This window comes from Mauremys mutica, unplaced genomic scaffold (genome assembly GCF_020497125.1).
Source record: "Mauremys mutica isolate MM-2020 ecotype Southern unplaced genomic scaffold, ASM2049712v1 001380F_np12_obj, whole genome shotgun sequence".
Classification (NCBI taxonomy): domain Eukaryota; kingdom Metazoa; phylum Chordata; order Testudines; family Geoemydidae; genus Mauremys; species Mauremys mutica.
In genome coordinates this window covers 1-54,347 of record NW_025423182.1, presented here as the reverse complement: position 1 = coordinate 54,347, position 54,347 = coordinate 1, and the positions used below count along the sequence as shown (strand labels likewise).

At 53.3% G+C, this 54,347-nt stretch overlaps 1 long non-coding RNA gene and 1 pseudogene across 1 annotated transcript; one reads left to right on the top strand and one right to left on the bottom strand.

Annotated features, from left to right (window-relative positions):
• Positions 1-394: 394 nt before the first annotated feature.
• LOC123358078 lies at positions 395-9,362 on the bottom strand. Its single transcript, XR_006575639.1, has 3 exons — positions 9,181-9,362; positions 8,793-8,933; positions 395-956 (listed from the first exon to the last, which is right to left on the bottom strand). It is a non-coding gene; the product is annotated as an uncharacterized LOC123358078 (long non-coding RNA).
• Positions 9,363-19,527: 10,165 nt separating this feature from the next.
• LOC123358079 lies at positions 19,528-43,679 on the top strand (annotated as a pseudogene).
• The last annotated feature ends 10,668 nt before the right edge of the window (positions 43,680-54,347 follow it).

Genomic DNA, 54,347 nt, shown 5'->3' with positions numbered 1-54,347 from the left:
GTGTAGTTACACCTCTATAACGGTGTATCGCCTAGTCCTGTATGGAAAGGGAAACAGGCCTTCCTGGCATCAGGCACCTTTATACCAGCACAACTTGTATCCGCACTGGGGGGGGGGGGTTTGCTGACATAACTCTTTTATTAAAAAAAGTATATATATATCCCCCCCCCCGCCTCCCCAGCACAGATCAGTACCAAAACTATATGCAGAGCAGGCCTTAAAAACGTGTCTCCTCAACATCTTCCTGTATAAAATCCCTTGTTTCTCTACCTTGTGATTGTAGGAAGCTAGTTTTAGGACCTTGCTGAGTTTCTATTCTCAGATGGCTCTGGTCTGATTGTTCCAGCCTGTCTGGCCTGGGATGCGGCCCACATGCAAACAGGACTAATTCTTACCTGGTAATCCTGGGCCGCCTCCTCGATAGGAAGCACGGGGTGGTCTTTGTGGCTGCGGGACTCTCTGCACACCAGGCAGATCGGGGTTTGATCCACTTCACAGAAGAGTTGCAAAAGCGCCTCATGTTTTTCACACGCTCTCTCCCCCCTTGGCGCTGGGAATTTTTTGGCTATTTCAACGACATTCCTCAGCTCCCGGTTGGGCTGGAATTCTCCTTCCCGGAAGGGTTCTCTGCACTGAGGGCAGCGATACCGGGGGGAGGGGTCGGACTCCTGGCAGTACTGAGTGATGCAGGCTCGGCAGAAGTTGTGTCCACACTTGAGAATCACCGGGTCGTTAAAATAAGCCAGGCAAATGGAACAGATCACAGCCTCTTGCAGCTCTTGTATCCCCCGTTTTGCGGCCATGGCACACTACGGGAAGAGAAAAATAAGTTTCACTTTCACTTCGCTCAGCAATGTGTCTATCCCGGATTGAATCTGGTCTCCGCCCTTCCTGCAGCAGCTGCCTCCTTGCTGATCTGATGTGAATGTGTTCGCTGGGCCTGGGATCCTTCAGATCTGGAAAGGAGAAAATATAAGGAGATAGGAGAGAGAGAGAGAGAGAGAGAGAGAGAGAGAGATAAAATAATGACTATATTGAACTCCTACATCTGTACAGATTAAACTTGAAACAAATATTTCCCCCTGCTGTCCTAAACAGGATTAAGTCAAGCCACTGAAGAGATATAACCATTTTCCAAATAAAAGAGACGATCATAAAATCCCTCATTCCACGCCCACAAAAACTTTGTAGAGGCCAACAGTCTTGGCAGAATTATGCCCAAACTATGCCATTATGCGGTACTTTCCTTCAGCTATCAGTTAGAAATTATTTTTAATAAATTCAAAACAGGATCTGATGGGAATTAGAAATAGATCAGAGTCGCAATGTTAGTTTGATTGGGACTGGAACTTCGCCAACGTTCTGGTGCTCTCAGTCTAATCAGATCCATTTCTAATACAAATAATAACAGATGTGATTATTACTGTATGTTGCAACATTTAAAAACTTCCTTTGAGTTATCTAAATAATTAAATTAACAATCCAACAACTAACATAGTGAAGATCATGTAAATGGAGTGAGATTGGCAGCTAAAATAAGGAAAGAACAAGTTAGGAATTACTTAGGCCTGGTCTACACTAGAATTTACTGTTGTATAGCTTGTTACTCCAGGGTGTGAAAAATCCATATCCCTGAGAGATGTAGCTATACCGACCTAACCCCCAGACCCCATCTACACTGGCCACCATGCCTGTTCCACGCACCAGGCGATCCCCCGCTTGGAGCAATACCGAGCTGCTGGACCACATCAGCATTTGGGGAGAGGAGGCTGTCCGGTCCCAGCTGCGCTCCAGGAATTATGATGCCTACGGACGGATTTCATGATGCTGACAGAAAGGGGCCATGACGGGGACACTGCAGTGCAGGGTAAAAGTGAAGGAGCTGTCACCTTCATTAACATCCAGTGACTATCAGCTACTTCTCCCGCCTCTCACACAAACAGGCCTGGAACAGTTTATTTTGGGGGAGGGGGGCAGGGATTGTTAGGAAGTTGGGGAGCCTCCCCCATGCAAACCCTGAGCCTCTTCCGTTCAGTCAGACACATCTCCCTGTTCCCATGTGTCCCTGGAGTTCTTCAACCCACCCCCCTGTGGCCCTGGAGCCCCTGCCCCCACCCCATGTGACCCTGCACCCCCACTTCCATTCAGTCCCTGGCTCAGCGCTGTCACTGCACTAGTGACTAGTCACTGCTGAGGATGGTGCAGAGAGCTCACATCACATGGCGGCTCCATGCACCAAACACTCACACTTAGATACACTGGAATTGTTGGATCTGCTGGGTCTGTGGAGAGAGGGAAATGCAGTTCCAGCCCCGCTCCAGCTGTTAAACAGGGAAACTGTAACCTACCTGTTTAACAGGGTGAGATCCCTTGAGGAGATCTACTGGGTAGGGGAGAGGGGAATTTATGTCGGGGTCACTGTTGCAAAGTAGATGCACAATTAGCCCCTCCACACCCAGACGTGGCTGGAATTGGGGGTGGTCGTTTAGGGGACCCCACCGCCAGAGTCAGAGTCCAGGGAGGGTGAATTGTCAGGCCGGCTGCTTTGCAAAAGGCCACGTGCCCTGGGATAGGTCGGGGGAATCTGAATCACGGGAGGAGAAAGCAGGCTGGGTTTTCCCGCGGGCTCTGAAGCATTTTTGCAGCTGGTTAGTGCTAGTGTTAACCCTCCTCCAGGGAAACCCCAGTGGTGTTCGTTACAGAAAGGGGAAATTGGTTAGCTGACTAGCGAACTGATTTCAGCAGCGAAGGCGAAAAGAGCTGCCGGGATTCCAGCTGGAGATATTGACAAGCAAGTGGAGAGAAGATATAGTTGCTGTGCTCTTGACTCAGCCGAATGTAGAGATTTTGGTGAACAAAGACGGTCACTGAGCCTCAGGTGAACTGAACTCTTGAGTTTCTTCTCGCTGTGTTTCTGTGCGGACTGAGCGGCTGAGACTGAATTTTTCTTTATCTTCAGTTTTATATTAACAGAAATAATGTAGGTGGTTTATAAAGTATCCAGGTCATAGGCACCGACTTCCCCTCTGGTCGGTGGGTGCTCCACCCCCCCCCTCCGCCTCTGCCCCCACTCCACCACCTTCACCAAGTCCCCATCCTGCCTCTTCCCACCCCTGCTCTGCCCCGCTCCCATTCTGCCTTTTACCTCAAGCCCCCGGCCCTGCCCTGCCTCCTCCCCTGAGCGCACCACGTCCCTGCTGCTCCCTTTCCCTGCCGGGGAATCCTGAAGTTTTTGAACACAGCAAAACAGCTATTTTGCGGTGGGCCGAGGCGCTGGGAAGGAGGGGGAGCAGTTGGTCAGCGGTGCCGCCAGTGTACAGGATGCGCTGGAGGGAGGGGAGAGATTGGCTGCTGGTGGGTGCTGAGCACCCGCTAATTTTTCCCCGTAGTTGGCACCTAGGAGCCAGGTTACGTTGTAGAAATTAAGTTATTATTTTTATTTTTGTGTTTTCTATCATTATCAGGCTTTATAAAGTTGATACTGTTAGGGATAAATAAGTAAGGAATGTTAGTACTGTTTAATATGTTCAATTAGTTGTTTTAATAATGTATTTCTGAGGTAATGTTAAGTGAATCACTGGCTTTAATAGACTCTAATATGGAGTCTATGAACTATGACCCCTGGACTCCATCTCTGTAAGTGAACTTGTTTACAGCTTAGACACTGGAGTCGTCTGGCTCAAACCGGACAGAACCAGCTTTTCCCGCCAGAGCCAGCCCCCAACATTCCGTCCCCTCAGAACGTTTCCCGCCAAAAAGGCTGGATAAGAGCTTGCCCAGCGCCTGCGCGGGGCCGCCCATTCCAGCCCTCACAAAGGTCATAGAATCATAGAATCATAGAATTCAAGATCAGAAGGGACCATTATGATCATCTAGTCTGACCTCCTGCAAGATGCAGGCCACATAAGCCGATCCACCCACTCCTGAACTAATTCTCTCCCTTGACTCTGCTGTTGAATGCTCCAAATCATGATTTAGAGACTTCAAGTAGCAGATAATCCACCAGCAAGCGACCCCTGCCCCATGCTTCGGAGGAAGGCAAAAAACCTCCAGGGCCACTGCCAATCTACCCTGGAGGAAAATTCCTTCCCGACCCCAAATATAGCGATCAGCTGAACCCCGAGCATGCGGGCAAGACTCTCCAGCCAGACCCTCTGGAAAAGGCTAACAATATCCCAACATTGACCCTTTGTACTAATTACCACGTTATTGACCTATTGACTAAACCCGTTATCCTATCATACCATCCCCTCCATAAACTTATCCAGCTTAATCTTAAAGTCATGGAGGTCCTTCGCCCCCACTGTTTCCCTCGGTAGGCTGTTCCAGAATTGCACTCCTCTGATGGTTAGAAACCTTCGTCTAATTTCAAGCCTAAATTTCCTAACTGACAATTTATATCCGTTTGTCCTCGTGTCCACATTAGCACTGAGCTGAAATAATTCCTCTCCTTCCCTGGTATTTATCCCTCTGATATATTTAAAGAGTGCAATCATATCTCCTCTTGTCTTTCTTTTGGTTAAGGAAAACAAACCGAGCTCCTCAAGTCTCCTTTCATACGACAGGCCTTCCATTCCTCGGATCATTCTAGTGGCCCTTCTTTGTACCCGTTCCAGCTTGAATTCATCCTTCTTAAACATGGGAGACCAAAACTGCACACAATACTCCAAATGAGGTCTCACCAATGCCTTATATAACGGGACTAGCACCTCCTTATCTCTACTAGAAATACCTCGCCTAATGCATCCCAAGACCGCATTAGCTTTTTTAACGGCCACATCACATTGCCTACTCATAGTCATCCTACGATCAACCAGGACTCCTAGGTCCTTCTCCTCCTCCGTTACTTCCAACTGGTGCGTCCCCAGCTTATAACTAAAATTCTTGTTAGTCATCCCTAAATGCATAACCTCACACTTCTCATTATTGAATTTCATCCTGTTACTAATACTCCAGTTTACAAGGTCATCCAAATCTCCCTGGAGGATATCCCGATCCTTTTCCGAATTGGCAATACCTCCCAACTTGGTGTCATCCACAAACTTTATCAGCCCACTCCTACTTTTGGTTCCGAGGTCAGCGATAAATAGATTAAATAAAATCGGACCCAAAACCGAACCTTGAGGAACTCCACGGGTAACCCCCCTCCAACCCGACAGATCACCCTTCAATACGACCCTCTGCAGTCTCCCCTTTAACCAGCTCCTTATCCACCTCTGGATTTTCATTTCGATCCCCATCTTTTCCAATTTAACCAGTAATTCCTCATGCGGTACCGTATCAAATGCCTTACTGAAATCAAGATATATTAGATCCACCGCATTTCCCTTGTCTAAAAAATCTGTTACTTTCTCAAAGAAGGAGATGAGGTTGGTTTGACACGATCTACCTTTCGTATAACCATGCTGTAATTTGTCCCAGTTGCCATCGGCCTCAAGGTCCGTAACCACTCTCTCCTTTATAATTTTTTCCATGACTTTGCATACTACAGATGTTAAACTAACAGGCCTGTAGTTACCCGGGTCACATTTTTTCCCCTTTTTGAATATAGGAACTACATTAGCTAATCTCCAGTCGAATGGTACAACCCCCGAGTTTAGAGATTTATTAAAAATCATCGCTAACGGGCTTGCAATTTCACTCGCCAATTCCCTTAATATTCTAGGATGAAGATTATCCGGGCCCCCCAATTTACTTCCGTTAAGCTGTTCAAGTTTGGCTTCTACCTCAGATACTGTAATGTCTACCCCCATATCTTCATTCCCATCAGTCCCTCTACCACTATTCCTTAGCCCTTCATTAGCCTCATTAAAGACCGAGGCAAAATATTCGTTTAGATATTGTGCCATGCCAAGATTATCCCTAATCTCCACTCCATCTAAAGTTTTAAGCGGTCCCACTTCTTCCTTCTTGGTTTTCTTCCTATTTATATGGCTAAAAAACCTTTTGCTATTGGTTTTAATCCCCTTCACTAGGTCCATCTCCACCACCCTGCTCTTTGCCTTTCTCACTGCTTCCCTACACCCTCTGACCTCAATAAGGGAGGTTTCTTTGCTGATCCCTCCCATTTTCCAGTACTTGTACACTTTCTGTTTTTTCTTAATCACCCCTCTGAGACGCTTGCTCATCCAGCTCGGTCTAAAACTGCTACCTACGAACCGTTTTCCCTTTCTCGGGATACAGGCCTCTGACAGCTCCTGCAACTTCAACCTGAAGTAACCCCAGGCGTCTTCCGCCTTTAGATCCCTAAATATGTTAGTCCAGTCCACTTCCCTAACTAGTCGCCTTAATTTAGTAAAGTTAGCCCTTTTGAAATCGTAAACCTTAGTCTCAGATGCAATTTTGTTTATCCTTCCATTTATTTTGAACCGAATTAGCTCATGATCACTCGAGCCAAGGTTGTCCCCTACAACTATTTCCTCAACAAGGTCCTCGTTACTCACCAAAATCAGATCTAAAATGGCATCCCCCCTCGTCGATTCATCAACTACTTGATGAAGGAATTCATCAGCTATCACGTCTAGGAAAAGCTGAGCCCTATTATTATTACTAGCATTTGTTCCCAATCTATATCCGGGAAGTTAAAGTCTCCCATGATCACACAGTTCCTATTAGTATTTACCTCCTTAAAAACATTAAACAGCTCTCTATCCATATCCAGGCTAGATCCAGGCGGTCTATAGCACACCCCAATCACTATCCCAGAGGACGCTCTAGTAGTTTTCTTCCCCAATGTCACCATTCCCCAAACAGACTCCGTATTATCCATTGCATTGTTAGTTATTTTGTTACATTTCACCTCATTATTGACATACAATGCTACTCCCCCACCTTTACCTTTGTTTCGGTCTTTCCTAAACAGCACATACCCTCTAGTGAGTCATTTGTGCTGACAGCCGCAGAGGGCACCAGAGACCTTCCTTTTCCAGCACCACCGGCAGGGTGCACCTTGGGCCTCATCTTAGTGAAATCCAGGCTTTTCCCATTCTCCAATTTCCACCAGAATCAACAGGGAGATTTCCTGGGATTTGGGAATGGATCGGAGGTGGCTTTCAAAAGCTGTTGTGTTGCAGACAGAGACTGAAAGGCCATCTGGTTGGTCCCCTCCCAGAGCCAGGGATAGAACCCAGGAGTCCTGGCTCCCAGCCCCCCCTCACTCTATCCAGATAACAGGGAGGGCTGCCCCTTGAAGGCGAGCCAGCCTGCCCTGTTCTCATGTACTTTATCATCCTAACATCTCAAGCTAGTAAACACACCAAAATGTGGCCTACTGAAAACAGCTATGTAATTAGAACAAAGTCATGGGCATGAAGTAAAAGCATAAAAATGATGCATTAGAGGCCCAGTTTAATAATCTACTTCTAGCAGAGACCACTACAGGGAGAGAGAGCTCAGTGGTTTGAGCATTGGCCTGCTAAACCCAGAGGTGAGTTCAATCCTTGAGAGGGCCACTTAGGGATCTGGGGTAAAAATCTGTCTGGGGATTGGTCCTGCTTTGAGCAGGGGGTTGGACTAGATACCTCCTGAGGTCCCTTCCAACCCTGATATTCTATGATTTAAGGAAAGTGGCTCTGAAAAAATGAAGCATATGCCAAAACTCGAGCATGCTCTGGGCTTTTGCAGGTCACAAAACTATCCCTCTTGCAGGTGTATTATCTGCGCACACGCTCAGCTTTAAGATGCTAAACAGAGCTATGAGTCCACTAGAAATAGTCACGCTCTCCTCGCAAATATCATAAATATTGTCTGATACTGGAAAGGAGAGTAAAAGGCATTCACTCGGGTTTACGCAAGTTCTCTGGGTTGTCACCTCTTACTTTGATGAATACTGCACACAGAGAACAGTAAACATAAGGAATCAAGCGACACGGACAGCAAAACACACATGACAAGACGAAGGGAAGGAAAACATCAAGTGGTTGGTGATGGGTATTTTAAATGAGTGTTTAGGACCCACGCTGTGTAAATACAACAGAGCCCTGTAGAAAGAAACAGGCTAGTTTCAGAGAGAGAGAGAGAGAGAGAGAGAGAAAGGAAGAGGAAGAAGCAGCAGCCCTGGAGCACTTGACACTGGGCTTTGGAGTTTGCAGACAGATCCCTGCTTCAAAGAGCTTGCAGATAAGGCCTTCCTCCTCCAAGTATCAGGGGGTAGCTGGCAGGGCCGGCTTTATGCCCCGCGGGGCCCGATTCCAATACCCGGCAGCAGTCCGGGCCTTCAGCGGCACTTCGCGGCAGGGGGTTCACTCCGGGTCTTGTGCAGCATTGGACACCCCCCGCCGCTGAAATACTGCCGAAGACCCCCAGAGCAGACCCCCCACCTCTGAAATGCCACTGAAGACCCCCAGAGTGGGGCCCTCTTAGGCGCGGGGCCCGATACCGGGGAATCGGTTGAATCGGCTTAAAGCCGGCCCTGGTAGCTGGGTCAGTCTGCATCCAACAACAACAAAACACCTAAGCACCACAACTAGTGCTTGGTACCTCGGAGTCAATGGGAGCCCTCGGAAGAGCTGGAACTACACCAGATCGCAAAGATGTGGCCGTAATGGTTTCCAATACCTCTCCCCAAACAAATTCTAAAACTTCGTGGCCATCACTTGTCTGGAACCCAACTCTAATTGAAAGGCCGAACAAATAAACAGCACCCGCGCTAAAGTTCCTCCACTTGTAACAATTTCCCATGTATTCATTAGTAACGCCAGATCTTTTTTTAAAAAATCATGAGGATCACAGTTTTCAGCATCTGCAACACACCACAAGATTTCTGTTGTTCAAAGAATGCTTTTCTCTCTTACCTTAAGCCAGGAACACGTCCTGTGGAAACCGGGTTTGAGATGTAACTGTCTCAATGTCAGGAGCTAGGCCTCGCCACGCGATCCCACAAAGGCCAGTGCACGGGAGCCCTCCACAGGCAGAGCTGTTGGCGGGATCAGGATCTAGGACAGAGTCAATAGCGTGAAAGCAGCTTCTTAAAGTGACACCAAGCAAAATACAATCACAGGTTTCTGCTAACCGTGGCTTGCTGAGCTTTATCCATCAGATCACTCCCACGTAGCCACATCCCCCCCATGCCCCAAAACGCCAGCAACTCTCACCCCCTGCAAAGCCTGCGCCCCCCGCAGCCTGCTCTTGTCTGGCCTAGCCTGGGGCTGGGACACCCCCAAACTCCCCAACCCCCCTCACCTTCTCCCTATTTCTCCCATCACTTCTTCTTCCACCTCTGCTCCAGGGTCCATGTCAGTGGCACCTAATCAGTGGGCCCAGCCTGCATTCCCTCTTCGTCCCATCGCCCCCCCCGCCCCATCATGTTCTACTGCAGGGGGCTCAAATTCCACCCGTAGCCCGCGAGCCTCCCCAATGTGGCCTGTGGGACTCCAGCTGTTTTGGGGCCAAGTGGCCCCCCCGCTGCCCCCCCCAGTGCTCTCCCCCGCCCCCGGGGGCCCCAGCTCCATGCGTCTGCTGGCCCCTCCCTGAGGCCCCAGGATGAGGCACCCCAAGTGCCCCTGCACCCAGTGGGAAGCTGCAGGGCTGTGCCTGGGGGCAGCAGCACATGGAGGCCCCCTGCCCCGCCTTGGAGCCCCAGGTAAGCGCTGCCCCCCAACCCCCTCCCAGAGCCTGCACCCCCACCCCACATACCCCCTCCCACCCCCCAACCCCCTCCCAGAGCCTGCACCCCCACCCCACATACCCCCTCCCACCCCCCAACCCCCTCCCAGAGCCTGCACCCCCATCCCTTCCCCACATACCCCCTCCCACCCCCACACTCCCTCCCAGAGCCTGCACCCCCACCCCACATACCCGCTCCCACCCCCAACCCCCTCCCAGAGCCTGCACCCCCATCCCTTCCCCACATACCCCCTCCCACCCCCACACTCCCTCCCAGAGCCTGCACCCCCACCCCACATACCCGCTCACGATTTGCTTCCTCCTGGCTAATATGACAAATTGACCTATTGGATGAGTGAGGCGCGCACTTTCACTTTTTTGAGTGTGAATATGTGAAAAGGGGAGGTAAGGTTTGTGGGTACAGCGCACTCCCCTGACCCCAAGGTGGTAACCAGAGTGGCCCCATTCATTTTTTCCACTGGCTTCCTCCATGATTATTTCCAATGACTTGGCTGCCTACACACCTGTCACTGGTCCGGGGATGGTTGTGCCCCTGTCACTGGTCCAGGAATGGTTGCAAATCTGGAGAGATGGGGTTTGTGGTCGAAAACGCTCATGATTTGCTTCCTCCTGGCTAATGTGCCAAATTGACCTATTGGATGATTGAGGCACGCGCTTCCTGTCATTTGTGTGTGAATACGTGAAAAGGGGAGGAAAGGTTTGTGGGTACAGAGCACGCCCCAGACCCCAAGGTGATAACCAGAGTGGCCCCATTCATTTTTTCCACTGGCTTCCTCCTTGATTATTTCCAGTGACTTGGCTGCCTATGCACCTGTCACTGGTCCAGGGATGGTTGTGCACCTGTCACTGGTCCAGGGATGGTTGCAAATCTGGAGGGATGGGGTTTGTCGTCGAAAACGCTCACGATCTGCTTCCTCCTGGCTAACGTGCCAAATTGACCTATTACAGGGGTCTGGGGGGTTCTGCGTTTTCATTTAATTTTAAATGAAGCTTCTTAAGCATTTAAAAACCTTATTTTCTTCATATACAACAATAGTTTAGTTATATATTATAGCCATAAAAAGAGACCTTCTAAAAATATTAAAATGTATTACTGGCATGCGAAACCTTGAATCAGAGAGACTAAATGAAGACTCGGCACAGCTCTTCTGAAAGGTTGCCGAACCCTGATCTATTGGATGCTTGAGGCATGCTCTTTCACTTTTTTGTGTGTGAATATATGAAAAGGGAGGTAAGGTTTGGGGGTACAGAGCACTCCCCTGACCCCAAGGTAATAACCAGAGTGGCCCCATTCATTTTTTTCAATGGCTTCCTCCTTGATTATTTCCAATGACTTGGCTGCCTACGCACCTGTCACTGGTCCGGGGATGGTTGTGCATGTGTCACTGGTCCAGGGTTGGTTGTGCCCCTGTCACTGGTCCAGGGTTGGCTGTGCACCTGTCACTGGTCCAAGGATGGTTGCAAATCTGGAGGGATGGGGTTTGTGGTCGAAAACGCTCACGATTTGCTTCCTCCTGGCTAATGTGCCAAATTGACCTATTGGATGATTGAGGTGCGCACTTCCACTCATTTGTATGTGAATACGTGAAAAGGGGAGGTAAGGTTTGTGGGTACAGAGCACACAGGGGGAATAGCAGGGGTGGGGAGGCCACACATGATGGCAGCCCCCCACCCCGGTGTGACGAGCTGGGAATGTTCTTAATGTTTTCTCTGAATACTCTGTTTGTGCCTCAGTGTCTCCTATGCAGTTCTAAAGTATCTAGGTGGTGGATCAGGGTATGTGATTGCTACAGAGCAAAGGGCCAGTGCATCTAAATGCCTGGCACTCTGTCTCCTAGCAACTGATGGCCTGGGTCCTCCTCTGCAAAGGTGCCAGCTGAAGGTGTTGGAGACAAAGAGGTCAGGTGACCTCCTGGCCCAGGAAAAGAACTGAGCAGAGAGGAGGGGCTGGAGGGGGTTTGGGAGTCTGGAGCTGGCTGGGGATGAGGAGGGAAGTGCAGATGGGGGTCTGGCTCACTGCTCCCAGAATGGACCCGGCTGTGGGGTCTTGTTCGCAGTACCTACAAGCTCTGTTTTAGACCGTGTTCCTGTCACCGAATAAACCTCTGTTTTACTGGCTGGCTGAGAGTCATGTCTGACTGCGAAGTGGGGGGGCAGGACCCTGTGGCTTCCCCTGGACTCCGCTGGGGTGGGATCGCTGTGGGAAGCACATGGAGGGGCAGAGGATGCTGAATGCACTAAGGAGAGACCCAGGAGATGAAGATGTGTGAGCTTCTTGCCCTGAAAAAGTCTGCTCCAAGGGAGAGGAGGCTCCCCAAAGTCCTGACTGGCTTGGTGGGGAGCAGTTCCAGAGCATCGCCCAGGGACTCTGTGCCACCCGATACCCACTACAGGGGAGGCGAGTGGGCTTTCTGGACCTGAGAGAGTCCCTAGGAGCATGTGCAGTGACTGTTTTGCAGAGTGAGTGTGCTGCGGGGGGAGAGGAGGGATCCCTCCCCTGGAGCTTGCTGCTGCTGATAATGGGGTGTGGGGGGGGAGTCCTCTCTGGTCCTAGCCCTGGGGCAGCCTGTCTGCATCCCAAGTTACTTATCCCCAGCCCTGCCCCACCCCAGAGCCTGCACCCCCAGCACCCCAACTCTGAGCACCCTCCTGCACTGTGAACCCCTCATCCCCAGCCCCACCCAGAGCCCTCACCTGAGGGGAAAAATGTGCAACTTAAATGTGGTGGTCAGTTTGGAGTATCATTGTGTTTAGCACAATACTTGATTATTTTACACCCCTTTAAAGTATATAACTAGTTGTATACAGGTGTTACAAAGTGGGAATGTTCTTAATGTTTTCTCTGAATACTGTGTGGGTGCCTCAGTTTCCCCTATGCATTTCTCAAGGATCTAGATGGTGGGATAAGGGGGTGTGATTGTTGTAGAGCCCTAGAGGGCCAGTGTGATGCTGTCTGCAGAGAATGGCCAAAACCCTGTCTCCGGGCACCTGATGGCCTGGGCCACTCTCCTGCAAGCTGCCAATTGAAGGTGTTGGAGAACAAAGAGATCAGGTGGCCTCCTAATGCCTGGAAAAGAGAGAGAGGCCAGAGGAGGGAGTGTCAGTGCCTGTGCGGACTTCTGGGAAGTGCATGGTGTGGAAGGGGATGCTGTGATGCTTTGGAACTACTCCATACAAAGCCAGTCAGGACTCTGGGGGAGCCTCCTCTCTCTGAGCGTACTGTCTCCAGGACAAGAAGCTTACACCTTGCTGGGTCTGACCTCGGAGCATTCAGCCCTTTCCACACCGTGCACTTTCTGCAGCGAGTGTGCCCAGGCAGGTCGTGGGGCAACCAGAGGTCCCTGCACCCCAACTCTGCAGTCAGACGTGACTCTCAGCCAGCCGGTAAAATAGAAGGTTTGTTAGACAACAGGAACACAGATTAAACAGAGCTTGTAGGTACAGAAAGTGACCCCTCAGTCAGGTCCATCTTGGAGGGTGGGGAGCCTAGACCCAAGTTCTGGGCCTCTCCCCATTTCCCCAGCCAGCTCCAAACTGACACTCCCTCCTCTGGCCTTTGTATCTCTTCTGGACAAGGAGGCCACCTGATCTCTTTGCCCCCAACACCTTCAGTTGGCACCTTGCAGGGGAAACTGAGGCATCCACACAGTATTCAGAGAAAACATTAAGAACATTCCCAATTTGGCACAACAGGTGTAACAAAATTTAATACCGTATATTGAAGCAGGCAAGTGCTGCTTCTCACTTTCCACTTTTAAATGACCCTTGTAATCTTGTGGTTCTGATGCGTTGTAGCTTCATTTTATATTGGCTTACAGGACGAGAGCGGGGGGATGGACCACCATTTTGGGCACCACCAAAAATTATACAAACCTGCCGCCTATGGGATTAGAGTCATTATCGACTTTACAATGGTGCCGTGGCACCAGGGCCACCCTGCATCTCACTGCAGACACAGTGCTCAGAATTAAGCAATGTTCTCAAGGCTATTGTACTCAGTACTAGTTTTCAGTTGCCAGCTACATGCTTCAGCCAGGCCACTTTCTCACTAGGCTATATCCTGAATATTGTGACTGGGAATGAGGCGGGGGCAGGGAGTGTAGCGGATGCAAATTCGAGGTGAATATTATCTTGTCAATACTGTCCTGGGTTTATGATGCTTTATGCCATGGACTGAAGCAAAGTGGCTGGTGAATAACCAGGAATCTGGTTAATAATTATCTAAATTCAGCTTTCTTCTTTCTCTCTCTGTGAATTATCACTAATTCAAAATAGTGTGCAAGTTGACTGGATAATGGTAATAGAATAATCTCTTGTTAAAACATTGTAAACCATACTACCTGGTTTTTATATTAAAGACCTACTATACATAATACAATAAATCTGACAAACAAAACCTAGGAAAATTTTATTCTTTCTGCGTCTTATTTACAGTTTTACAGTAATCTCTTGCTTCAGAATGCCTCAAGGGTCACCCATACAGTTTGCAATAGGAATCAACATGTGGCTTGGCAGCTGACTCTTTACTGATTCCTGAACAGCTGGTAACTCAATATTAATCTGACATAGATACTATATGCAGAAGCACAACTCTGTATATATGGGGAGGGGGTGATTATTGACCTTTCTGCATATGTAATAATAGTTTTTGGTGTTTGTAAGACAAGGCATAATAATGAACTTTGTAAAAGTTCCTGTTTGGTGTGAGAGATGTTACTTATACCTAAATTCACTCCCCTTCCCCACACCCAGCCCTATGCATGCTGGCTAGGGAATATCACTACTGTAGTGTCAGCTTTTAAGAGAGCTTCACATGCAGAGCCGTCAGTAGGGATTTTTGGCACATAAGGCAAGGAACAGAGGCAGCATGTCCGGCTCTTCCCTATTAGAGGGAAGGATCCACCAACGAATTTCTGCAAAAGAGCCGTATGCGCTGCCCCTCTCCATTGAAGACGACCAGCAGCACTTCGGCAACGAGTACCACAGTCCCTCTCAGAGGGAAGGACTTGCTGCCGAATTGCCGCTGAAGGAGAGACTTTCTGAGCCCCTCACTTTCCGTGCCCGAGGCAAATGCCTCACTCGCCTTGCCCTCGTTACGGCAATGTTCACATGCACCACTTCTAGTATTACGGTAAGTTAAAACAAGCTACAGTACATTGGGACATTAATGCTCTATTACAGTGTTTGCAGTAGCATATTAAAAGCTATAACACTGAACAGACTAGTTAGGGCCGGCTTTAGGAAGTTTGGGGCCCACCCAATTCAAACATTTTCGGCGGGGCCCCAGCAGGTATGACTTTAAAAAAAAGGAAAAAAAGGTGGGGGAAAAAAAGCCTTTCCTTTCTTAGCAACCGGTTCCCTATGAAAAGTTCTGATTTAAGGGATGTGCCAGAATATGTATTTCTGGTACCAATAGGGTTACTATATTTCCAGATTTAAAAAATCCTCCCGGACAGCAATTTAAAAACCAAAAAGTCTGACATGTCCGGGAAAATATGGCTGTATGTTAACACTACCTACAGTTCTTTTTTAAAAAGATGGGACTGAACTAGAAATGAACTCCGCTTCACATGTGTGGGTCCCCGCCACTCCCTGGGAGTGTGCTAGGGTGACCAGATGTCCCGATTTTATAGAGACAGTCCCAATCTGGGGGTCTTTTTCTTATATAGGATCCTATTAACCTCCACCCCATCCTGATTTTTCACACTTGCTGTCTGGTCACCCTAGGGTGTGCACATGTGTGTGGGTACCAGCTGCTCTCTTCTCCCATCATTGAAGCAGGTGTGCAGGGTTACTGCCCAGGGAATTGCAGGGCACCAGTGGACATGGGGCTGGCTGCAGTCAGGGCAAGGGGTGCAGCAATGTCTGGAGACAGGGGTGTGTGGGGTGGGGTGGGGTGGGCTGTCTGGCTTCAAGCAGGGCCCTAGGGGGGTGTGGCATAGATTGGCAGTGCTGAAGACAGAGGAGTGCAGGAATGGCTGGCTTCAGGCAGGGCGGGTGCAGCAGGGGTTGGCTGGAGACAGGGCAGGGGGTGCAGGTACAGGGGGTACAGACCACCCGGTATGGTAAGTGCTCCCTCCTCCTCCTCCCTCCCCCACCAGAGGAGCAGCAGCCACCTGGGGCTCTCCTGCTTCCACAGCCCTGGCCATGTACACAGCTGCCGGAGCCCTGGGGAAGCGGCGGGGCTCCAGTGGCTATTTAAAGGGCTGGGGCGATAGAAGCAACGGGAGCCACAGACTTTTTAAGTAGCCCACAGATACCAACAGCCCTACTCCATGGCTCCAGCAGTGTGGCAGTGGTGGCAATTTAAAGGGCCCCCAGGCCCTTTAAATTGTCCCCTGGAGAAGCCGGGCCACCCCGGTACAGTGCACTGACTCTTGCCAATACACCGAACCGGGGCTTGGGCGCAGGACCCTCTTAGGGGCAGGGCCCGATTCAGGGGAATTGGTTGAATTATCCTAAAGCCGGCCCTGCCAGTATATCCAGGACATTAGTAGCACACTTTTCCCCCACCAATACCTAGTAGTTGCACTGTCATCTCCCATAGCTACTTAGGTTGCAGCTTTATTGTTAAACCTAAATTGGGAAGAAAGACGACTGATTCAGAACTTCTTTAATGGTTACTTTATCGCTAAAGGGTGTAGTGGGGTGTAGACTTGGAGAGAGGAAGGTTTCTATGATGTAGGCAAGATCAAGTATTTTATCCAAAACCAGAATACGAATGACGCTGGTCTTCTTGGTGTCTGACCTTGAGCTATTGTCAAAAGTTTGAGGGTGACTCGTCTCCTTCCTCATATTTTGGTTGAGGATTCCATTGATAAAGGGATTGGCCTCAAATACCTGGTTGTAGGACTCTGCCACGGTGTAGTTTTCATCTTGGGTTGCCTGGTCCTAATTATAGTAAAGCATGTACTTTAGTCTTTGTAATTATCTGTTATAACAATGTGGAACTAGCTGTTTTACGGGATGTCTCGATTTCATTCCTGTAGTAACATAACTGGTGATAGGAAAGCAGGGAGAGAGAGAGGTGTGTGCTCTGCAAGGCTGCTGGCCACGGGGCCAATGGGTGTGGGTGGGCTGGGTAGGATCACGGGAGTCACGTCTCAGGGATCTGCCCCACTACCCAGCACTGCTCCAGCTCTGAGCTGTCTCCACTGCCTGGGACCTGTGGGGCCCCACCTGCCTCCCTGGGGGAAGAGCCACCTGGGACTGGTGCAGAGGCTGGGCCAGTCTCAGCCACTCACAGGGAACAGTCGGGGATGGGGGAGGCTCAGCTGGGTCCTGAGAGAGCCTGGCCCGGGTAGGCTCTGCTCCTGCTCCAGCCTGGCTGCTTCCACCATTCCCAAGAGGCCAGAGTTATCCTGCCCTAGGACCAGTTCTGGCTGCGCTGCCATCTCAGCCTCGCAGCCACAGTCACCTCCCATCAGGGCCGGCTACTGTGGCTGGGGGTTAGGGTGTGGGAGAGTAGGTCTCTAGGGGGTCTGGGTAGGTGCTGGGCACTGGGGGGGTGGGGAGATATATGTGTTGGGGGGCTGTCAGTGGGGGAGATCTTGTGTGTGTGGGCGCTGGGAAGTGTGGGGGGTCTGTGCGGGTCACTGCAGTTGTGGTGGTGGGGGGCACTGGACAGTGAGGGGATCTGTAGGGGGCTCTGGGTGGGAAGGTGTGGGGCACTGTGCAGTTGTGGGAGGGCTGTGGGGGGTCTTCAGCTGGGGGGCACTGGTCAGTGAGAGGATCTGTGGGGGGTTCTGAGTGGGTGGGGGAGTGATCTGGGAGTGCACTGGGCAGGGGGGTTTGTGGGGGTCTCTGGATGGTGCAGCACTGGGCGAAGAGAGTCAGAGGGGTGCAGGGCAGGGGATTTGTGGGGGTCTCTGGGTGGTGTGGCACTGGGCATAGGGAGTCGGAGGGGTGCTGGACAGGGGGTTTGTGGGGGTCTCTGGGTGGTGTGGCACTGGGCGAAGGGAGACGGAGGGGTACAGGGCAGGGGGTTTGTGGGGGTCTCTGGGTGGTGTGGCACTGCGCATAGGGAGTCGGAGGGGTGCTGGGCAGGGGTTGGTGGGGGTCTCTGGGTGGTGTGGCACTGCGCGTAGGGAGCCGGAGGGGTGCTGGGCAGGGGGTTTGTGGGGGTCTCTGGGTGGTGTGGCACTGCATGTAGGGAGCCGGAGGGGTGCTGGGCAGGGGGTTTGCGAGGGTCTCTGGGTGGTGCGGCACTGGAAGAAGGGAGTCAGAGGGGTACAGGGCAGGGGGTTTGTGGGGGTCTCTGGGTGGTGTGGCACTGCGCCTAGGGAGCCGGAGGGGTGCTGGACAGGGGGTTTGTGGGGGTCTCTGGGTGGTGTGGCACTGCATGTAGGGAGTCGGAGGGGTGCTGGGCAGGGGGTTTGTGGGGGTCTCTGGGTGGTGTGGCACTGCATGTAGGGAGTCGGAGGGGTGCTGGGCAGGGGGTTTGTGGGGGTCTCTGGGTGGTGTGGCACTGGGCATAGGGAGACGGAGGGGTGCTGGGCAGGGGGTTTGTGGGGGTCTCTGGGTGGTGTGGCACTGCGCGTAGGGAGCCGGAGGGGTGCTGGGCAGGGGGTTTGTGGGGGTCTCTGGGTGGTGTGGCACTGCGCGTAGGGAGCCAGAGGAGTGCTGGGCAGGGGGTTTGTGGGGGTCTCTGGGTGGTGTGGCACTGCGTGTAGGGAGTCGGAGGGGTGCTGGGCAGGGGGTTGGTGGGGGTCTCTGGGTGGTGTGGCACTGCGCGTAGGGAGCCGGAGGGGTGCTGGGCAGGGGGTAGCATGGTGCAGCATGGGCCCACCCCCAAGGGGAAGAAGCACAATGGCAGTGCAGGGCTGGGCTGGACAGCGTGGGTCTGGCACCTCCTGGTTTGTAAACAGTGCCCTTGTACTGGGCTGGGTGGAGTGGGGCTGTCCCTGCCGTGCCATGACTCATATCCCATTGCCCCCAGTCAGCCCCTCACTCTGAGGACTCTTCCCCATGCCTCATGTCCCCATTTCCCCCATGGGGACCCACAAATATGTTTAGCACCGGACCCACAACAGGTTAATCTGGCCCTGTTTGGGGTGCAGGCTCTGGGATGGAGTTGGGGGTGCAGGAGGGTTGCAGGCTATGGGGAGTTTGAGTGACGGGTGCAGGCTCTGACCTGGGGCAGGGGATTCGGGTACAGGAGGGGGTACAGACATGTGGGCTCTGGGAGGGAGTTACCAAATCAGCAGATTGTATAAGAGAAAGGAGCTGCAGGGATTTCATATAGACATAGAAAATGATAGAAGACACTTTTACATAGTCAAAATGTGAGAGGCAGAGTTGGAGGGAGGGAGGGAGGGGGCGTCTGTACAATATTTCCCCGCATTCAGTCTCCTGGCTGGAGCAGTAACCGCCCCGCAGCACTTGTATAGGATAGAGAGGAGCCGCGCTGTCTACGCTTTGACAGTGTAGGAATCGGGCTGCCGGTGCCTTTAAGACCCAGCCCCAGGAACCCGCCCCCTGCTCCAGGGCTGACACGGGGCACAACTGAAAACAGCCTGTGCCCCCCCACAACCCCGACACCCCCAGATCTGCGAGCCCAGCAGGTGGCTCATCCCGAGGGGCCCCTGTTCCCCCCCACCCCCCCCTCCCTAAACGGGGGTTTTGTCCCCGCACAGGGTCTGGCAGCGTCTCCCCCCCCCCGGGATTAACCGCGGCTCCCACCCCCCACCCCCGATTTTTCCCCTTCAGCCTCTCTCCTGCCGCTGCCTACAGCAGCTTGATCCCCCCTGGCCAGTCAATTTCTGCCCCCCGCTCAGACCCTGGCAGCCCCCCCGCTGCGATTTGCCCCCTTGAGCATTTTAAACGCCCCCAAAGAGCAGCAGCAAATCCTGAGTAGAAGCGAGGGCAGAGAGAGGGCAGTGGCGACAGCGGAGGTTACTGGGCATGCTCAGTGCAGCCAAAGTAGCGAATCGGGAGCGGTTCGTGTTTCTGTCGGTACAGGTGTGGCGCAGCTCCTGCCTGCCTGGGTCCGGGTCCAGCCGGGGGGGGGCGCAGCTCCTGCCTGCCTGGCCCCCGGGTCCAGCCGGGGGGGGGGCGCGGCTCCTGCCTGCCCGGCCCCCGGGTCCAGCCGGGGGGTGGCGCGGCTCCTGCCTGCCCGGCCCCTGGGGCTGGCCCCGGGTCCAGGTAGGACGGTAAGGGAACAGGGAGGGTGTGTTGGATAGAGGGCAGGGGAGTTGGGGGGGGGTGGATTAGTGTCGGAGCGGTCAGAGGGCAGGGAACAGGGGGATTGAACGGGGCAAGGGTCGGGGGGGAGGCAGTCAGAAAGGAGCAGGGGTTGGATGGGGCAGTGGGGGGGCAGTTAGGGGTAGGGATTCCAGGGACAGTCAGGGGAGAGAGAGAAGGGGTGGTTGGATGGGGTAGGGGTCCCAGGGTGCCATCAGGAATCAGAGAAGGGGTTGGATTGGGTGGCAAGGGGCAGTTGGGACAGGGAAGGGGGTGGATAGGGCATGGGTGGGGGCTGTCAAGGAACATGGGGGGGGGGCCCTGGTGCTCCGGCCCGGCTCCTGGCCCCGCGGTTGCAGTAACCGCTCTCGGTTCCCTGTCGGGGCCCTCGGGCGCCCCCTCTCCCGCGCCGGCTGCCCCGGAGCGGAACGACCCCCCCCCCCCGCCAGCGAAGACGGGAGAGGAAGAGTTTTCCGGGCCCCCTGGAGTGAGTGAAGGACCCCACTCCAGGGGCCCCGAAAAACACTCGTGGGGGCCCCTGCAGGACCCGGGCCTGGGGTAAATTGCCCCTCTTGCCCCCCCCCCTGGGCAGCCCTGGCCAATAGCACTCAGCCCTGCCTTCTCTCTGCTCTGTCTGTCCTTACCACTCATTTTTTCCCTCTCTCTTGCTTCAGCTCCGCTGCTACCGTTTCTGTGCACTGATCCCCTTGATACGTGTCCAAGCGACTGGGGCTTCCCCAAAGTCACTGACAAATCCATCACGGTTTCAACTGAAAATCAGCCTGGGTGGGTGGGTAGAGGGTCCAGCATGACCTGTCATTGGAAGTGTCTAACTTGGCTGTAGCACGTTCCTGCTCTTCCCCCTCAGCTCCTCTTGCAGGCAAGAGGAATGGCAGGGTGAGGCTGCGGCTTTCCAGGGCTTGGGGAAACTTGAGCTCCTCCTCTTCCTCGCCGAGGAAGGATCAGAATGGAAACTTGCCCAGTTTGTCCCAGCTTGGTCTTGGGGTGAACCAGCATTCAGTGCTAGAGGGTAGTGAAAGTGGGACTCTCCCTCCAAACTCTCCCAGGCCAGGAAGGAGAGGTTCCTCCAGCAGGAGCCTCCCCTTACCCTGACCAAGCCCAACAGGTAATGGCAGTGTTTCCTGGGGTTTTCAGAACTCCCAACAAGGGCATCTTAACTATTTCACTCCAGGAGGTGTAAGGAATAAATCAACAGGAACACAGCACTTCCCTTTGATAAGATTCATGCAAGTAAGTGTGCTCTATCTAAAACTGCAGTTTATTAGATTTAAGCACACACAAACATGAGCATTAGGCTTAGAACATTCCAGATATTTACCTGGAACGGTCTTGAGTAATTAAGAGCAGGTTCGCAGTGGCCTGTTGCTCACCCACTGGGGAAAAAGGGTGTCAGGGAAAATGTCTCTCAAGATGGCTTCAGAGGACTACTCCCAAATACACTCTGTTAGCAAATCTTGTATAACTAACTTCTACAAAACACATAGGTCATAATGACTCCTACCATGTCATCACTTTTCTAACTTTCAATAAACTTTTCATATCAGAGGCATCTAGAACCAAGGTTTTCTAACCACCAAGGTTTTTAGTCTCAGTTGTTTACTTCTGTCCTCTCCTCCCATTCTGATTAGCAGAAACTGTCAGCTAGAGATGACCTTGCGTCTGAAAGCCTGTCTCCAAATTAACCCTTAACTATGTGGTGTTCTGTTTCATTACTTAAGGGTGGCCAAATGCACATAATACACCTCTACCTCCATATAACGCTGTCCTTGGGAGCCAAAAAATCTTACCGCGTTATAGGTGAAACCGCGTTATATCGAACTTGATTTGATCCACTGGAGTGCGCAGCCCCGCCCCCCCGGAGCGCTGCTTTACCGCGTTCTATCCGAATTCGTGTTATATCGGGTGGCGTTATATCGGGGTAGAGGTGTATGGTTACAATTAACTGGATCGCATTCTGGAGTATACGCACCCCTCAAATCCAGGGCAAGGTCTTAGCACAGCAGAGGGGTGAGAGGACTGGCCCTTCGTCTCACTGCACCAGCCGGTCACTAGCCATGCAGCTGGGACTCTGTATCTGGTCATGCCAATCAGAGGGGGCAGCCTGCTGTGCATCCTTGGGTGCCCCTCACCCGACTGTGGCATCCAGAACATGCAGGCGGCTGAGGGGGAGAGGAAGCAGTTGCTCTGATGGCTCCATAGTAGGGAATGCTGGGAGGGGCAGGGGCTGAGTCAGCTGGGCTCCAGACTGGGACGCTGCGCAGGGCGGGGTGAGCTGTGAGTCTCTTCTCACAAGTCCTTATTCCCAATGGCCCTTAGTGCACCTGGCCTGGAAGTTTCCCAGCACTTCCCAGTTCATGGCTCACGGGGGCGGTAGGGCCTGGCCGTGAGGCGGACACAAGGCAATCCCGCCCTCGTCGGCTTCACGTTCCCCTCTGGGAGGGCCCCGTGTGTGACGAGTAATGAGCGTTGCAATGGCCAGGTGAGTGAACACACAGCAATTGCACAGCACGTGGGGCTGCAGGAAGCCTGGGCACCCTACCTGCCTCAGGGCAGAAACACAAGGAGAGGGGATGTCGGCATTCCCAGAATCCCACCTGCCTTGGGGGAACAGTAACGTGGGGTGGGGGATGCAGGTATCCTGAGAACACCATGTGCCTTGGGTCTGTAATATGAGGCAAGAGCATCCTGTGTGCCCCACGTACCCTTGAGGAGGGCAGTAGCATGTTAACAGAGCCTGCTGGGTGACCTCTGACCTGCTCTTCCTCCCGCCCTGCAGATCGATTTCCCAGCCTCTGCCTTCAACTGACGTTCACAAGCCCACCGGCTGCCGAGTGCAGCCCCAAGTACGAGTTCCACAGCTTGGGCAAAGAGGACCAGTGCAAGCTGAAGGAGGTGATGCAGAAGGAATCGCTGTACTGGTGAGAGGCCGTGCCCGCGTGGGGGGACGCACACACCATAGGGATGACTCACGGGGAGGCGAGACCTTGGCCCAGATGCTGTCTCCAGCTCTCCTGCCCTGGACTGTAGCTCGCCAATGGGCACTGCACAAAGAAGCAGTCACATGTGGGGGGGCTGGCTGGTGTGGGTGGATCTCCATTGGGTTTTCTCCTCAGAAGTCTGTCGGTGGGAGAAGGGGTCTCTTGGGCCCTGATCCAAAGCTGAAGGCAACAGAAAAACTCCCTCTGCTTTAATAGCCTTTGGATCAGGGTCTGTGGCCAGGCAGGTTTGTGACTCTCAGGCCAACCCGATCTCACGCTCTGCCCCCGTCCCTGCCCTGCACACATGTGCTGTCTGTCAGCAGCAGGACCAGAGGGGAGTCATGTGAGGGCCTGACCCTCATCTCTGGCAGGCTGGGGCCCCAATAGTGGCAGTGCTGGTCCTGATGCTTCTGCCCCCCATGCTCCCTGTCTGAAGGCAGCTGTTTTCAGGCTGTTCATCTGTCCTTCCCCTGAGCTCCCCGGCCTCGCGCTCTGGCAGATGGCTGAGCGGGAAGAAACTGCCTTCTCCAGATGTGTGTACAAAGAAGGTGTCTCCAGCCTCCTCACCCCCGCTTCCCCCTCTGCCCAGGGCAGCTGGCTAGCCCAGCCTACGCCTCTGCCTCTGCATCACAGACATGTCTATAAACAGGAAGGCTCAGGTGTCGCTGGCCACATGCAAGGCAGCTCACTGCAGGCTGAGCTGACTCCTAGGGCATGATCCCGACCAGCAGGGCAGGGGGTAGTATCTGTCCCTCTTCTCTAATAGACAGTGGGAAACGGAAAGGTCCCAGGGGACCTGCTAGGGCCCAGTCTCTTGGAACCGGCTGGGAAGAACCAGCAGGCAACATTCCCCCTCTCACTCATTCAGCCCCACACATGGCTCCACAGGGCATCCGTACCTCTTGCCAGGCTGCCCTGCATGTGCCTGCTGAAGCGGGGAGGTCCACCCCCAATCTAAGGTTCATTACAGCCTCTGTCTCATGTGGCACCTGGCCCACCTCACCCTCCTTCTCCTCCAGTTCTCCATCTCTAAGCACCACAGAGCCCTGGCACCCCCACCCCATCTCATCTCTCCTGCCCCCCCCAACCCCTGTGGTTTTGGGGAGCTGACTCTTCCCCAAGCTCAGGGGCCATTCTGCATCCTCGCTCCCTCTCCACAGTCTTATGTAGACATGTATCCCTGGCTCCAGCTCCTGCCCCTGCCTTTGTGTGCCCTCTATAATAGCCCCACCCCCTAAGGCCAAATCCAGAACACAGGCACATCCCGGTCACCAGGTGTGATATCTGCCCTACAGCCACACACTCTGCTTCTGGGGCAGAGAGTGCCCCCTGCTGGCACCTGCAACAAACTCTCTGTCAGCTGCTCCCATGCTGGGTACAGCATCTGCTTCAGCATTCTTCTTCTTCTCCGGAATGATCCTTATTACCATCGCTGTATCCGGCGTGGCAAAAGTGCCGGGTGCTCTGCAAACAGAAAGACGCTCACGGAGCTTCTGATCTAAGCAAGGCCCGGGAGAAGTGGGAGGGGGAGGCAAGTTCTACTTCTGCCCTGTTCCCCAGCTGTTGGGTGGATTGGGCCTTGGTGCAGGGATGAGCCTCCCAGAGCCGCTGGGTCTAGAAGAACAATAAAAAGCCAGAAGTGGGCAAGCTCAGTCCTCCATCTTGGTCACTCCCAGCTGGGGCTGCGGATCTGGGTCCCAAACCCACAGGCAGAGCACTTCCCACCCCAGCCCCTGCAAAAGACCCCCGGAGTCCCGACTCCAGGTGGCACTGGGAGCTGCACCTCTGGCAGAGGAGAGAGACAGAGGCTCCGCAGAGAACAGGTGGCGGGCTGGAGAGGAGGCGTTTGAGCCCACTCCTGCTGGCCCGAATGCAGCCAGCCAGGTATGTTCCAGTCTCGGTAGAGTGGGAATAAGGAGCCTTGCTGTCCCTGTTCCTTTGCCAGCTGATCCAGGCCACGTGGTCACCTCACACAGGCTGCAGCTGTTGGCTTGAAACGTGACACTTCCTAGAGGGACAGGGCGCAGTGCTGGGAACTGGCAGGAGGCACCCAGCTCTTCCTGGCATTGTGCTCTGGGAGGGCAGTGTCTGGCCCGCCTGCTCCAGAGCTCGTCAGGTTCATTGCCAGGGTGGGTCGTTCCCACCTTCTCCTACGCAGGCAGCGCTTTCGCTTTCCTTTGCCTTTGTTTGTTTTGGGCGAGCTCTGTAGTAATCATGAAAGGGAGTGTCTGGGAATGGACCTAGGCCTGGGAGCTGGGTGGGTCGGCTTCCCACACACTCAGCTCTGCTGATACCCCTCAGTACCGATCTGCAGCCCTGCTATTCCAGCCCTGAGCTCCTCCCTACCAGCTCTGCCAACAGGGCCGCGCCAAGCAGGCGTGTGGGGCGGCGTTGTCGGGGCAGGGCGGCATTTGGCTCCGGCGGACCTTCCGCAGGCATGACTGCGGCGGGTCCCCTCTTCCCGCGGCTCCGCTTGAGCTCCCGCAGGCATAACTGCGGCGGGTGCGCTGGTCCCGCGGCTCGGAGGGAGCTCCCGCAGGCATGCCTGCGGATGCTCCACCGGAGCCGCGGGACCACCACACCCGGCGCAGACACTTCTGCCCCGACCGCAGGACCGGGGAAGGGCGGCGCAGCGCGGCGCCCTGCTTGGGGCGCCGTATTTTATAGAGCCGCCCCTGTCTGCCAATGCACCTCAGTGCCAACCCAGCCTCCCCTATTGCAGCTCTTAGATCTCCGGAGCTGCCAAGCACATTGAACTGTGCACTGGTCTGTGATGTGGAGAAATGTCCGCTGGGCACTAAGGTTATGTCTACAAGCTAGCTTGGGTAACAGAGCGCTGAAGCCACAGCAACTGTGGAAAATGACTCCGGTGGCTAGCCCGGGCCAAAGCCCACACTGCTGCAGGTTCACTGCTCCAGGACCCAAACTAGATCAAATCTAGCTTGGGAAAATCTACGAGAGCTGCAAGCACACCCCATGATTATAGTGTAGACACACCTTAAGTTGAGACCTGCCAAACTCATTTCACTGGGGCTACAATGCACTAGTGTCATTTGCCTCTGTAAGAGCCAGGCCCAGGAGTGAGGGATTGTCACTCCCTGCAGACACTGGAATGGAAAATCGTGTGCAGCCCAGGGGCTCCAGGTTGCTACAGTGCTGATCAGGATTTTCAGGGGGAGAGAACGGAGTGGGGGCGTGTTTGAAATTCTCCTTGCCTCATCTTCCTCAATTTCAATCCAAGCTGAAAATCAGCTAAGATGTGTCCAGAGGAATCAAAGTCACTTGCCTCTGCCCGGCCAGCTGACCCCCTGAATGTGTCAGGCTTGAGGTGGAAGGGTTTATGCTGCTTGATCAGGACTTGATCCAGCTGCCTTCCTCAGAAAATGGGATTGATTCATAAGCCACTACGTCACATTGGTCCCAGGATACTAGAGAGACAAAATGGGTGGGGTAATATCTTTTATGGGACCAGTTTCCATCGTGAAAGCGATAAGCTTCAGGTCTTCTCTTAGGCAGCCCTACCCAGTTCTAGTAACAGGAGCCAAAGTGGGTGTCCCAGGATTGACTTTCCTGCTCTCTTGTGGCCATTCAGAGCAATGACCCTTTTATTTCTTGTCCAGCTCCTGAGATTCCTAGAGCCAGACCCTGTTCCCAGTAACGCCAGTGTCAAGCCCTCTCTTCAGGGCTCTTTGATCCTGGGCAAGTCACGCCCCCACTCTGGGCCTCAGGGCCCCCGTATGTACAGCAGGGATGGAAACGCACTGCTCTCCCAAGGGACTGAGGTCTGTGTCTTGTGACCTTTGCTGCCCTAGGCTGACGGACACGGACCGGAAGAGACTGTGGGAGAAGCGCTATTACTGCCACGAGCAGCCTGGATCGCTGCCTCTGCTGCTCACCAGTGCCCCCAGCTGGGAGTCGGCCTGCCTGCCTGATATCTACGCCCTGCTGAAGCAATGGACTTGCATGAACCACCAGGATGCCCTCGGGCTCTTGCATGCAACGTAAGCCGCTGCCTGGGGAGTCCGTCCTGGGGGGTGGACGTGTGGTGGGCAAAGACCGCTCCTTTTCCTCGCCCCAGCCACTCACTGGGGGCTGTGGCTTCTGCCTCTCAGCCAGTCGCCGCATTAAGATGCATCCAAATCCTATGAACATCTGAACCCCAAACAATCCTAAAACTGCGCTGTGTCACCGTGGAGGGGAGGGGGAGGAACGGGGGCACAGGCTGGGCATACGTGGGTTTAGAATCTTTGCCCACAGGTTGGGCATGGGGGAGGTGGACATAGACTGGCTATCGCCTACTAGTATTCCCTTTAATATTGCAACCACGACCTACTGCCTGGTAGTGAGCACAGTAGGGAGCTGGGGGAACTGATCCAACAGGAACCCACCCAGAAAATAAAAAGGGTCGATAAGGGAACCAGGAGACTTTCTGGAGACAGGACAGACATCTCTGTTCCCATGTTTTGTGGCATTCCCAGGGGGATGATGTGGTTTGCCTGGGAGGCTGCAGCTGTGCTTTTCTCAGCACCTCCGCAGTGCGCCTATGAGAGGCTGTGATGGCGGCAGCAGCAGCAGACCCTCTGCAGAGAACCCGGTGGTCTCGTCTGCAGGCAGGTGGGCTGGGTTCCTCTGGAGAGAGCCTGCTGTGACCTCCTCCCAGTGATGTGTGGCTTGTGGCTGTAGGTTCCCGGATCAGGAGGTGCGGAGGACAGCCGTACACTGGATCGACTCCATGTCAGATGCAGAGCTGCTGGATTACCTGCCGCAGCTGGTGCAGGTGAGGCACGTTGGTCTGAATGACTCAGTGAACAGCATGGCCTATGGTTAGTGCCAGGCCTGTCCATCTGTCTGGCCTGCTGATGGAGAAATGTCCTTGCTTCTCTCCTCCCAGGCCCTGAAGTATGAGTGCTACCTGGATAGCCCCTTGGTACGGTTCCTTATGAAGCGAGCCATCTGTGACCTGAGAATCACCCACTACTTCTTCTGGTAATGTCGGTGTGTGTGCTGCAGCCTTTGGGAGGGGTCTGTGCTCAGCTGGGGCCTGCCCAAGAGATGAGGGGTGCCGGGGGAGTGGGCATCCCACCATTAGCATCACCAGCCATGACTTGTGCCCCTCTTAGCCTGTGAGGTACAAGCCTCAGCTCCCCACCCTGGAGTTCCTGAACCGGGGATAGTAGGAATGAGAAGGGTTGGAGCCCCTTGTCCTGACCTCTCCATGCTGCCCTCCTCCCCCAGGCTGCTGAAGGATGGACTCAAGGACTCCCAGTTCAGCATCCGCTACCAGTACCTGCTGGCGACCCTGCTCTGCTGCTGCGGCAAAGGCCTGCGAGAGGAGTTCGACCGGCAGTGCTGCCTGGTCAACACCCTGGCCAAGCTGGCCCAGCAGGTTCGGGAGGCTGCTCCGTCCTCGCCACAGGTTGGTGCTTAGCCTGTACCTGTGGGAGGGGCAGGGGAGTCAGACTGAAACTACAAAACTCAAGGGGCTGCTCGCTTTGGTTACGGACAGTGCTCCTCTGTCTGCAGGGAGCAGGCCACGAGCGCTGGCTGTCAGGGGACCTCCCAGCTGCTCCAGTTCCCGCCTCGTCCAGTCACAGGCGCTGTTGGGAGCCATGCAGGAGTGCTGGCTGCACTTCAGGAGTTGCTGAAGGGCCATGGAGGAGAAGGGGGAACAATGCTCCTATCCCAACTCCCATCCCCCACTGAGGGGCCTTCCATACCTCACACACGTGCCGAGGCTCCCCCAACCTCCTCGCCCATAATTCCTTGAGGTCACGGGCACTTCCCTCCAGCTGAGGGTGACCAGGCAGGCCTGCCTAGTGCTGTTTCTTCAGGGGTCACTGAGCAAGGCAGGGTTCCCAGGCATGCATTGCAGCTGGAGAGTGAGAAGCTGTGGTTGGGAAGGGATTGCAGCTCCCCCTCAGCCAGTCGATCCCTCCGGGGGCAGTGGGTTGCTGGCAGGGCTGTGGGTGGGGATGTGCATGCGAGGCTGTGACCCACCCCTCCCTGCGTCTCCGGCAGGCCATTCTCCGAGACGGGCTGGTCGACGTGAAACAGTTCTTCAGCACCAATGGCTCCTGCCGCCTGCCGCTTAGCCCCAGCCTGCTGGTGAAGGGGATCGTGCCCAGGGTGAGTGACCGAGCCGGGGCGAGAAGGGAATCGGGACCAGGACTGCTGGTCCACCTGCTGTAGTAGGCTAATTTCACCCGGGGCACAGAATGCCAAGACGATGGATTCTTATGAGGAGACCTTTTGCATCGTCCATCCATCAGATTCCCCCTAATCTACCTGCCCCGCAAAGAGCACCCGTGCTCAGCCTGCGTACCTCGGACCCATGTGCTCCTGACCCCCAGCCCTGTCTCCTCTCCACCTGCCCCAACACTCCAGATTGCTCCTGATCTGCACCCCATCCCCATGAACCCACCTGCACCCACCTTGATGCGATGCATCCAGCTCCCTGCCTCCCCTGAGCTGCAGTGCCTGTCTAGCTGAACTTCGGCGTGGGTTTGGGGACGTGAGTCAAATGCCCCCCAGGGCCTTGCGTGAGCTAGGCAGAGAGAAGCCTGGTGACTGGCTAGTGCACAAATCCCCTGGCCTGAGTGTTGGGCCTGGTGGCTGTACGCATCCCTGTTGTGTATTTGGTTGTCATGGGTTTTGTTACCAGGGCCGCCCAGAGGATTCCGGGGGCCCGGGGTCTTCGGCGGCGGGGGGCCCTTCCGTTCAGGGACCCGCCACCGAAGTGCCCCGAAGACCCGCGGCGGGGACCCCCCACTGCCGAATTACCGCCAAAGCGGGACCCGCCGCTGAAGTGCAGCCCGGTCTTCGGCGGTAATTCGGCGGCGGGGGGCCCCCACCGCGGGTCTTCGGGGCACTTCGGCGGCGGGTCCCGGAACGGAAGGGCCCCCCGCCGCCGAATTACCGCCAAAGACCGGGCTGCGCTTCGGCGGTGGCTCCCGCTTCCGCCCCGCCCCGCCCCGCCCCCAACCTCTTACCCCCGGCTCCCTCCTCACGCGCAGCCTCAGCGCCTCGCCGGAACAGCCGCAGCGTGTGGCCGGCGGGGCCTGAGCTCCGTCCCGCTCAGAGCCGCGTGGGGAGGGGGCGGGGCTGGGAGCTCCACGCGGAGCGGAGGGAGGGGAGCTCAGCCCAGAGCTCCCAGCCCCGCCCCTTGACGATGCGGCTCGGAGCGGGGCGGGGCTCAGGGGCCCCGGCGGAGACTCGGCGCTTGATGCGCTAGGGCTCCAGGAGAGGGGCGGAGGCGGGAGCCCCCGCTGTTCTCTTGGGGGCCCCTGCGGAGCCCGGGGCCCGGGGCAAATTGCCCCCTTTGCCCCCCCCTCTGGGCGGCCCTGTTTGTTACTATGGCAACTGAGTTAGACTATTAAGGGATAGCTCAGCCGGTTTCAACCGGCTGAGTGAGCTCTCTGTCTCTGTAAATAAAATGGAGGTTTTGGTTAGCTGTCTGCTCTCTGGCCTCAAGTGATTGCTTCCTACACCGGCTGCCCCAAGGATACAACACTGGCGACGAGGATGGGATCCTGGTGCTGCTCCAGTAACAGAAGGAAGTAGAAGTCAAGGTAAAGACCAAACAAAGAAAAAAAGCTGCTTGTTGCACTGACTGTGAAAGTGAAACTAAAAATCATGGCTACTCTGACCAGGCCCCTGGAGCCTTTTGATGAGAATACAGAGCAGTGGCATGTGTATACTGAGCGTTTTGAGCTTTTTGGTATTGCAAATGACATTACAGAAGCGAAGAAGGTGCCAATATTCTTAACTGTTGTAGGGGCTAAAACCTACTCTCTGCTACGCAGCTTACTACACCCTGTTAAGCCTGAGACTAAATCTTACAGTGACATTGTGGAAATCCTGGGGTCTCATTTCTCCCCAAAACCACTGGTAATTGCTGAAAGATATAGGTTCCACAAAAGAGACCAAAAGGAAGATGAAACAGTTGTACAATTTGTAGCCATTTTAAAAAAGCTAGCAGAACACTGTGAATTTAAAGAGATGATAAATGATGCCCTGCGTGACAGGTTAGTGTGTGGCCTCTGCAGTGAAGCTATACGGAAGCGCCTACTGACAGAGGCTCAGCTTACCTTACAGAAGGCTGTTGATATTGCTGTCTCCATGGAACTGGCTACAAGGGAGGCACAATACATCGGTGCATCCCCTAGGGTGCAAAAAGTGTCACAAGAACTGACCCACAAAACGGTGCAGAGTCAAGAATGTTACCGCTGTGGTAAGCTGGGTCACCAGGCATCAGAATGCTGGTGTAAGGACCTGGTGTGTCGACACTGTAGCAAAAAGGGACACATTGAGTATGCCTGTAAACAAAAGAAAAAGAGGCCTGTGGTCTGGCCGACAAAAAGAGGAACCTTGCATACCCTAGAGCAGACCCAGGATGATCAAGGTGACACCTCCTCACAAGAGGAAGTGCCACTGCATGTTTTGTCTTTGGCAGCGGGCTCACATGAATACTGGGTAACCCCCTTATTGGAGGGCAAACCTATACGCATGGAACTAGACACCGGTGCAGCTGTCTCGCCGGTTCCGGAGACTGTGTATAAGGAAAAGCTACAGCATCTTCCGCTTAAGGCAACAAAAACTGTTCTGAAGACGTATACAGGTGAAGCTGTGCCCATGTTGGGCACTATTGATGTTAAGGTGGAGCTCAATGGACAGGCGGCTAAATTGCCACTGTTTGTGGTGAGAGGTGACTACCCAGCCTTAATGGGTAGGTCTTGGCTTGGGAAGATTCAGCTGAACTGGGCAGAAGTGCACCGGATGACTAAAGAAGAAACCAGTCTAACCCCTATACTAAGGAAACATGCTGCTGTTTTTGGAGATGATTTGGGAAGTATGAAGGGAATCACTGTGACATTGAACATTAAACCTGGCAGTCCACCAAAATATCTGAAAGCCCGAACTGTGCCATATGCCATCAGGCCAAAAGTTGAAGCAGACCTGGAGCGCCTGGTCACCAATGGAGTCCTAATACCAGTTACCCATAGCTCATGGGCCACTCCTATCGTTCCAATAGTGAAGAAAGATGGCTCTCTCCGGATTTGCAGTGATTTTAAAGTCACTGTCAACCCAGTGTTGTGTGCAGAGCAATACCCGCTTCCCCGCATCGATGACCTCTTCGCAGGCCTGGCTGGGGGACAAAAGTTCAGTAAGATTGATCTGAGTCAAGCATATTTACAGATGCACGTCGATGAAAAGTCCCAAGAGCTGTTGACTATTGTGACTCATAAGGGGCTTTATCGATACTGTCGCCTACCCTTCGGAATCACATCGGCTCCCGCCCTGTTCCAGAGGGCTATGGACCAGATCTTGTGTGGCTTGTCAGGAGTTCAGTGCTATCTGGATGATATCCTGGTCACTGGAAGAAATGAAGAGGATCACTTAAAGAATTTAGAGGCTACCCTACAAAGACTGGAAGAGTATGGCCTACGAGTTCGCAAAGACAAGTGTGAATTCTTCAAGCCCTCTGTTGAATATTTGGGACACATCATCGATTCTGCAGGTCTTCATAAGGCCCCTGCAAAAGTTAAAGCTATTGTGGAGGCTCCCCCACCTCGAAATTTAAGCCAGCTACGCTCATTTCTAGGACTACTGAACTATTATGGAAAGTTCATCTCACAGTTAGCCACACTGCTAAAACCACTTCATGAGCTCCTTGGGCAGAACAAGGCCTGGAAGTGGACTGAAGCCTGTGATGTTGCATTTAACAAAGCTAAGGATGCATTGTTACATTCTGAAGTTCTAATGCACTTTGATCCATCCTTACCCCTGCAATTGGCCTGCGATGCTTCCCCTTATGGAGTGGGAGCGGTTGTGTCACACATTATGCCTTCGGGAGAAGAAAGACCTATTGCTTTTGCTTCACGCACTCTAAGCAAAGCAGAAACTAACTACGCCCAAATCGAACGTGAGGCATTAGGAATTGTTTTTGGAATTAGGAAGTTTCATCAGTACCTGTTTGGGCGAAAGTTTACTCTTCTTACAGACCATCGACCTCTGACATCAATTTTTGGACCCTACACAGGCATTCCCCCATTAGCTGCTAGTCGTATGCAACGTTGGGCATTGATACTTTCTGCACACACATATGAAATCAAATATCGGAAATCCACTCTGCACGGCAATGCAGATGGCCTCTCAAGGTTGCCTTTACCGGTCAAACATCAAGATAGTGCCCAAAAGGAAATCTTCTACTTTGAACAGGTAGAGAATACACCCATCACTGCTGCTCAGATAAAGAAGGCAACCCACGTTGACCCAGTATTATCCCAAGTTATGGACCTGGTGATGCATGGAAAATCTCGACAAACCTCTCCGGTCTCACCCGACCTTGTTCCCTACATGTCCAGGCGGACGGAGTTATCGGTCCAATCTGGTTGTTTGTTGTGGGGGAGGCGTGTCATTATTCCACCACCCCTGAGATCACAGATGTTAGAACAGCTACATTCCGGTCACTGTGGAATAGTGCGCATGAAGGAAATTGCACGAAGCTATTTTTGGTGGCCTAGACTGGACAGTGCTATTGAAGAGAAGGCAAAAGCTTGTATGTCATGTCAGGGTGTAAGAAATGCACCCCAGTGGGCACCCCTACACCCATGGGACTGGCCTGAAAACCCGTGGCAACGTATTCACGTTGACTTTGCTGGCCCCCTTGAAGGAAGCATGTTCTTGGTGGCAGTAGATGCCCATTCTAAATGGCCAGAAGTCTCTATAATGCAGTCCACTACTGCAGAGAGTACTATCCAAAAACTACGAGGACTCTTTAGTCGTTTTGGTCTGCCAGAACAACTTGTGAGCGACAACGGACCGCAGTTCGTCTCTCAGGAGTTTCAAAATTTTATGAAGGCAAATGGGATACACCACATCACGTCAGCACCATATCATCCGTCCACCAACGGATTAGCTGAAAGATTTGTGCAGACAATGAAAAACGCTTTGAAATCAGCAAAGGGACAACACTCCATTCAAAAGCGTCTGGATACCTTCTTACTTTCCTATAGAAACACACCTCATGCTACGACCCAGGCTTCCCCAGCCTTTCTAATGATGGGACGACAGCTGCGCACTTGCTTTGATCTGCTGAAACCTTCTGAACCCAGACAAACTGTGCAACATCAGCAGCAATATCAAGTCATCAGACGGGCACCCAGAGCAAAAGACCGAACCTTTAGCCCAGGGCAGCCAGTTTTGGCTCGGAATTATACTTCCAGAGCTAAATGGGTCCCGGCCACAGTCATCACTCAAACAGGACCTGTTTCCTATGCAGTCCGGACTGCAGAGAATCTTACCTGGCGGTGAAATGTAGATCAGCTGTTGCCAGGTCATGCCAGTCTTCAGGACCCATCTGCAGTTGAGGGGTCTGACTTCACCCCTCCTGGTGAGACACCGAATCATGAGTCACCTGTTCCTGACTGTTCTCCTCCATTACTCCATTACTGCCGGCAGCTGAGATACCCCTTTGCCCAGCACGAGCTGATATCACCTCCTCTCCTTCCAGAAGCTCTCCTTCCAGAACGTGGATGCCCTCGGGGAGAACATCCGTGTTATCTTTAAGGTGAGCCCGGCTGCTGCTGCGGCTTATCTGGTTGGCTCTGTGCCTGCGCCTCTGGCACAAGCGGTTCTGATCAAACAGCCATTGCCGAGGCTTCTGGTTCAAAGCGGGTAGGAGTTCATTGCAGAATATTAGCCAGTAGGACACTTCCTCCTCTCGGGCTGCTCCCATCTCTGCAGCAGCTGTGAGACCAGGTGCTTGTCAAACAAAAAGTGAGCAAAAGTCTCCGAACTGTGATGGGAACCAGCTCCACTGCAAGCCATGGCTGCGTGACAAACCCTAGTTCCCCTAGAAATGCTCTCACTAAATAGCAGGATGGGGGGGCGGGAGGCCATCAACAGAAGGCACTTGAGTCCAGTTCTTCACCCACAAAATCCCTGCCACAGAAGCTGAAGGTTTAAAAAGCCAGTTGGATCATGTAGCTCATGGGCAGTGTCGTTCTCTACAATCTATTCCCCCGGTCTGGTGCTCAGTTCCACTTTCAGTGTCCCAAGTGAGGAGGCTTCCACCCCTTCCCTATTCCACAGTCCAGACCTGACTGTTGGCACCTCTCCCATGATGTTCCCACTCCCTCGGCTCCCACAGAATCGCATCTGTCCCCCCCAAAAGTGAGCCCCCTTTAGCCCCAGACACATTGTGGAAGAGACCCGTCCTGCATTCATGAATTGTGGGGTTTGTGAAGGCTGTGCTGGGCAGAGGCAGAGCTGGCAGTGCCCTCTTTAAATCTGAGAAGAGCCTCTGTGGGGAGGGTGTGCGAGCTCTCCCCTGGGAGAGGGAACCATGAACTGTTGGCTTCATGGAAATGCCCCAATTGTGACCATGCGCCTTCCCTCCTGTGACTGCCAGTGTGGAGACGACCTCCGGCAGGACATGCTGACGCTTCAGATGATCCGGATTATGAATAAGATCTGGGTGCAGAAGGGGCTGGACATGCGCATGGTCATCTTTCGCTGCTTCTCCACTGGCCGGGGACGGGGTAAGTCGGAGCCCGGGTGTGACGGTCTCCCATTTTCCTCCCAGGAGATCTCTTGGGGGGTTTCTGCTCCTCTGGGGCTGTGATGCTCTCGGCAGGGGGACACTGTAGGGAACTCAGTGGCTGCAGAGCTAGGGTGAACAGCGCGAACCCAGCGACTGTCCCTTTGGGTATGTCTCTGCTGCAGTGTGGATGCGGGCTCTGACACGTGTTTAAGCCCAAACCCCCTTTTCTGGAGGAAGGTGAGGCAGGTGCTTCAAGTAGCACTTTCTGGAGGTAGCATCCATTGGCTGCTGTAATGGCGTCCCTTGAAGACCGCTGTGCAGCTGTGGCCAGAGAACCACAGCACAGGCTAATATCAGTCAGCAGGTGCAGGGGGTGAAGAGGGTAGCTCTGCCCCCTGGACCTGTTACTGGGTGTGCCCCGAGGCATCCCACAAGGCAGGATGGCAGCACAGGTGGCTCGCTGCCCCTCAGTAGTCAGAGCTAACTGGATGGTATTTAACTCTGCCTAGAAACCCAGCTTCTGCAGAGGTCTGGGGCATCGGTGCCTGCACATCCATCGCCTACTGAGCCGCTGTCAGAGCCACCTGACATAGCCAAGGTCCTTGGCCTCCTGCGAGGCAGGGACTCAAGGCTTCATAACCCTGTGCCTCCGAGCAGGCTCTAAGGGATGTGCCACGGGAGCTGGTAGATATACCCTGGGCTTTCCGCAAGAATTGGATAATCCCAGACTTGAGCCCACGTACCAGTTCATGAGTGGGGTAAATTTGGCATAAGGGCTCAGGACCCTCTGGCCTCCTGTATCTCTCCCCACCAGTTAAATCCATAGGGATGTACCTTGCCAAGGACTGTCCTGCCTTCCCAGAGTCTTTCCTATCCATGGGAGTTGCCTTACATCCCTGCCACCAGAGGGAGACGCTGTGGACGACTCTTGCGGCCTGATTTTCAGAGGCGGATTTTGGTCAGTGCAGCTGCACTGACCTTCAGCTCCTGTGGAAATCAGGCCCAAGGTGCCTCAAGTCAGGCTCTCAAATTGAGGCATGCAAATCGGTGACGGCTGGCCCCTCAAGGGGCTGCTGAGACCTTGGGGACCCAGGCTGGGATCTCTCTGCGCCACCCAGGGCAGGGGGAGGGGTTTGAATGGACAGAGCGAGTGGCAATTCTGGGTGCTGACCCTATACCTGCTGCCTCCTCTTCCAGGCATGGTGGAGATGATCCCCAACACAGAGACTCTGCGCAAGATCCAGGTGGAGCATGGGGTGACGGGCTCCTTCAAGGATCGCCCCCTGGCAGACTGGCTGCAGAAGCACAACCCCACGGAGGATGAGTACGAGAAGGTAGTGAAGTGGGATGCAGCGGGGTGACTTTGGAATGGAAAGGGGGCGTACAAATCCCTCTATAGGGCAGGGAGCAGGGGTCCGAGGGAGGCAAATAGCCTCTGCAGCTTGAGATGATGCACAAACGAATGCCTCAACCAATATGCTTCACTTCTTGTAAGCCCTCCACATAAACAACGGCCAACAGATGCATCCTGAGCCTGGCTTGGCCACACGCTTAGCTTTGTTTAGGACCTTCAGTGAGTGAACTTGATCTTGACCTTTTGCATAAACCAAGCCAGCCAGGTGCACCTGTGCTCCTGAATTGTGCCTACATTTAAGGACAAGCTGGACAACCCCCTGTCAGGGATGGTCTAGATATACTAGGTCCTGACTCAGCGCAGGGGCCTGAACTAGATGGCTTTTTGAGGTCCCTTCCAGCCCTGTGATTCTGTACCCACAGATTTGTTTATGTGTAGGACCTACAGCAAGAGTGCAAGGTTTTTTGTTTTTGTTTTTTTGGTAATGCTTTGTTACTGGTGTAGGCGGGTGGGGGTGCTGAGCATCATTAAGTGCCCCCCTCCACCCCACAGACCAGGCTTGCTCCTGAGAGTGCGGGACTAAACATTCCCATGCTCTCTCCCCTTCCTCTCAATTCCTTTTTGAAGTCTCTCTTCCCCCCTCGCCTGCTCTAACCCCTTCTCCCTCTCCCAGGCGGTGGAGAACTTCATCTACTCATGCGCCGGCTGCTGTGTGGCCACCTACGTTCTGGGGATCTGCGACCGGCACAACGACAACATCATGCTCAAAACCACCGGCCACATGTTCCACATTGACTTCGGCAGGTTCCTGGGCCATGCCCAGATGTTTGGCAACATCAAAAGGTGGGTGTCACCCACAGGACCATGGCAGAGGGGTGAGATTGCTCCCATTGTACTACATGCTGGAGCAGAGCTTAGTCCTGGTTCCCTTGACCAAACATCATCTCCCTGCAGCCGTTGTGCTGGGGACGGCCATGTTTCTGTGAGACTACAGGGCTACAGTTTGTACTGTGGGCACAGCGGTTTGGAAGGTCTGCTGTGCGGCTGCCAGGGAGCCTGGCTGTGTTGTGATGGATGCAGGACAGACTGGAGTGGCTGTCTGTTCCATTTCCCGTGGTCGACCCCTCTGCTCCACTCCCTGTGCTGATCTGGGCACGTGTCTCTTTTTCTATGGTGCAGGGACCGGGCCCCGTTCGTCTTCACCTCGGACATGGCCTATGTCATTAATGGTGGTGACAAGCCCTCCAGCCGCTTCCATGACTTTGTGGATCTCTGCTGCCAGGCGTACAACCTGATCCGCAAGCACACCCACCTCTTCCTCAACCTGCTGGGCCTGGTGAGAACACGGGGGGGCTGCCCTGATCCAGGCACCGGGGCAACTTTGCTCTCGCTGGATCTCCAAAGAGTGGGCCACCCTCCACGCCCAGGCCTTGAGATGCCTCCCACCCCCAGTGGTGGGAAATCCCCTTCCCTCTCGGAGTCTGCAGCTGCCTCTTGGCCTCTCTGGTTCTGCCCCCTACTCTGGGCTCTCGTGTCCCATCTGACAGCACTATGAAAGCAGCGTGCTCCACCCTTGGGGGGAGGCGTGTGCTTAGTGTCACGCAAGCGCCCCTCTGGCTGTCTGAAGTGCAGCACTGACTGCCTAATCATACGGCGCTCACCCAGCCGTCCTCGCCCATGTGGGTGACTCGGATCCAGGCAGACACACCCAGCGCTGGGCTGGGCTCGCGAAGTACATCTCATGGGGTGTGGATGTGTGTTATGGGGAGAGGGCCCCCGTCCCTCTCCGCTGGAGGAGTCTTCGGGGGGGATGCTGGACAGGCCATCTTGACCCGCACCTGAGCCATGTTTACGGTAGAGGCCCCAGGACTGGCTGGTCCATCTCCCTCTCCCTGCTCCTTCCCCACCTCTGGGCTCCTGGCACTGACCTGGCTGCCCTGCTCTCCAGATGCTGTCCTGTGGTATCCCGGAGCTCTCCGACTTCGAGGACCTCAAGTGCGTCTATGACGCCCTGCGGCCGCAGGACTCCGAAGCCGACGCCACCACCTATTTCACCAGGTAAAAGGATGCAGCTGGCGCTGGGTGACAGATGGGGAAGGGGGCACCCCTCTGTCACCAGGGAGAGATGGAAGGGCCTTCAGTGGCTGTACACCCACTCCTAGGAAAGGAGCCAGGCTCTTTGTGTCCCAGCATCCCTGGTTGAGGGGCCCTTGTGCACTCAGAGTTTAGGAGCCAGGGGTGCCATGAATGGCAGCTGCCTTTGGCCCAGGGTGGAGTCCCCCTCCCTCACTGAGACGCTGCCCTTCCTCATTGCAGGTTGATTGAGTCCAGCCTGGGCAGCGTGGCCACCAAGCTCAACTTCTTCATCCACAACCTGGCACAGATGAAGTTCACAGGCTCAGACACCCGCCCCGTGCTTTCCTTCGCCCCCCGCGTGCACACGCTCAAGACATCCGGCTGGATCCGTGACGTCTTCCTTTGTCGCCGCGAGAAAGTCTTCAACCCCAGCAAAGGCTATGTGAGCGCTGCAGCTCTGCTTCTGCCGGACATGTGCCGGGGGGAGATGAGAAATCTGGGAGAGGGATTCTGTGCCGGGGGGTGGGTTAGGAGGAAGGCCATTCAGTGGAGACCCAGGGGCAGAGACACAAACCAAATGAAGGCTGCTGCTGCAGCGATTTCCTGATTCTGGCCTCGCTAGGAATAGTTAGTGGTTTAGAGGAGGGAAACCCTGTTCTCTGGCAAAGGGAAATGTGGGACCTGTCATTGGACGGCTGCCCTCACACTGTATGATTTGACTAGAACCCAGTGCTTTCCACTTACCCTTCCATGACGCCTTCAAAGGTGACTTGAATGTCTGCCTCCTTTCAACGCATGTTCCTGAAAACTTTCCCCCGTCCTTAACTTGGTCTGAAGTGATGCCAAAATAAATCATTTAACCTTGGTCTGATTTCCAAACTTCTTACATTTCAGTGCATGCATGGTGGGTCTGATTCTGAGCTAACCTGGATGTCAGGTGGGCTGCTTCCGATCTGTACTGGTGTACGTGAGATCAGACTCAGGCATGCAAGCGATACCAGGCTCTGCCTCCCTGTCTTGCAGACGTACATCGTGAAGGTGCAGCGGGAGAGCCCCTGCGAGGTCACCTGTGTCCAGCGTACCTTTGAGGAGTTCCAGGAGCTGCACAACAAGCTACGCCTCGTCTTCCCCTCCTCTCACCTGCCCAGGTAGCCCCTCCTCTCTTCCTCAGCCCTGCTCCTTGTCCCACCCCTGGAGAAAAGGGGCTGGCTACTCTGCAGGTGGTTTGGGGCTTGGTTCATCTCTGGGCAGGTGCATGCTGGGAGGGAGGATGCACCTCCCTGGCTTGCTTTTTTGCCTCCAGGCAGCACCCACGAGGACAAGTCTCCCCCTATTGTTCCACCTCCCCGCCCCCCATGCTGCTTCCTGACTTCCCCTGACCACTGTAACTTGACTCAGCCCACTACAGCTCTCCCTGACTCCAGACAGCACCCACCCAGACTGAGCCCGTCTCGATCCTCTTGGTGCTGAGAGACACCGGTCAGGCTCCAGCTATCCTTGGCTTTAGGGCCCTCCCATCCTGCCCATGTTCCCTGCCCACCAGTGTTTGCTGGCAGCACCTGTCCAGAATGGCCTGGAAAGTCCTCTAGATTTTGTTACTGAGAAACAGTCGACTCAGCACCATTGTGGTGTGATGTGCCTCAGGCCAACACTTGCTGCCTCGGGCAAGAGCAGTTCGCTTAGGGACACTACTGCTTCAGCAGTGCATTCTGCTGCCCTGGGGACTTGCTAACTGTTCTCTCTCTCTCTCTCTCTCCTGCACACACACAACTGGTCAGTTTCCCCAGTAGGTTTGTGATCGGCCGGTCACGCGGCGAGGCAATGGCCAACAGGAGGAAAGAGGAGCTGAATGGCTACATCTGGCATCTGATCCACTCAGCCCCAGTGGTGGCTGAGGTAAGATTCTCATCTCAATGCCTCTCAGTCCACAGTGGAGAAGGTTGATCTATCATACGTGGCTTAATGGATAAGTTCTAGGAGGGAGTGTTATCTAGTGAGTACAGCAAGTGACTAAGGGACAGGATTCCTGGGCCCTTTTCCAGACTGTGTTAGTGAGAAGTGGGCAAGTCGCGTCTCTCTGTGCCTCCATTTCCCCATCTGTAAAATGGGGACAGGAACATTAGCTTTGATCCCAGGTGGGTTGTAAGTCTTAACTTAACTCCAGGTTGTAAAGTTCTTTGAAGATCAGACGCGCCATGTAAGTGGTGAGTTGTTCCTCTGGCTTGGGATTCTGGAGGATGGAAGGTGCTATATTAACTGATGGTGGTGGAGTTACAGATCTTGCTTTGAAGTGTCTAGGACATGCTTACGGATGGAGATATGAGCTGTGACGAAGTGGGACTGGTCTTACTGGGGGCTGGGTACAGATCCTAAGTTTCTAGCAGCACAAATGCCTGACAATCTGTCGCCTAGCAACTGATGGCCGGGCCCCTCCCTGCAGAGGTGCTGGCTAAAGGTGTTGGAGACAAAGGGGTCAGGTGACCTCCTGGCCGGGGAAAGAAGCAGAGGAGAGAGGAGGGGCCGGAGGGGGTTGGGCAGACTGGAGCTGGCTGGGAAAAGAGGGGAAGCAGGGAGAGGGAGCTCTGATCCCCGAGGGGGGCTGTGAGGCCCCAAAATGGACCTAACCGGGGGGATCCTGTTATCTGTGCCTGCAAGACCTGTGTTGGACTGTGTTCCTGTCGTCTAAATAAACCTTCTGCTTTACTGGCTGGCTGAGAGTCCTGGTGAATCGGCAGGGAGCCCGGGGGTGCAGGGCCTTACTCCCCTACACTCCGTGACAACTCCCCTCTCCCCCCTTCGAGACTGAACTGAGCGGGGTCACTCCAGCCAGTGACCTGGGGAAGTTCGAACCCACCTACATTCCCATGGCTGCCCCAGAGTCCCCCCCGTTCTGGGGGAGGAGTTACCCCAGATCATTCCAGTTTCCTGTCCCCCTGTAGGTTGGGGGGACTCGAGGGCACTCGCAGTTTGCAGGGGGGAGCCTTATGCCGCCCACGCCCTTTCCCCACCCCAATACCCCTGGGGTGCATGCGGGGCTGGGGCCTTCTCCCCACGTTCCAGTCTGGGGGGCTGTGATTCGGGCTCTCTCGGTTCAGAGCCCCCCTTTTGACCCTGGCCGCCCTCTGGACAGGCTCCTCGGGGTGGGGCAAGGGCCTTACAGCCATCTTCCCCCTGTCCCGGGCCTTCCTCCCCCTCCTCCCCCTCCTCCGCTTCTTTCCCGGGCCAGGAGGTCACCTGACCCCTTTGTCTCCAACACCTTTAGCCAGCACCTCTGCAGGGAGGGGCCCGGCCATCAGTTGCTAGGCGACAGAGTGTCAGGCATTTGTGCTGCTCAAAACTTAGCATCTGTACCCAGTCCCCAGTAAGACCAGTCCCACTTCGTCACATGAGCCTGTTACCTCTGTGTGATAGAAGCCAGACTTGTGCTATTCTTGCCTTGCAGTGTGATCTTGTGTATACATTCTTCCACCCCCTCCCGCGGGATGAGAAGGCTGCAGGCACCAATCCAGCTCCAAAGCCCGCAGGTATTCATTGTATATGGTCCATCTAGTCTGGTATGGAGGCTAATATCAGGCGTGTCAAAGGGAAGGTGTAACACACCCACACAATGTACCTGTGTTGTGCTGTACTAAACAACAGCGGTAGATTCCTTCCTGACCCCTTGAAGGAGCAGGAGAATGAGAGTCGAAGTAGTGGTTACCTAAGGGGAAAACAGCCGCTCCAGGGCATTCCATTGAAGTTCTTTTATGCTTCTTCCTAAGAAGCTGGCACGTGGTTTAGAATCGCGGCTGCACAGCTGTGTCGCTGCTTGGTCTCTGGCCTATGCTGGCCTCTGTAGCTCACTCCCTGTGCTGGTAGGCCCTGCGCACTATCTCTGTCCTTTGCCTCTTTCCAGATGCCACGTGGTCTCGGCCCATTGGGAAGGTGGGAGGGGAGGTGAAGCTGTCCATCTCTTACAAGAACAACAAGCTCTTCATCATGGTGATGCACATCCGAGGCCTGGTAGGTGCCTTGTATCCCAGCAGCAGCTGTGGCTGCTGCGCAGGCTCTGTCTGTGTCCTGGTGCCGTGGAAATGACTGGGGTTTGTTTGGTGTCTCCCTCTTGTAGCAGCCTCTCCAGGACGGGAATGACCCCGATCCTTATGTCAAGATCTATCTCTTGCCTGACCCCCAGAAAACCACCAAGAGAAAAACCAAAGTGGCTCGGAAAACCTGCAACCCCACTTACAATGAAATGGTACCGTCTGATTCCCTTTGACACTCATGTAGGGCTCATGGACAGAGCATTCAGCTGTGAGGGGGTTAGGTTAGATCTAGAGTCAGCTACGTGAATCTTTATCATCCTTCCAGGATGGGGGTGGAATCCAATTGCCTGCCACTACTAGTGCACTGGCTGGATTGCTTGGGTCAGTAGGGATCAAAAATCGCTGCTGACCGAGGAACGTTCAGCAACTTGTCAAATGAACTGGTGTCTCGGACCAGTTTCCAGGGAAAAGGGCCCATCTCCTATCTGGTCCTCTCAGCAGAGAGGCCAAGCACTGAATGGCTCATGGAGACTGAGCTACACTCTCCCTCCAGAGCATGGTTAAGACACAGTAATGGGGCAGCAGCAGAAGGGATTCCCCATTCTGTAACCGAGAACTTCCTTCTCCAAGCTGCCAAGGTACCGCGTTCTGACCGGTATGGGCCTTCCCCATTCTCTGTCTTGCAGCTCGTCTACGACGGGATTCCCAAAGGAGACCTTCAGCAGCGGGAACTGCGCCTGAGCGTCCTGAGCAAGGAGAGCTTCTGGAAGAACATCCTTCTCGGGGAGGTCTGCATTAAGCTAAGGGGCCTGGACCTGACCCAAGAGAAGATGGGCTGGTTTGAGCTGGGCTCCAGGAGCCAAGGGACCATGTGAGGAGAACGTGGCAGCAGTGTCTTTGGAACCACGCCAGTCCTGCGGTGCTAGTGCTAGGCTGTGGGAATGGGTGCGAGTCCCAGGAGTTGTATCCTGGATCCCGATGGATTTTGTTTTCTGCAAGCGGGAGCTAGAGACACGCTCTCTCTGCAGATGAAGGTGTTCGTTTTTTGGGGTGGTTTTTTGTTCCATTTTCCCTAGAGACTGGGAACTCAACATCACAATAGGACATCCTATTGTGACTTGAAAAGGCTGCAGTAGATTTTTTTTTTAAAGTTTACCTTGTGCCAAGGGAGCAACAATGAGGGAGGGGGGAATATTGGGGACACTTTTTTTTTCTTTTGAGATTTTTATTTTTAAAAAATAATGAAAAGTAATTTGTGTCCAGATGGGACATGAGGCTTTGATGAGAAGAGACCTGTGGGTGGGGAGGGAGGAGGGATACTTCACCAGTAAGGTTCTTATTGGACTGTCCCTAGGGAGTTTGTTTTAAAAGAATGTATATATCCATAGGAACTTCTGGGGGTGGGGGGAACCTAAAGGCCACAAGCAGCGGATAAGCCCTCCTTGTCTCTGGGTTAGGAGGTGGTGTGCTAGGATCCAAGCTGCCTCCTCTGTCCATCTCAGAGAATTTGCTTCCAAAGGAGAGCTGTATAATTTGCATACGTGTAGAGCCTTCTGTTCTGGATTCCCACCAGAGGGCATGCAAGTCTGTGAACCCTGCTCCTGGGGAATGACTGTCAGGGTTGATTATCAACCCTGCCCCTTGCGAAAACTCCAGCAGTATTCACTTCGATTCCCGCTGTGCTTCCCTCCCCACTCCCCAAGGCCCTTTACTCTGGCCTTGTGGCGATGCTGGGTATTCAGGAACATGACTTTTTCCATACTTCACTGTCCATGTTTCCCCCCCCCCCTTTCCTGCTCACTCGATTTAAATTGTTCCAAGAGAGAAGCAGCAGCAGAGACTATGCGAGGGGCTGGGCTAAGCCTTAGGAGTCAAGGCAGTCAAATCTTGGAAGCGGGAGATGATTTTTGTCCCTCATTCAGGTGACTTCTGGAAATTGCTCCTTGGAGCTTGAGATTCCACATGAAGGAGCTGGTCACTTGGAGCTCCGCCCCATTGTACCAAATGGGGTGGGGCTTGTGCAATGCCAATCTGCCCCTTTGGGAAGGGCGGGGCTTGCTGACTGATCAGCTAAAGAATTACGCTGGAATTGAGCACCGATGCCATTTCTATTGAGACTTCTCCACACCTGGTATGTGAGGGAGAAGGAGCCACTGGTGGTCACGCAAAGAACAGAGGGGCTGTGCTCTTCCTCTCGTCAGCCTTTCAGGGGAGAGAAACGTTTGTAGAAGATATGATTTTTTTTTTTGGTTTTTTTTTTGTTACATTCAAATTGTGTGTGTCTGTGTAGAGGGGAAAGGAAATACCCCCTTCTTAACCTTTTTTGGTTTTGAAAGATCCGATTCCCATTTTAAAAATGATTTTAAAGGATGTCTGTTTCCACTTGGTGTCAGAGGGGGGAGAGCAGGTGAGAGGGCTCCATCCACGGGGCAGGCAGGATGGTGGGGTTGCCCTAAACTGCAGAGTTCAAAAGATCAGGTGCCTTCCACCCCAAGCAGCTGTCTTCCTCCCTTGTCTCCTTTTCCCTCCCTCCCCCCGAGGTGTCAATGGTGCTTTGTTTACAGTGAGCATTCCGTAAAGAGATGAAACGTTTCTCAGGATCGAGAATATGAACTTATCTTTATATTAAAAGTTTTAAATATTGTATCTAGTAGGTGAATGGGTTTAAATAAGCTGGGGGTGAGGAAAGGATTCCCCCCTCCATGCCATGCTATCCACTAGTTGCAGATGTGTCGGAGGGTGGCATCTCTGAACCTCCACCGGTGGGTTTGGGAGAGGTGCATTAAGGAGATGGCCTCGAACTTAGCCAAGTTCTTCAGTCAGCACTCTTTCCCCCACCATCTGTGTCAGGGTGTACTTCAGGCTCCTGACAAGGCACCTTTCAGATACCTGTATCTCGCTCTGTTGTAAAATGGTGGCATTAAAATAAAAGGAAATGAAATGCAATGGAAGAATGTGTGGCGTCATGAATCCCCAAAGCCAGTGTCACAAGAGTGGACCTGCCAGTTGTGCAGCAATCTCGGCATTCCAGAATCAAACCGGTGAGGCTGCTACTCTGTGAAAGTGACCGTGCTGCAGTCCAGCCCAGCACATGGCGGGCAGACACCATCTCTCTCTGTGTTTCTGGAACACACTGGAGAATGGGAATAAGGCCTTGTCTACACTACAAGACTATTTCGAATCTACTTAAGTCGAATTTGTGGATTCGACCTTATGAAGTCGAATTTGTGTATCCACACTAAGGACACTAATTCGAATTTCTGAATCCACGTTAACAGGGCCGGCATCAACTTTGGAAGCGGTGCACTGTGGGATGCTATCCCACAGTTCCCGCAGTCCCCGCTGCCCATTGGAATGCTGGGTAGAGCTCCCAATGCCTGCTGGGGGAAAAAATGTGTTGAGGGTGGTTTTGGGTAACTGTCGTCATCGAACCGTCAATCACGCCCTCCCTCCCTGAAAGCGCTGGCGGGAAATCTGTTTGCGCACTTTTCTGGTCGGTTACAGCGCGGACGCCACAGCACTGCGATCATGGAGCCCGCTGCGATCATCGCTGCACTTATGGCCATTGTCAACTCCTCGCACCTTATCGTCCACCTCTTCCATGGTCAGCTGCTGAGAAATCGGACGAGGAGGCTCCGGCAGCGCGGTGAGGAGAGTGGCGCAGACCTCTCAGAAAGCAGGGTACGCCGGGCAGTGGAGATCATGGTGGCAATGGGTCAAGTTCATGGTGTGGAACGGCGATTCTGGGCCCGGGAAACAAGCACGGACTGGTGGGACCGCATAGTGCTGCAGGTCTGGGATGAAACAGAGTGGCTGCGAAACTTCAGGATGTGTAAGGGCACTTTCCTTGAACTCTGTGACTTGCTGTCCCCTGCCCTGAAGCGGCAGGACACCCGGATGCGAGCAGCCCTGAGTGTGCAGAAGTGAGTGGCCATAGCCCTCTGGAAACTTGCCACGCCAGACAGCTACCGGTCAGTAGCGAACCACTTTGGCGTGGGCAAATCTACCGTGGGGGTTGCTGTGATCCAAGTAGCCCACGCAATCGTTGAGCAACTGCTCTCAAAGGTAGTGACTCTCGGAAACGTCCAGGTCGTCATAGATGGCTTCGCCGCGATGGGATTCCCAAACTGCGGTGGGGCTATAGATGGGACTCACATCCCTATCCTGGCACCAGCCCACCAGGCCAGCCAGTATATTAACCGAAAGGGCTACTTTTCAATGGTACTGCAAGCACTGGTGGACCATAGGGGATGTTTTACCAACATCTTCGTTGGGTGGGCGGGCAAGGTTCATGACGCACGTGTGTTCAGGAACTCTGGTCTGTTTAGACACCTCCAGGCAGGAACTTTCTTCCCGGACCACAAAATAACGGTTGGGGATGTGCAGATGCCTACAGTGATCCTCGGGGACCCAGCCTACCCGCTAATGCCCTGGCTCATGAAGCCCTATACAGGCGACTTGGACAGTGAGAAGGAACTCTTCAGCTACCGGCTGAGCAAGTGCAGAATGGTGGTGGAGTGTGCTTTTGGACCTCTCAAGGGGAGGTGGCGGAGCTTACTGACTCGCTCGGACATCAGCGAAAAGAATATCCCCGTAGTTATTGCTGCTTGCTGTGTGCTCCACAATGTCTGTGAGAGCAAGGGCGAGACCTTTTTGGCCGGATGGGAGGTTGAGGCAAATCGCCTGGCTGCTGTTTACGCTCAGCCAGACACCCGTGCCGAAAGAATATCCCAGCGGGAAGCGCTGTGTATCCGGGAGGCTTTGAAAGCAAGTTTCCTCGGAGAGCAGGCTAACCTATGACTCTCCACTTGATTTTAAGAGACGCTGATCCTGGGCCTGTGTCTCTATGTGTTGAGTGAGATCTGCAGTTACATACCCCGTTCTCCAAGTTTCCCCCACTTCCCAAACACGTTTTAAAACAAATTAAACGGAACAGTTATTGTTAATAAATCTTTCTTTTACTTTGCATTTCTGTTCTGGGTTTGAAACATGGACGCATACTGCTGGGTACGGTGTGCACTGATGTACAGACCGCTTGTACAATACAGGACGGACAGCCTCCTGCTCCTACATAGGTCTCTGGGGTGGGGACGGTTTCAAGTGGTTGTGCATGTAGGGGTGGGTTTGCTGGAAGGGGCGAGTGGGGCCGTCGTTGGATAGGGATTTGGATGCAGGCTCTGGGCTGTGGGTTTGGGCGTAGGAAGGGGTGATGGGTGTGGGGGAAGGGTGAGTATCTGTCCGTGGATGAGGGCTCTTGTTGGGGCTCAGGGCAGCGGAGAGGATCGCGCCTACGGTGGAAGTGCATGGTAAGGGCAGCATGCCTTAACATTAGGGGGTGGCAGGCGCTAGGACCGTGGACAAGCGTACACATCACAGAATGACCTGGGGCAGCATACACCACACAGAGTGACCCTGGTGACTACTGACTGCAGTCTGTGTGTGCCCTGCAGTTGATCCTGCCCCCGATACTCTGTACCCTGCTAATGTAGGCTATCCCGTGCAATTATAAATCCCCTGCCCCCCCCCTACATACACACAGTCTTGTGACACGAAAGACATGACGGAAAGAGTGAACAACAGCAAACAGCTTTTATTAATCTACTACATAGTGGGGTGATGAAACTTGGATTTTGGACTGGGTGATCCTGTAAGGGAAGCGCTTCTACACAGTTATAGCGTCAGAGGTGTGTGGTACATTAGCGCTCAGCTGTGGTGCAGTGACAGTTCTCACGGCCCCTACCGCCCCTCCGTCTTGTAATTTTAGGTGAGGGGGGGACAGGACTTCTTGGCGTTGGAGGGTGGTTGCAGATACAGTGCAGGGGGGCTCTCTCCTCCTGCCTGCGGTCCTGCAGAACATCAACAAGGTGCCGGAGCGTGTCCGTTTGCTCCCTCATTAGCCCAAGCAGCCTTTGAGTCGCCTGCTGGTCTTCCTGCCGCCACCTGTCCTCCCGTTCGCTGTGTGAGCGCTGCTGCTGAGAGAGGGTCTCCCTCCAGTGGCTCTGCTGGGCCGCCTCGGCTCTGGAGCAGGCCATCAGTTCCGCGAACATCTCGTCCCGAGTCTTTTTCTTTCGCCGCCTAATCTGAGCCAGCCTCTGCGAGGGGGATGCCGGGGCAGTCCGGGAAAGAGCAGAAGCTGTGTGATGTGAAACAGTAAGTGATTTCCTTGAACAGATACATGTTTGCGAACAGTGAACATAGTGTAGTCAGTTTCTCTGAACAAGACCATACAGGGCACCAAGTTCCACGAGATCTCAGGACAAGTTCGAGATTTCGGAATACGCTCTCATTGGCGGCGCCATTGCACAGGAGAGCAGACAAGCGGGGAGAGACAGCATAATCCATCTTGCAGACAGTCCTGGTAAGCCTTAAAGTAGATAATGCTTATCATTTAGTGGATAGCTGTGCTCTCCTGCTAAAGGCAATCTGTAAAGCAGAAAGGCTGAGCCTTTTCCAGCCCCTCCCGCCAGTGCACGGGAAAGATCAATGTATGCTTGTTCTCTGTGGCCTCCAGCACGTGGCTGTTAAGCGAGGGTCGTTGTTATGCAACCTAATTTAAAACCATTAACAGTAGTAACAATACACTAATTGCCCTACTTAGATGCAGCCTGTACAGAACGACATCACCCTGAGGCGGGTCACTCGGAGTCAGAGCCCTGGTCTACACACACCCCCTATTTCGAACTAGGGTACACGAATTCAGCTACGTGAATAACGTAGCTGAATTCGAACTACCCTAGTTCGAAAACTTACCCGTCCAGACAGCGGGGAAGCGACGTCCGCGGCTTGCAGGTCGACTCCGGCAACTCCTCCTGACGCGGTGGAGTACCGGAGTTCGACCTAGCGCTTCCGGAGTTCGAACTATCGCGTCTAGATCAGACGCGATAGTTCGAACTCCGAGCAGTCGAACTCCCCGCGTCGGAAGGGAAGGTAAGTGTAGACCAGGGCAGAGAGAGCGGATGCTAAGGGAAGCCCTGCACAGACCAGGACCATATGCAGCAATGCTGGTGGAGGCGATGGTTCCTATGTACATTAGGATGTCCTGGCGTGGAAGAGTGTGCTTCCACGGAGCACCCAACAAGGCACCTCTCCCCAGGAACCTCCTGCGGAGGCTTTTCGAGCTGCTCTCTGAGACCTTTTTTGAACTGTCCCAAGAGGATTATTGCTCTATTCCTATATGTGTGGACCTACTTTTTGTATAGTTTGAGATTTTAAATTTTTTATATAGTATTTCTATTTTTTATATACCTGTTTTTTAAAAAATAAATGTTTCCCTGTTTGTAGCACTTACCGCCTGATCCTTCCCCTGATTCTGAGTCCGGGTTAACGGGCGGGGAGGGTTGGTAGGGGATCTCTGTGAGGGTGATGAAGAGATCCTGGCTGTCAGGGCAAGCGGTATTGTGTTCGCTGTCGCCTGCGCCGTCCTCCACAAACCCTTCCTCATCTTCCCCATCAGCGAACATCGCCGAGGAACTGTCCAGGTACACTATGCCATCGTCAGAGTCCACGGTCACTGGTGGGGCAGTGGTGGCAGACCCACCGAGAATGGCATGCAGTGCCTCGTAGAAGCGGCATGTCTGGGGCTGTGCTCCGGAGCGTCCGTTTGCCGCTCTGACTTTTTGGTAACCTTGTCTCAGGTCCTTGACTTTCACGTGGCACTGCATCGCATCCCGGCTGTATCCTTTGTCTATCATGGCTTTGGAGACCTTCTCGAAGGTCTTTGCATTCCGCTTGTTGGAGCGCAGCTCCGAGAGCACAGACTCCTCGCCCCACACAGCGATCAGATCCATGACTTCCCGGTCAGTCCATGCTGGGGACCTCTTTCTATTCTTGGATTGCCCGGACTCCTCTGCTGGAGAGCTCTGCATCATTGCAGGTGCTGCGGAGCTCGCCCCGATGTCCAACCAGGACGTCAGATTCAAAGTGCCCAGACAGGAAAAGGAATTCAAATTTTCCCGGGTCGTTTCCTGTGTGGCTGGTCAGAGCATCGAAGCTCGGACTGCTGTCCAGAGCGTCAACAGACTGGTGCAGTGTGGGATAGCTCCCGGAGCTACTAAGTTCGATTAGCATCCACACCTAGCCTAATTCGAGCTAGCCATGTCGAATTTAGCGTTACTCCACCTGTCGGGGTGGAGTACCAAATTCGAACTAAAGAGCCCTCTAGTTCGAATTAAATGGCTTCCTGGTGTGGACGGTTGAGCGGTTAGTTCGAATTAACGCTGCTAAATTCGAATTAAAGTCCTAATGTAGACCAGGCCTGAGATATGGAGCCTTTTGCCTCTGACATCAAATTCCGACCAGCTCAGTAGTGAGTGAAACTAGATACCAAGTGATGGCTACCTACTTGCCTTTGCGAAATGATTTTGGTGGGTCTCAGCCCACTTGCTAGTAGGGAGGTGACCCAATCACAGAACTGCTGTTGCTGTTCGCTCTCTTGCTTGCAGTCTCAGTAGAGAGACCAAGGACTGAAGTCCCCATTTCATCCCTCTAAGTCAGAGTTGAGGCACACTTATGTGGCCCAGGGATGCAGTCTTGCCCCGTGGCTGTTTTGTCTGTGATAAAGAGAGGACTCCAGTCCCCTTAGTTGTCAAACCAGTGCTCACTAACACTAAAACAAAATGTAAAAGGTGTCTAAAGAAACCATATTAAAAGAGAGAAGATAACCTAGAGTTAGCTCACAATATCCATTCCTTGTGAGTGTGCTGGAAGGAGAATGGAAAGGCCAGCACAGGTCTCTGTGCTTACTGAGGCGGCTTTATTATTGTCCGATGCTGTTGCTACAGCAACACAAAATCCATGTTACAAACATTCTTGGTTCTTAAACTACAACCTGTAATTACAACTGCCAAGGGACTGCATCAGTCATAGCTACAGAATGTTCCCATGTGTAACTGGAATGCAGAGGAACCTTTTCGTTGTTACCATGATGCTAGTCCAGGATGCATGCTAGCTGCTGGAGGGAGGCTAGGACTGAGGATGGCTGTTCCTTAGGTTGAGATTGCAGGAGTGTGAACTGCAAGATACTGCTAACAGATTTAACCCTTTGAGGGAAGTGAGACCGAAAATTAACCCTTAGATGCTCAAGGCCTGATGGTGTACTTCCACACCAACTATCCGTCCTCCTAAGCCTTCATTTGTCTGGAAAAAAACAAGGTTTAAATTAATCCTGCACCTCAGACTGAGTCTAACGCCTGTTCAGGTTATTTCTCTGATTGATTAAGCAGAGAGAGCCACTAGCAGTCCGTAGCAATGTAGATTATGAAGTGTGCACTTACATGTAAGGAGCTGAAAGAAGCTGAGCAAACAGAGAACACAATATAATAATTTACTTGGGTCTCTTTTTCTCCCCGCCCACCTCAGAAAACATGATTGCTGGGTTAACAATGTTCTCTGGCCCACCTATTGCTAAGTGCTGGCTTTGGAGTGACCTGAATGCCTCACCCTTAGTAAATGAATATTTTGAAGGGTAGAATTTCTTAATTACCAGTTACGTTTTTAATGAACACACTGCTCACCCTCAGCAGCTCCCTACACTACAGCTGACACAAGGATTAGTAATGCTCTGGATGGTCACTGTAGTATTTGGTAATAAAAAAACTAACTGGCTATTTCCTGTCCACCTGTACTTGTGTCAGTATTGGAATTTTCAATATAACGGCCTGTCTTTCAGTTTGCTCACTAACAAAAATTAAACATGTCATCCCAGTCAGTATGAGTTTTATTGGAGAAATTATAGTAATATATATTTTACTGTCTGTGTGAGGATAAACAAAGAGACTATTCTTTCCATAGGAGTAGCCAGTCTCTCCACTAGTGCAGGTACGTAATGTTCAGTTTCAGCAGTGAAAGCTTTGCCCTTGAAAATACAGCAGAAGCTTAAGAGGAAGAACTAACAAGAACCAGCTCTCAGCACCTTTCACCTGTGGAACTACAGCTGATAGTTATAACACACCGGAGCTATAAATAAGTATCATCCTTTGTTTTATAAACAGGGAAACTGAAGCAGAGAGTGCTTCAGGCCTAAACTTTCAAAAGTAGTCACTCAGTTGGGTACCCTAATTTCTAGGTGCTCAATGTCAGACAGCTTCAGCCTGATTTTCAGAGATGCTGAGTGAGCACCCACTAGTCCAGCTAAAGTCAGTGGGAGCTGCATATGGTTGGCACCTCCGAAAAGAATTTGGGTGCCCCAAATTAGTGGACTCTATTGATACTGTGTGTAGAAAGAATGAGCCTAAGACATGAGGCCTGGTATAAGGGGCCTGATGTAAGGCCTGAAGTAAAGTCAGGTCATGCTGATATAAAGCAAAGTGAGCAAAAATCAAGCTGTGAGCAGAAGTCAGGCCCTGCTGCAAGCAGGCATCTGCTTTGTAAGTTTGCTGCCTGATACATGAACTTGGCAAGAATAGGGCTGGAGTTGCAAAAACACAACATAGGCACATAAACCCATTCCAGAAGGGTATCGCCAGTACACCCCGATGTAGGGTTATGTGTAAACACACTCTCCAAAGACGATACAAGGACACACTGACCCCTCTTAAAGATAAGGTCAGGGTGATGACTATAGATGTTTTGATCGAACCTACATGTACAAGATAAAGGGTGGTAACTAATCACATCCGAGGGGCAATAAGCAATTTGTTTGGAACAGTGTATAAAAGAGGGGTCACAGGGTCTGTCTTTGTCCGAACAAGGTGGGGAAGGGAAAGTCCCGCCATTCACTGAGCTGCATCCATTGTCATGGGCACACATGTCCTAGTATAACTGTAGACACTGATCTGGGGTGCAAGGACTGTGCTTTGTGGCCGATAAACCCAGCCGAGTCCTTTCACTACAGAAACCGAGTCTGGTCTTTTGGGCAGTTTGATTGGAGCCTGCTGTAGGGGCTATCTGGCCTGAGTCCATGTAAAGCACGCAGGGAGAACACATGCAGGCAACAACTGACTACACTGTGCCCCTGACTGCTGATCTAGCGAGGTGTCCTCTGTAGGAATCATGATCTAACCTGGCAGAAAGCTACAAGCTAGGGAACCCCCTTAATCCCTTCTTGCAAATCCTTACAGAGTTTAAGGTATGGACGCTGCGCTGGCATGCCAGCAAAGGAGGTCCATGTGAATTTTTAAAAGCTAGTGGGGAAGAAACATGGAATGGAATCTGTAAGGCTAGGGCAGAGACTGTAGCCTTGAAAAACAAGTGTAAGAAATGTAGAATATTGCAAACTATGGCCATGGCTGTTAAATGGTTAAGACAACATGCCACAAAAGTGGCAGGGCAAATAACAGAAACAAAGATAGAGTTAAAAGAAGCAAGAGAAGGCACAGAGCCCTGGAATGCTCCCACTCTCCTAGCAGAGTGGCAAGCAGGCCAGGGACCGCAAGCACGGAAACAGAATAAACCATTGGAAACAGCTGTAAAGAATCTGCAAAAAAGAGAAGTGCCATCCCTTGTTATAAATATTGGTAGCCAACAGCGAGCTTCAGGTACCTATATAGTGCCTGAAGAATGGGGACAGAAATGGAAAAAGGTGGCCCTAGCAAAAATTAAAAAAT